At 37.1% G+C, this 60,948-nt stretch overlaps 2 protein-coding genes across 3 annotated transcripts; one reads left to right on the top strand and one right to left on the bottom strand.

Annotated features, from left to right (window-relative positions):
- The first annotated feature begins 1,242 nt into the window (after positions 1-1,242).
- Positions 1,243-2,806, top strand: LOC132273198 (desiccation-related protein PCC13-62). The gene is made up of 3 exons (XM_059774215.1): positions 1,243-1,583; positions 1,977-2,202; positions 2,429-2,806. The coding sequence occupies exons 1-3, from the start codon at positions 1,243-1,245 to the stop codon at positions 2,804-2,806; spliced, it is 945 nt and encodes a 314-aa protein (XP_059630198.1).
- Positions 2,807-7,809: 5,003 nt separating this feature from the next.
- On the bottom strand, positions 7,810-31,139 carry LOC132275376 (uncharacterized). 2 transcript variants are annotated; one of them, XM_059776844.1, is made up of 6 exons: positions 30,985-31,139; positions 30,788-30,844; positions 30,240-30,364; positions 28,063-28,138; positions 17,185-17,270; positions 7,810-8,143 (listed from the first exon to the last, which is right to left on the bottom strand). In XM_059776844.1, exons 1-6 carry the CDS (start codon positions 31,007-31,009, stop codon positions 8,054-8,056), a joined length of 459 nt encoding a protein of 152 aa, XP_059632827.1. In that variant the 5' UTR covers positions 31,010-31,139; the 3' UTR covers positions 7,810-8,053. The 2 variants fall into 2 exon arrangements, with proteins under 2 accessions (XP_059632827.1, XP_059632826.1); XM_059776843.1 differs by having other exon boundaries at positions 30,782-30,844; positions 30,985-31,138.
- Between the last annotated feature and the right edge of the window lie 29,809 nt (positions 31,140-60,948).

Here is a 60,948-nt window from a genome sequence, read left to right as displayed (position 1 = left end):
GCACCTTAGTTCCATCTATGGGGAGTATTAATTATGTAGTGTGTCATAAAAACTGAAAAATGCACACATTAGGAAGGTCACTTTGGTGTGGTCTCTTCAAATTTCACATTATGAAAAAGAAAAAATATATAACATATCAAAAAATCTTGTACTTTTATAGTAGTATATATTTAAAGATAATATAATTTTAAGTTTTTTATTTTTAAAAAATAAAAAATATATATTAATAAATTAGATAGAGGTATATTTCACTTTTATACTTAGTATATATTTATACATAATTTAATTTAGAAGGTAATAATTCTTAATTAACGTCTTCCATGAAAAAGAAACGTTTAGGTAATAATATTAATAACAATAATTTGTGAATGATTGTGCGCTTTTAATGTCACTGTTTTTGTGGGGAATAAAAAATTCAAAAATGTTAAGAAATTAGCTACACTTTTAGAATAGTGTATAAATAGACATATAGATATAAAGATAGATATAGATATAGATATAAGGTAATAACTCTTAATCAACGTCTTCCATGAAAAAGAAACGTTTAGGTAATAATATTAATAACAATAATTTGTGAATGATTGTGCGCTTTTAATGTGATTGTTTTTGTGGAAAAAAAAATGAAAAAATGTTAAGAAATTAGCTACACTTTTAGAATTTGTTAAGAATAATAATAATATTAATAACAATAATTTGTGAATGATTAGATAGTATAGATATAGATAGAAGGTAATAACTCTTAATTAACATGAAAAAGAAATGGTTTAGGTAATAATATTAATAACAATAATTTGTGAATGATTGTGCGCTTTTAATGTGACTATTTTTGTGGAAAAAAAAAATTAAAAAATGTTAAGAAATTAGCTCTACTTTTAGAATAGATATATAGATGGATAGATTTATATAGATATATATGATATATACATATATATAGAAAGAGAGAGAGGGGTTAGTTATTACCATTCAAAGCATGCCAAGATCAAGAGCCACCTCAGCATGCAAGATAATGTCCATTAAAGAATCCCAGCCTACCCGCCTAGTCCTTCTCTTGAGTCCAACCCTCTCAAGATCCAAGTCCCACGTAGCATCTCAAAGTCTTGACCAAGGTTTCTCCATTTGCCAAGTGGCATCACACTGACACTCGTACAAGTCCACACACACCTATACATCTATATATATGTGTGTGGGCAGAGAAACACAGCACCAAGAAACACTAACACCAGAGACAAATTACAGATGACCATGGCATTGTCCACTTCCACAACCACCACCACCACCTTCTCAATGATCACATTATTCATCTTCTTCCTCCTCTTCCCTACTTCTTTCTCACACCAACTCTTCATAAACTGTCATTCCTGCATACCCCAACCAGATTCTGATCTCTTAGAGTTTCCTCTAAATTTAGAGTACTTGGAAGCAGAGTTTTTCTTGTGGGGCTCTTTGGGTTATGGCCTGGATAGGATTGAACCAAATCTAACCATGGGAGGCCCACCACCAATTGGGGCTAAAATGGCTAAATTGGACCCTTTGACAAGGGATATTATTACCCAATTCTCTTATCAAGAAGTTGGACATTTGAAGTATGTCAATCTAAACTCTCACTTTTCTCTAATTATTGCATATATTTTCATTAGAAATGTCAATCTAAACTCTCACTTTTCTCTAATTATTGCATATATTTTCATTAGAAAATTTTCTCCTATTTTTCAAATTTAAAAAAATAATTAATCTGAAGTCGGACACAACTCAGTGTTTACATTATTTCTGTTACATGTGTCGGACTTTCGAATTCTGTATCACAATTCTTAAATTTAATTAGCACAATCTTGACTAGTGATCAATTTTAGCAGCATATGTCACACTTGATATGGTGTGTGTAGATCTATATAAATGCACCTATATATATATATATATATATATATATATATATTGTTGAGTTATAAATGAAAGGATTGGTGACTTTTTGAACGCAGGGCGATTAAGAAAACAGTGAGAGGATTTCCAAGGCCATTGCTGAACTTAAGCGCAGAAGCGTTTGCAAACGTGATGAACAATGCATTTGGACGAGCCTTGGTTCCACCATTTGATCCTTATGCCAATGAAATTAACTACCTACTTGCATCTTATGTTATTCCTTATGTTGGTCTCACTGGTTATGTTGGAGCAAACCCTAAACTCCAAAGTTCTACTTCCAAAAGGGTATGCCCCTATCTCACTAATCGATCTGCTGCCATTAATATTATTGTTGTCACCAATTTTCTTCTTAATCCAGCCATGTGTCACATTCTTCAAAGAGTTTCAACTTTCAACATACAGCATCAAAAAGATAATAACTTAAAATGAAATATCTACAAAGCCTTTTCAAAGCATATAATTGTTAAAACTTTTTGTGTGGTGCAAATATATATATATATATATATTTCAGCTTGTGGCGGGGCTTTTGGCAGTGGAATCAGGCCAAGATGCAGTTATCAGAGCAATGCTTTACGAGCGGGCTGGATTGAAGGTACAACCTTATGGAATCACTGTTGCAGAGTTCACCAACCGGATTTCGGAGTTGAGGAATAAGCTTGGACATGCAGGATTGAAAGACGAAGGGCTTAGCGTCCCCATGGTTCAAGGAGCCGAGGGAAAAACTAGGGGCAATGTACTCGCTGGGAATAAAAACTCTCTTGGGTATGGCAGAACACCTGAGGAGATACTACGAATTGTGTATGGCAGCGGAAATGAGCATACCCCTGGTGGCTTCTATCCCAAGGGAGCAGATGGTAATATCGCCCGATCACATTTGAAGCAAACTTAAGCCGTTAGAGAGGATGGTTTATTTATGTTAGCTAGTGATGTTAATGTGTTTGGAGTTTGTTTAGCCTATCTTATATAACAAAAATAAATGTTCTTCATTATGAAATTAAATTGATATTATGCTTTCTTGTCTTTTATTGCGTGGTATACAAAGTTCTATAAGAGATACCTGGTTCACTTAATTTAGTTAGCTAAATTTATAGCTTCTTTTGGTCGTCCGGAACATTCACTTGTCCTTTAAAAGTATGGTCAATTAATTTGACTAAAGTAGGTTTCGTGCAACAATATATATATATATATATATATATATATATATATATATGTATGTGATAATGGACATAGTATTGATGCTTGTAGCAATTCATTTATGTGTTCGTCGCAAATTTTGATATAATAATGATTCCAAATTGGATTAGTATCAGAGAGTGAAATCATATCACTCGCATCAACGCTTGGACTGTCTGTCTTTACTTAATTGTATGATGGACCTTGTTTTGTTTTGGACCTTTCCCCCTTGTAAGGCTTGTTAGCCCATTAAATAGGTCACCTGTAACCACCATTACTTACGTATATACAAATCGCTTGAATTTTGATAAGAAAAAATAAGAAAATAAATTGCATCTCTTTTGTGTGTGTGTGTGTGTGTAGATGGATTTGGCAAACACTAAAAAAAAAAAATCACTTTCAATTGTTACAAATTTTAGCTTAATAAAGTTATTGATTGAAGTTAGAATTTTGAAAATTTAAAATTGTTTTTCAAACAGACATGGGGTTGTATATATAATGTTATTGTACTCGCACACACCTTTCAAGAAATTGTTTGCATTTAAGAGGAGGATTCGAAACTTAAGACTTGATGGCACTAAATCCAATCCCCTTAATTATTATAAAATTAGTAATAGGATTGTTTTAAAAAATATTGTTACTAAATAAATTTAAAAATTAATAATCTAATTAGGCAATGTCAATTAAATTTAGACAATGAAAAAAAATTATATGAAAAAGAAAACAACTCTGCCTCATCTGGGCCGAATTCGTTCCGTTTACCATTCTACTATATCTTAACAATCAAAATTGACAATAAGAATAGAACCTCAATGATAAAAACAGATGAACTGTATGGTGATTTTTTTGCAATTGTGCCTTTATATGTCACCACTTTCTTGGCTTATGCTTCTGTAGAATGGTGCAAACTTTTTTCCTCTAACAAGAATTTCTTATGTTATCAAATGGAAACAGAAAAGCCAAAATATTAAATAATCAGGAATTGGACTGATGGTATTATCTTAGAGGTACCCAAACAGGAGGGTTAATTTGTGATCTTAGACGGTTTTTTTTTAATTAATTAATGTCATGAAGTGAAATTATTTTCGTTATTGAAGAAAATTAATAACTTTATTAAATTGGTAAGAGTTGAACAATCAATTAATTGGGCTTTAGGATCCATGGCTTGGGTGGGCCTGTAAGATCCACTCTTACATAACTACATGTATTAGCCTAAGCTGACAAATATATGTATACATCGGGTAAAGTGCCAAAAAAAAAAAAAAAAAACCCCTTTAACTATTGGTCATATAGCAAAAAACTACTGATCTACTAATTTGGTATATAACCCCTTTGAACTAATCAATTTGGTGCAATCAACCCTATCCGGTAATAAGCCGGTTAAATTTGACCATGAAGACGCACATGATGGGTCACGTGACAATCCAAATTTCTTTAAATGACCATACAACCCTTTATGAAGCTAAAAGACCATAATGCCCTTTTGATTACCATTAAATCCCAACCAAACATTGCCCTATGGTCAGAACCCTTAAATTGTCTCATTGTTTATCTTCCTCGATCAGCCACAGCTTAGGTGAAAGAAATGTGTTTATCCATCGATATTGATACCCCAAATCTAAATATATATATATCATTCAATCAAGAGTTATTTGAAGCTTTGCTTTGTCTCTCTGATTTTTTTTTTTGGCAAATAATGAGCTCCATTGGTGAATCCTCAGCAATGGAGTTCGTAGAGATATACAACAAAGTTGGGATTTGAAGCACGTTGTCCTCATCATTGAACTTCATGTCACACCGGCTGACTTAGTGATTTGGCAGAATACACCCAACCCTTTCCTGAAAAATGTTCTGTATGTGTGTGTACTAGTGCTCGAATTTTGGATTGGAGTAGGTGGAGGATGAGGATTTGTGGATTCAAAACTTGAGTGAAATAATGCAAGCAAATGTGGGTATAACATATTTTTTTCTACATTCAGGTTTTCAATTGCCTCCTTCCCAGGTCTTAATGGTTCAAAAAACTGGAGCGCAAGTCTTTACCTGGGCTTGTTTGATCAAATAGCTTTTGAAGCACAAACAGAGGCAGTTGGTTTTCGAGCATCAGTAGATCACGACCAAGATTCTGTGGCAACGAATTGCAAAAATAGGATCATCTGCAAGCTCTTTCTGCATATATTATGTATATGTTAGAATTAATTAAGAATAATAATGATTTCGTAGACTTTACTATCAAACTATTAATTTATATAAGAGCAAAAATTAATTAGTATTACCTTGTAACTCATGCCACTCAGGCGCAGTAGCTCCACTACGAAGCAACCATCAAGTACCATCATGGTTACAAATAAACGTATAATAGTTGAGAGAAAAAATCGTATTATGTACATTACATTTACAAATTAACGTATTAAAGTTGAGAGCCTTACTGATTAAATAACTCTTGAGAGATCGAAAATCCATTTAGCCAAAGCTTTCTTCAGTTCTCTAAGCTTCACGTGGATAGATGTGATAAGGTTGGTGATAAGGGTGGTCTATGTTGTCAATATTTTAAGTGGTTGTTGAAATTACACCCTCCATGTCAGACCATGGTGATAAGGTTGATTTTTGTTGTTGAGAATTTAACTGAAACGATGCAGTTTTTATAAGGGTAAAATTGTCTTTCACTATTTTCGTTTTTACCAATTGGCCGGAGATATCACATTGAAGGTTGCACCAAATTCAATAGTTCAGGGAACAAATTGTAATTCAGGGGGGTTAATTACACATGGCAAATAGTTGAAGGGAATTTTTTTGTACTTTACCCTATATAATATTATATATTTATACACATGGGTGCATGCATTAAAAGAGTTGGGTTTTAAATTCTTACACGTGTGTAGAAATTTGGAGTAGAAAAAGAGTTCCTTAATATGGAGTGGTTGTAATATATTTATAAAATTATAGAGAGTTTTGTAGATATATAATACTGGAGTAGAGAGGTTTGTGGAGCAGATCTCAATCATTGATTATAATTAACTACTAGAGTAGAAATTATTAAGCCAGCATTAGCTTCCAATAAGGCTAGGAAAGTATGTTTGAGTAAATAGTGCCAACAAAAAATGGCGAAAGCATTGTTACTATATCGGGCAATAATAATACAAATGGGATGGGTTTATCCGAACGTTCTATAAAAGTTCTATGTGAAAACATTGTTTATCACATAATTTTTTTTTTTTTTTTTTCGTGGAAAAAATTTCCCATTTTTGTTTATATATATAGTACACATAAGGGTAAAAGTGTAAATATCTTTTTTCTTTTTTCGTGGCAAAAATTCCCGCTTTTTGTTTATGTACTATATATAATACAATCACATGCAGGTGACATACAGTAAATCAAAGTTAGGTTAGCTTCGGACACGTGGAGAGTAAAAGTAATTTTTATGAGAGAGGTATGCTCCACTATTTTCCAAGTTCACTAACAGTACGGACTCAATTCAGACTTGCTTATTATAAACAAGTTTGGTTCCATTAATTTTTAAGTTGGTTTAGAAAACGAGCCCTCAATTTGTGACTCCGCCTTATACATCTAATTGGGGCGGAGTCTCAAATTCAGGGCTCGTTTTCTAAACTAACTTAAAAATCAATGGAACCCAAACTTGTTTATAAAAAGCAAGTCTGAATTGAACCTGAACTGTCCATACTGTTAGTGAACTTGGAAAATAGTGGAGCAAACCTCTCTCATAATTACTTTTACTCTCCACGTGTCCGAAGCTAACCTAACGTTGATTTACTGTAAATCACCTGCATGTGATTGTTCCACTTCCCTCCCACAACCATCCAAAAAACCCACCCAAAAGCACCACTCCCTCTCCGTCTCTCTCTCTCTCTCTCTCTCTCTCTATATATACATATATATAGACACAGACATACACATGGAGACTTCTCTTCCGTCTCTCACATTCCGAAAATCTACCTCAATTTTCACTCTTGCTAAACCAGTAAACCACCTAGCACCATTAATTTCTAAACAACTTCAAAAACCATACTCTTTCTCTCTCTAAAACGGAAATCTCATCCTTTCTCTCTCTGCCAGGAGATGCAATATGCGAACGCTCGTTCGTCGCGTTTTTTGTCAGTTGGTGCGGCAAATGCATCCAAAACGAAACCGTTACTTTTCGCCTTTTCTCTATCCGTCGCAGTGTCGAAAGGAAGGGATGGAAAAAGAAACAAAAACGAAATGGAAATGACTGATATATACTTTTGTTCTTTATGTTGTGTGTTTATTTATGTTGTGTTTCGTAATTGTTATTTTTTTTGCCATGTTAGTCATACCAGTTATGAAGTAATTTTACCTTTTAAGACAACTTATGGGTGTGTCTTTCTTATTTTAGAGATATATATTCAAACATTTATTTACTTATTTATTTTCGCCCCCATCTATAGGAATGAAAGAAAAATCATGGTGATTTTTTGAGATAGATTAGGAATGAAAGAAAAATCATGGTGATTTTTTGAGATAGATTATTGAGAGTCCATTCTATGGAGGATAAAGAGATTCGACTTAAAATCCAAATATATATATATATATATATATATACATTGTTCACTCTTAAATTTTGACCGTTAGATATAACAAAATAAATTATTTTTTTACTGCTCACTAAAAAATAAGTGAACAATTCTGTATACATATATAAACCTTTTCCATGTGACTGTTTAACACTTTTTGTTGTGGAGGTAGTTAAAAAGCCAACTGATGATAAATTAATAAGTATGCTCTGCTGGTTACCTAAACAAAACACAATGGGGAGAAGCCCAGGCCCAACCTAGAGGTAGAGCCCCAATTAGATGCATATAACATATAAAACTTATATAACATTCCAAGTAGCAATTCCCACAAGTAAACAAACTCATAATTTAAGCCGAGTCCCTACAATCGATCTTCAAAGGAGGACCTACAATCGATCTTCAAGTGCGGAAACCACCTACATCTTCCGACCACAGTACTGAGACAAAGTTTCCTCGTAGAAGCTACAATAATTATAATCACCACCACTTCCATGATCACTGACACACTGCAATCACAACAAAGAAAAACCAAACAGCAGTTGTAAACCACTATTTCCCACACAAATGCTAAAGATAGATTACAAAGGATGAAGAAGAATCAAGTTGGTATTATTTGATTGACAATGAGAATAAAAACTATTACACGGTGTACACACTTGTAATGTCCTCCCTTTCTTTCGGAAGCCATGCAAGCATTTTATCGACTTTTTATAACAGATTTCAGCAAGATCCAAGTTGATATAGATGTAACTGAAGCATAGTCAAAAGTATAACATTTGTTGCAACAGGAAACATATCAGTGGACACCGTCCACATGCAATCCAATATAAAAAGAGTGGATGATCATCGTATTTAACTCCGTCCACATGGAATTCTTACAGAAGAAATCAATCTATTCAAATCATCCAAAGAGAAGATAACTAGGGAGTGTGTGATGTAGCTTAAACCTGATCTTCATATAAAAAGACTGTAAAAGCTTTTCCACCAATGAAAAAAGCTTTTAGCAAACAGTACAAAGGTAAAGTAAAGATGCTCATATTGAGGAAATGCATTTATACTAATAAAAAATAAAATGAAATTACAGATGAATAACCCATCCATGTCCTTTGAACCACAACAGCTGCAATATAAGCACTCAAAAGTCACGAATACATATAGCAACACAAGGGTTCATAACCTTATAGTTCATTATTTATCCAAAAAATAAACTATAAACTTAGTAGTTCATTGCTTCCTTTTCTCTTTGCAACAAACAAGGGTTAAACAGACACAATACCATGGCCATAAAAACGTGTTAATTAAATTAGCATATACAAGACTCTTCAAGAATATAACTTCACATAATAAAGAGGAAATGTTATTATTGATCACCAGACATTCCTAGAGATACTAAATAATCAACCATGCAAGTAGTTCACTTATCAAATCTCAACACTACCAACAAAACTTCAAGTAGTCACAGATTGCATTACCTTTGCAATCCGTGACTAGTATATTAATGTTTCAAGTAGCCAAAATATAAGTAATCCTTTTACTGTGTACTTTCACTCTGATTGATTTGTTCATTAACAGAATATTACTTATTGGTAAAAGGTAAATAGCAGATCGTAGTGAATAATTAGCAATAGATATGAAGATAAAACAAAAGTTGTCACTCAAAATTGAAGTTCAACAGAATTCCAGAACTATCTATGAGTTCATCAACCAGATGGCACTACTCTTAGCTTGGAATTGCTTAGGTAATGATGAACTAACACAATTTATCAAGGTAAAAAACACATACTTTGCTTTAGGTTTGGGTAAATATCACACGCATAGAAGAATAGCCTTTATTACACTATATACCCCCGAGGTTTGGCGTGTGTGCTCAATGATATTTCTCCCATCAACTTGCCATTAGAACCATCAAAAAAATTTATATAATAACTTAATTGCCTTGGCCTTACGTAAAAAGATATTAATAGCCTAAAATTTTAATCTTAAACTCTTTTCATATAATGCCAAAATTACCCCCATACCAATAATACCTTTTCCTCTAGCACAATCTCCTTTACAGTTCTCTTAAATTTTCACTCCGACCACTAACGACAATTTCAAAGTTTACATTTGCTCATAGAATTTCAGATCTAATGAGATTATTATTATTATTAACAATACGATTTGCATTTGTTTCTTGATCATCTGGATAGTATTTCATTCCTTTTTTTTATACGGGAGTCTACTGCTTCATAGTCTTTCAAACGAAGTTGCCTCTCATCAACAAGGGAATAATAGTGATAATGGTGGTGATGATCAAGGTGAGAATATAATATATATGCAAATACACAAACCACTGCGAATGAATTGAGGGAGGAGTCAGAGAGACTTGCAGTTGCAGGGCCACACTCACTGCTATGCATTTCGATTGTTTTAGAGAATTTTGGGGGGGGGGGGGGGGTGTTCATGGAGTTGGTTGCATAGAGAGAGAGAGGGAGAGAGCCATACTCGTTTCAAAAAAATTCAAGTGGTTGTTCCATGATACAGAAGTCTACATCTGTAATTGCCAACAACACACTCTCTAGTAGTCTAGCTCCATACCCGCAATTAGCAACAACTAAATCAGAATTAAATTTCCACCAAAATCATCTCTTTTAAAGGCTAGAAGTTCTCCAAAATTGAGAAGAAAAATTCAAAAAAAAAAAAAAAGAAGAAAAGATCTTAAATAACAAAACCCAAATTGGAACAAATATATTAAGGAAAACTACAATGACCTCCCCTGAGGGGTTTGGACTCGTTGCAACTAAACATGAGGTTTGCCATTTTGTTGCAAAGACACCCCAATGTCAGATTTGGTTATGAATTTACTTATATACCCTCATTATTGTATTACTAAAAATGGAGAAAATATCTAGGAATAGAAAATAACCTGTTTGCCCACTAATATTTGTCCAAAAAAAATATTTCCATTTTTTCTCTTTTCCCACTATTCATCTCCTTCTCTTTTATCTCCATCTCTACAGCAGCTCATTACCACCGCCTCGTTCACCACGGCGATCAGAATCTCGCCCTTGATTTCAAGTCTCTCTCTCTTTCTAACCTCTCTCTGTAACACAAATATCACCACTGCCCACAACGGAATCGACAGCGGTCCAAACGTCATGATAAGCTTCATGCTTATATATCTTGTCCCAAACAATTTACACTAACAAACCATAACAACGACCACAGGAAACTCCTAGTGACGACCAGAGGTGGCTCAACGTCGGCGATGAGAAACTGACGATGGTGACAATGGATTCCAACAATAAAAGAGCAGTGATGATGAACTATTAGCGGCATGACTGAACGGTGCGCAAGCTTCTGACCGGCGCACAAGCTTCTGATCGGCAAGCAAGGATTCACAATTTTGGCAAGACTGTTCACTGTAGTTTGATTGGGTATGGGTTTGGTGACTGGTTTGTACAACTAAGGTTAGGTTTTGGTTCGTAGTTTGGTATAAGGTTTAGGGACGGTTTGTGAGTTTTTAGATTCGAGTGTGAATGGTATTGTCGGAATTTTTTGCAAGAGTGAGAGGTTTTGGGTGGGTTATGGGGTTGTTTGTAGTAGGCGATAATGGGTGGTGGTGATGGACTTCAACGACGTCTCAGTCGGCCAAGCTTTCCGGTGAGCTCTATTGATTCCGGTGATGGAGTGGGTTTGTCTTGAACACATTGATGGAGTTAGGTCTCCTCACTTTCAAACATGACCCATCTTTGAGGTACAGAGGAGCTCAAGAGTTCCTCAGATGATGAAGAGTTATAGCGCTGATGAGGGAGCCATCGACCTCTTCGACCAACGCCACCGCTGACCAACTACCACTCTCTCTCTATAACCCATCTTCAAGACTTCAACTACCCCATCTCCATGTATTTTCTCCAACCCAAAACCCAATTAATAACGTAACAGAAAATCCCCAAAAGCTATGTAGTCAGGGACAGTGATGGAGAGAGGGACGCACAATACATTAATATTGTCACTCATTTACTAAAAAGGGGTATTTTGGTCCACTAATGCATGGTTATTTTGTTATTTCATGACACTTTAAGAGTAATACACTCTTTTAGACTTAATTGATGGGTATTTTGGTCACTTTAACTATTTTTTCTGACAAAAAGGACTGTTTGGGAGGTCTTTGCAAAAATAGGCAAACCTCAAGGGAACACGTTATTACAAAATGGCAAACCTTAGGTTTAGTTGTAATTAGTCCAAACCTCAGGGGAGATAGTTGTAGTTTACCCAATATATTATATAGGTACCCTACAAAATATGCGCTCTTACTATTTTAAAATATGGCAGTGGGAGACGGTGGCAGCAAGAGGTGGAGAGGAGGGAGATGGTGTGGTGGTGGCAATGGTGGTGGAAGAGGCAGGATGAGGTTGCAGTGGTGGAAGAGGCAGGATGAGGTTGCAGTGGTGGGTGGAGGTGATGGCACTAGAAGGAGATGGCAAGAGAAGGATGTCAAGAGAGAGGTGGTCACAGTGGAGGAGGTGGTTGTGGAAGTGGTGGGACAAGATGGCGGTGGTGGAAGGAGGGAGAGAGGAAAGACAAAAATGGAAAGAGGGACTAGATAGGAGAGAGAGAATTAGAGTTTTGACACAAGTGTCGTAATGTGTAGGGGTTGTTTAGTCATTTCACTTCTGATGATCTTTTGCATTATAATAATATCTAGAACCTAAGGATAAAAAGGCCACAGGGATACATAGTCTCATTAAGTCCATTCTTTTATGCTGTGTCCATGTGTAAATACCCTAAACCTCATAAGAGGTCAGTGTATTTTAACCAATTGTTTAGAAAATAACTATAAAACAAGTAAATGACAAACACCCCATGAGGTTTTGAAGGATGTCAAGATTTATTTAATTACAGAGACCCCTTCGATCGTTAGTCAACAAACTGCTGCTTATGCACTGCAGCTATTTAATAGTTATTTACATGAAAAAATGAGGATAAGAAAAAAGGCCTAAATACCCCTTTGCAACTCAGCTATTCCATTACAACTTTACTCTTCACAATCACTACAAATTTACTCTTAAACCCTCTCTTCAGACTCATTCTCTCACAATCTTAGGAGATCAAGACTGAAGCAGACTCGCTAGGATTTGCCACCCCAACGCAGCCACCATTGACCTGAAAGGTGCGCAGGTCAACGAGCTCATGAATATTTGCGCCGCATATTCTAATCCAAAGATGTTTGAGACATCAACTACTTGGTTCAAATTCAAGAATTTTGTCTTCTCTACCAACAAAAATTGAAGGATTTCACGGTTACAATCTTTAGAATCGAGAGATAGACCAGTGTTTATAGTGAGTTGACTCACCTTCTTCAGTTGGGCAATCAATAAAGCAAAGCAGAAGAATGGACCTTTTCTCATTCTTTCTATTTTCTCACTCTATTTTTTTGGTTTTTTTCAGGTCCCTTCTTTCTCTTTCTAAGATGGTGACCGTCACTGGCTAACAAGACCGCGTTGGCCCCTCTGCCCCCATATCCAAAGACATCACAGTTGTTCCCCAAAGTTCAAAATAGTACCAACATCTGTAAATTTTATCGTTGTGTCTTGTGCCTCAAATTATAATCTAATTAGGTTTCTATTTTAGAGTGGTATTTCATCCGTGAATGTAGGCCAGTTTTGGCCGAACCCCGTTATATCTTTTGTTTGTGTGTGATTGTTTTGTTGGCTTTCATTGGATCTTGATATTCGCACGCTTTTGCTATCACAACATTTACCAACACACAAAGCTACCATTAATGAGTGAATATGATATGACAGATTGAAGTCCAATGAGTTCCCATAAAGAAGAAATTTAGAATCTTTTGTGGGATTACAACGGTTTGAATGTTGCCCTAGAGATGGACCTAAACGAATAAGACACCAGCAGGAACACATCATAGTCCCATTTTCTCTCTTAAGAATTAAATCTGCAATATGTATTATCTAAAATCTCAAACCACGGGAAAAAATGCATCGGCTTGAGTAATAGTCTGTCACAACAAAATGGAGTCAATATTTGTAACAATTACCAGCACAGATGTCCTCCATTGACTATTAACCATGTGCTTGGTTTCATGATTATTGATGAATCAATAAGATTTGATAAATTCCTATGAATTTTCATAAAGAAGAAAAGTAATAACTATGGTGAGATTGTGATGGATAGAATGTTGCCCTAGAGATGGACCTGAACATCAGTTACCAAGAGAAGGACTAACATCACCAAAGATGTTGAAGTCAGTCACGATGAACATGGACGTCTCCACCTTGAAACTTTGTTGTGCATGAGCAGCACCATTGTATTGTACTTTGTTGTCCATGTGCAACACCGTTACATCGCGAATGCAACTTTTCAATGCAAAAATGTTGCATTCCCGAAGTAAAATGGTTACAATGTTGCATCTCGATGTATGCATATAAAAAAAATATTACTTAATCACTAACTGAGTTATGAAAAACGATACCGGACAATAGCACACATTGTGGGCATGCAATTCTCCCAAGCAAGGAGGCAAGTGAGCATGTGTGTGTGTGTGTTAGAGAGAGAGAGAGAGGGAGAGAGTCTGTAAATTGCAATTTCGTCATAGTGGAAAATTTTGGAAATTCAGTAAGACCAAAACGAGGCAGTATTTTCAAAAAAAAAAATTGATTCCCAACTCAAACAAGAAGAAGAAAATTTCAAGCTGAAGAGGTACGTGATAACTCTTCAGAATCACCAGTTATACTGATCCACGAGGCAGCATTCTCCAATGGGCACTACTACAGTCATCTCATCAGTGTGTTTGTTTCTAAAACTAATCCTTTGTTGTCTTTGTTTCTAATAGTAATCTTTCTTAAAATCGACTAACGTTGCTGAACATTCTGTTTGGAAAACCATAAATTCTATAAATTTTCAAAATAAATTCTATAAATTTTCAACTTTGTTTTGGAGTTGGACAGAGTGTTCTCAATAAACAATGAGCTGAGCATCGTTAGTTGATTTTAAGAACCAGTACTTAGCATGATAAAAAGTTGAGCACTAGTCGTCCCTTTTTGCTGGTATTCATTAGTCCAGAGAGTTAAAGTTTAGAAGTACAGGTACTCATATATAGCACCAGCACGCTTGACAACAGAATGCAAAAGATAAGTTTTCTAATTTCTGAAAAATGACGTACAGTGTTATAACACATCTAAATCTTTCCAGGCAAGAATCTAAATTACTTTGAATGCGAATAAGGTTTTGCATGCATATATTAACACATCACCATTAGGTCTTATACAAAAGGAGAAATCAAAGGGAGGGTAGGGGTTCGAGCCTAAGTGGAAGCATGTGTGTGTGCGTACCAACTCCGAAAAAAAAGAGAGGAGAAATCAAAGTTTTGAAAAAGACTACTTAAGGCTTGGAGAGGATGTACTGGGGCCCAAGTCCAATATGCTTGGAGGGTGACGCCCGCGTTTACGGTGGGCCTTGTGGAGGGAGAGATATAGGAGGTCCTTTGATAGAGAGAAGACTCCTGGTGGGTGCTAAAGGTCTCTATTATTAGCTCTTTACTTTTTGGGGTTCTTGGGAGGAACTATAAATCTATAGGAGAGTTTGTGGATTTTGTGGATATGTTGAGAGTTTAGGAGCCCTATTTGGCCCATGTGTAGTTGTTTTGGGATGCGCTCCCCAGTTGAGAGGCTTTAATAATACTGTACTCATCAAAAGATAATAATAATAATAATAAAAAGAAAAAGAAATGCTTCATCCTTTTGAGTGAGGCGCCATCCTTGTGAGATTTTTCTTTTTTCTTTGTTTCTTTCAAGTGTCTTAAAACAGCTTTTATTTGCTACTCCCTCCATCACAATTTATTTGTCCATCTTTCCTTTTTGGGTTGTCCCAAAATACTTGTCCACTTTAAAAGTTCAAATAATACGCTTCACATCTTTCCATAAAATACCCTTAAACTTGATTATATATATTCAAACTTGAAAGGGTAACTTAGTAATTTTCTAAGGGAACAATCCAATAATTACATGTCCCATTAACAATACAATAATAAGACAAACTAGGTAAAAAAAAAAAAATGCAATAATAAGACAAGGAAGATTAGTTGTCATAGAAGGTAAGAAACGGAGAAGGTGACCAAAAATAACATGGTTAGAAGTTATTAGAAATAGCTTTAAAAAGTTAAGACATAGTAGGTGAAATGGCGTGTGACAAAAAAGAATGGAGATAAGATAATACATGTGGCTGACCCCATTCATATGGCAATAAGGCAAGGATGATAATAATGACGACAACCCGACGCCTAGCAAGATCAGGTCAAAGATTTCTTCTGCATGGAGGATTGACTGAGCTCCTACACTAAGCCCATGGTACCCCGTGTGGGTTAAATAATAATAATAATAATAAATAATAAAATTTCCTCTGGGCTTGATTTTTACTTTCAAATTTGTTATATTTTGTGTGGCTGTGATTGCTAGTTGTAGAAAATAAAAATTGTGCATTAAGAAAAGCCAACATGTTCAAATTTCCCCTCCTCCGTTGGTTTCATACATGACAATCCTACACTCCTATTGGGTCTTCCACTCACAACCCTCTTTGTATAACAGTACTGTTACCAACATAAGAAAACAATTTCCATGCGAATTTCATATTAGCTAATATCTAGAAGTTTCAAGTTCTACACCATGAACTTCAAAATGCAAACATCAAAAACACCAAATTGTCCAATGAGTTGAACTTTTCAATTAGAAACCTACTGGAGAAATTATACACATCTAGACAAAGGCATTCACACACAAAAACATTTAAGATAAAAACTCTTTCAGCGAGGTGTATCACTTTAGTTTGGCATTTCATCGTAAATAATGATTTTAACTTGAGATTCAAATCTTCTTCATAAAGAGTTGATTTAAATTAAATATTTTTAATTGATTAAAAACCCATGTGTTGCCAAAAGGCTATATAAGAGTAGCTAGCATTTAATCATTTCCAAATAAGCAAATAACATCTTTGAAGAGCTTAGTAGTTTCCTCGCACGCTCCTCTTCTAGTTTTCCTAAAATAATCATATAGCTAATATCTAAAAGTTACAAGTTCTACACCATGAACTTCCAAAATGCAAACATCAAAAAAACCAAATTGTCCAATGAGATGAACAGTACTATTACCAACATAAGAAAACAATTTCCATGAAAATTACATATAGCTAATATCTAAAAGTTTCAGGTTCTACACCATGAACTTCAAAATGCAAACATCAAAGACACCAAATTGTCCAATGAGATGAACTTTCAATGAGATGAACTTTTCAATTAGAAACCTACGAAATTATACGCATCTAGACAAAGGCATTCACACACTTGCAAAAACATTTGAGATAAAAACTCTTTAAGCGAGGTGTATCACTTTAGTTTGGCATTTCATCATAAATAAGGATTTCAACTTAAGATTCAAATCTTCTTCATCAAGAATTGATTAAATTAAATATTTTTAATTGATTAAAAACCCATGCGTTGCCAAAAGGCTATATAAGAGTAGCTAGCATATAATCATTTCCAAATAAGCAAATTTACCTCTTTGAAGAGCCTAGTAGCTGACTCGCACCCTTCTCTTTTAGTTTTCATATAATAATCAAAGTAACTATCATACTGTGTAGAACCTGCAAAGAAAGTTATCAACATGATATACACATGAATGAGAGAGAAACTCACAAAGAGAACATATGTAACTGCAGCCAAGAGAGAAAAAGAAAAGGCGCAATGCAACAAATTTATATCGTATTCTTGGATAATGACACTGGGAAATACACAAGGCCAAAAAGAGCCTCTAAGCCTTCAAAGAGGCCAAAAAATCAACAATCTCCTCTAAAGATCTATAATTTCTCCCTGAAACCCAACAAAAAAGAGGGGAAAGAATAGAGAATTTAAGCATAAAAATAGGTATTTCCTTTCCTTCGAAATATCTCATATTCCTCTCGAGCCAAATACACCACCACACACAAAGAGGCGTAGCCCTCCAAGCATCCTGACTATGAGCCCCCACTGTACAACCTCTCCAAGCCTCAATCAACCCTCTAGAAGATCTAGGCATAACCCAGAGAATCCCAAACAAACCAAGCATCAAATCCCAACAATCCCTGGCCATGGTGCAATGTAAAGAAGGTGATCCACTGTCTCCTCATCACGAAGGCACATGTAACAATGATTGATCACCACCTGTTTTCTCCTCCTCAAATTATCCTGGGTTAAAATCTTTCCCAATACAGAGGTCCAAGCAAAGAAGGCCACCTTGAGGGGAGCCTTGGAACACCAAATAGACTTCCAAAGGAAAGGACCTCCAGGCTCTTCCATGAGACACCTGAAGAAGGACCGAACATCAAAACAATCTTGAGAGTTAGATGCCCAAATTCAACTATCAGAATCCTCAGCCATAATCACCTAGCGAAATAACAACTCCAAAAAACGAGTGGCATCCTCAATCTCCCAGTCCTAAAAGAGCCGCCTGAATCGAACATCGCAAGACAAGTCTCCCGCTATCAAGATGATAACAATTGACCACCATGTCCTACATATCCATAGCAATCCTAAAGAGCCGTGGTAAAGGGGAGCCTTGGAACGCCAAACAAACCTCTAAGTTTTATTGTAATCATCTGAGCCTTCCATTGTAGTTTCAGAAATAAAACTGACCTCCCTTGTCAAAGGAACATTTCTAACAAATTCCCCCTGTCAACCGTCAGCCCAGTCAACAAGTGATTGTGTTGATGCCAGCAAAATGAATTTTTCTAATGTGAATTTTACCACTGGATCAGATAAAAATATCTAAGAAGCACGAATATGGATACATGACATTTATAACACAGCAAACACTTGGCAAACAGTGAATATATAAATTTATAATTTTTTATAAAAGATAATATTATAAGAGTGATATTAGTTTCCATTAACCTAAGAATAAAAATTCCACAAATCACAATAACTAATGAACTACAGAAACAATTCTCTCATTTAAGAAGAGGAAGAGAGAGAGAGACTGCAGCCTACAGGTTTGGCCAAAACTAAACAAAAGATAATAGTACGAGTTGGTCGTGATTGTTATGGTGCCATGCTCTGTGGTGCCATGCTCTGTTCGTCGAAGTGGGAGAACTTTGTGGTGGTTATGTCAGATCTGACGCAGATGAGACCAGGGATGCTGAAAGCGTTCGGATAATAGTACGAGTTGGTCGTGATTGTCCGAAGTTTGTGTATATCAACGACGACACTTTCTGCTACAAGGTCGCGATTTGGGAAGAAATTTCGCCGGAGCTTGTTCCTTCAACGGAAAGTCTTGAAGGCAGTGACGGATCTCATCTTATGTCGGAAGAAAAATGGAACGAGCTTCTTAGCAAAGGTGAAGAATGGATTCTCGAAATTCAACAGTGGCTGAAGGATCGTGAAATTCAGCAAAAGGTGAAGTTTATTGGAGGTAGACGACGAGGTGAGATTCACACGCCGAGCAAACGCGTCGTTGATGAGCAACACCGGTGTACACGTGGTGAACGGTGGGCTACCCCTTCAGATTCAGCTTTATCCTTATCTCTTGAAGATAAGGTAAGGAAGGATTATTTTCGGGCTGATAAAGGTTTTACTTTGGGCCATAAGTTATCAAGACAGGTTAGGAAATTTGGGCCTGATAATCATGGGCTCATTCAATCTCAACCTTACAGAGCGTATTTGGGTTCTGGGCCTGTTAGAAGAAGACTACAGAAAGGGCCACTAAGATTTGGTCAAACTGGGCAACTCCAAACTGGGCCTCTCAAGTCTGGGCCTATTAGAAAGGTACGAAAAGGGCCTAACTCATTATCTATCTCACTTACAAACATCAAACCTGGTCCTAATGAATCACAAGCCCATACCAAACCCTCTAATATTTGGATGAAATCCGAGAGGAGATTGACGAACGTCGGACGCCATGGATCTCGGTGGACTCGGAATGAAAAGCAGAAATGGGTCGCACGTTCTCGCACTTCTTCTCCAGGTTTGAGTCCTAATCTTTCTCTCAACACTCTTTCTACTTCTTCTCCTTCTTCTTCGGGTGAAGTGGCTAGCGACAAAAATGTTGTTGAGAATGTTTCGGGTCAACAGAGAAGTATCATTGGGATTTCGACTTCTAAATCAGAGTTGGACGTCTCAAAGGTTACTACCGAGAGTACGGGTTTTTTCAATGGAGTGACAGTTTGTGTTGGAAAAGATTTGCATTTCAAATTGAATAATGATTCAGCCGTAGCTTTGCTTAAAGAGCTTCGGCTATTTACTTCAGTTAAAGGTTTGAGCAATTTTTCATCTGAGCATGAGGAGTTTTCAGTAATCCCATCCAAAGAAGTTAATGCTTCGGAAATAGAGGGGATTTTACAGGAAGGAGAGGTTGATGTTGCTCTTCAGCAGCACCCTTTTAACGTATCTTTTTCCGGGACAGATCCTATTCACGATGAAGTGGACTTTATGGAACCTTTGGCTGTTGTGCGGCCTGATTGTTTGGAGACAACCACTGATCTGGGCATGGAATGGGTCATCGAGAATGTTGGAGCAGTTAGTGAAGCTTTGGGTGTCTCTGCAGAAGGTTATGAGGAACAAACCCTGTGTATTCTCCACGAAATTATTGCAGGAAATGGTAGCAGTGAACCTATTCGTGACACAAAGAAGTCAAAGTCAGAAATTCACATCGGAAAGGCGAACAGGAAGTGAAGAATTTGATTTCTTGTGTTAACTACGATGGAAAGAATGGGTCGACCAAAGAAAGGGGGAGAACCAGGAGTGGTAAAAGGGGAGGAGGTGAATTGATTGTTTTTGGTTCTTCACGAAGCTACGACTTATAACATGGAATGTTCGTGGTCTTAATGACCCGAAAAGAAGAAGAGTTATCAAGGTCGCTTTGAGGAAGTGGAGTGCTCATGTTGTCTGCTTACAAGAAACTAAATTGGCTGATATTACTGCTGAGATTGTCAGGAGTCTTTGGGGATGTAGGTTTGTGGACTTTGAAGTTTTAAATGCAACAGGCACTTCAGGTGGTATTCTCCTCATGTGGGATCGTAGATGGTTGTCAAGTTTGAACTGTTGGAAGGGTATTTTCTCGGTGTCATGCATGTTTCAGATGGAAGAAGACAATTTCAAATGGACGTTTTCAGGTGTGTATGAGCCTGTTACTGATAGTGATAAACCAGTCCTGTGGGAAGAGCTTTGCTTTGTTAAGGACTTATGGTCATTGCCTTGGTGCTTAGGTGGGGATTTTAACTCTGTTAGATCCCCATTTGAGAGATCCACAGGAGGTAGGTGGTCTTCAGAAATGACCATGTTTTCAGAATTTATTGACAATAATTTTCTTATCGATCTTCCGTTGGAAGGAGCGGCTTTTACTTGGTCTAATGGTAGGGAACCGGTTACTTTTTCTCGATTGGATCGTTTCCTGATTTCTGGGGCTTGGGAAGAGCATTTCCCGGATGTCTCTCAGGCTGTGTTGGTTAGAGTCACATCTGATCATGTACCTCTTGTTTTGGATTGTGGTGGTTTGAGATCTAGACGCACTCCTTTCAGATTCGAAAACATGTGGCTTAGATCTGAAGACTTTCAAGGGAAGGTTCAGTCTTGGTGGCAAAAAGGGTCTTTCACAGGCTCTGCTAGTTTTGTGTTAGCTAGAAAGCTTCAGTTTCTTAAAACTGAGCTTAAGAGATGGAATAAAGAAGTTTTTGGGAATCTTGAATGGAAAAAGAATAGAGCCCTTGCTGATATTGCTGAGCTTGATCGTTTAGCTGAGGTGGGACAGAGTAGGGAGTCTTTACGCTCTCAAAGAGCCTCTTGTCAAGCAGTTTTTGCTGAGATTGCTCATATGGAGGAGATTTCGTGGCGTCAAAAGTCTCGGGCTTTGTGGTTAAAAGATGGAGATCGGAATACAAAATTCTTTCATAGACTGGCCAATGCTCACAGAAGGTGTAATCATATCGGAAGTATTCGGGTTAATGGTTTTGATTTGTGGAGAGAAGAAGATGTGCGCGGAGAAATTGTTTCTTTTTACCAGCAGCTTTACACTGAAACTTTGGATCGAAGACCTACTCTAGATGGTCTTCCATTTAATACTATTTCTGCGATGGATAGGGATAGTATTGAGATTCCATTCACGGAAGAGGAAGTGCTTAAGGCACTTTCTAGTTGCAACGGGGACAAAGCACCAGGGCCAGACGGATTTACTATGCGCTTTTTTAAGGAGAGTTGGGAGGTGGTACGAGAGGAGGTGATGAGTACTTTTCAGGATTTTTATTCTCATGGCACATTTGAAAAATCTTTGAATGCATCTTTTATTGCTCTAATTCCTAAAAAGGGCGGTGCATCTGATATCAAGGATTTTCGGCCAATTAGCTTAATCGGATGTATGTATAAGCTTATTGCCAAGGTTCTTGTTTCCAGGATGAGTAAAGTGTTGGATGGTCTTATCTCAGAATCGCAGAACGCTTTTGTTGGTGGAAGGCAGATTTTGGATTTTGTTCTTATTGCTGGGGAATGTGTTGACTCTAGATTAAGAAGCGGGGTTCCTGGCGTTTTGTGTAAGCTTGATATCGAGAAAGCTTATGATCATGTTAATTGGAAGTTTGTTTTGTATCTTCTTCGGAGGATGGGATTTGGTGATAGATGGATAAAATGGATTGACACTTGTATCTCATCAGTTATGTTTTCTGTTCTTGTGAATGGCTCTCCTGCGGGTTTTTTTGCTAGCTCACGTGGTCTGCGACAAGGTGATCCATTATCTTCTTTTCTTTTTCTCATCGTTATGGAAGGTCTGACTAGATTAATGAGAAAAGCGGAAGATTTGGGTTACATTAGGGGGTTCAGAGTTGGCAGAGATGTTGATCATCAGATCCAGATTTCCCATCTTTTATTTGCTGATGATACTTTGGTATTTTGTGATGCTGATATTTCTCAACTCAGATATCTGAGGTGCACTCTTGCTTGCTTCCAAGCAGTTTCTGGGCTTAAGATTAATGTCGGAAAGAGTGTGCTTGTTCCAGTGGGGGATGTTCCAGATATTTCCTCCTTAGCTGCTGTTTTAGGGTGCGGAGTTGGTTCTTTTCCTCTTCTTATTTAGGATTGCCTTTGGGAGTTTCTTCTACTCTGGTTGGGAATTGGGACTCAGTGATTAATAGATATGAGAAAAGATTAGCAAGATGGAAAAAGCAGTATCTATCTAAGGGTGGGAAAGTCACACTTATAAAGAGTACTCTTTCATCCCTTCCTACCTATTTTTTGTCTTTGTTTCAAATTCCATGTTCTGTTGCTGATAGAATTGAAAAAATTCAGAGGGATTTTCTGTGGGGTGGAAGGGGAGAGGAGTTTAAGTATCATCTTGTTAATTGGGATCAAGTTTGCCAACCATTGAGATTCGGAGGGTTAGGCATTCGAAAAATTGTTCCTTTTAATCGTGCTCTCTTAGGAAAGTGGTTATGGCGATTTGGAAGGGAACGACATCGTCAGTGGAGAAGAGTTGTCTCGTGTCGTTTTGGTGAGGGGAGTGGGGGTTGGTCATCTCTTCCAGTTACTATTACGGGAGGCGTTGGTTTGTGGAAATTTATTCGGAAGGGATGGGATGTTTTCTCTACTCTTATTAGATTCAAAGTTCGTAATGGCAGGCATGTTCGTTTTTGGGAGGATCTTTGGTGTGGCGACCAGTTGCTTTCACACTCATTTCCTAGGCTTTATAGCATTGCAACTAATAAGCATGTTTTCGTGATTGATTGTTATCATCTTGATAACAATGGAGTTACGTGGGATGTGCGGTTTAGGCGGTCTTTTCAGGATTGGGAAATGGAGGAAGTTTCTGCTTTTTTGGATATTTTGTATAGGCAGAAGGATATTGGCATAGGGTGTGATGATATTTTGTGGGTTCCTTTGGCTCATGGTCGGTATGATGTCCGCTCTATGTTTATTCATTTATCCAATTTCATTGGTTCCGAGTTTCCTTGGAAGTCCGTGTGGTGCTCTAAAGCCCCTCTTCGAATCGCGTTCTTCGCTTGGACAGCTACATTGGGGAAGATTTTGACTTTGGACAATTTGAGAAAGAGAGGCAACATCATTGTTAATTGGTGTTGTTTATGCAAAGATGACAGTGAATCCGTGGATCATATTCTTTTGCATTGTCCTGTGGCGTTTGGTTGTTGGAGTTTTATTTTCAGCATTTTCGGCATTTTTTGGGTAATGCCTAAGCACTCCTCTCAGTTGATTAACGCTTGGAAAAGCTGTCCTGTTAAGAAACAAGCTCGTGCTTATTGGAAGATTGTTCCTCATTATGTCTGGTGGTGTTTGTGGCGTGAGAGAAATAACAGATCCTTTGAAGGAAAAGAATCGTCCTTAGCTAATTTAAAATTTCATATTCTTCGTTCTTTATTCTTTTATGTTAGAGGTAGTACATGCTCCTCGATTGATGATTTCTTTGATCTCTTGGATTCTATTGGTCCTTAGATCTTTTCTCTTGTATTAGGGATGCGTTCCCCTTTTGAACGTTTTTCTAATATATTTTTACTTATCAAAAAAAAAAAAAAAAAAAAAACAGTTGTCTAGGGAATGAATGTGTGTGTGTGTGTGTGTTGGGGGGGGAGGGGGAGACCAAGAAAGTAAGCCGAAGTAGAATTTTTAAACCCCATGTAAAACTAGGGCTTTGTTACAAAAAAGGAAAGAGAATTCTGTTATGAGAGAGATATTTAAGGAAATAAAAATTAAAGAAATGAAAATAAAGATTATGTTGAGGAAATGCTTTGTTGAAGCTGTAGAGGAAGAAAGAGTTTTCTGATGGGAAAGGGACCAAAAAATGAAAAGAAGAAGATAGGGAAAGAGGATTTGTTGAAGGAAAAAAAAAAAAAAAAGGGCTTGCCGATTGCCAGCTTCGCATGGCAAGTTCAAAACTTGCTTGCAAAAGAAAGCAAGAATCGTGCCTCTTTTTTTTGTTCTTTGTTTTTTTTGTGATCTTTTACAATTTTAAACAAGTAATAAACATAAAAGAGTAAATAATATTTATTGATACATATCATTAAAAACAAATCCTCCTCTCTTTTTTTATGTTATGTCACCGTACTATTGAGAATAATTCCACGTATTTACATTTTAACCATCTTTTCTCGAAGTAATTTAAGGAAATCCATAAAATGAGACGGGCGTTCCCACAACATATCCAAAAAAGGAAAATATTCCTACACATTTTTCGTCATGTTCTACGCATTTAAGCCCATGTCCAACACGGGTCTGTGTTCGAAACAAACACTTCAAACTTTTAGGCATGTCCATGCTTACTAGGAAAAAACATCTCCATCCACCATCAGTAATATGAAATGATTTAATACCCTCATTTTGATTAAAAATATGGGGAAAAAGATGCCCTTAATTTTACTATACATATTATTTCCCTTTCTTTTTCCAACTTGCTCTTTCATTTCTCCCTCTCTCTCACTTCTCCTTTACTAAAAAGGTCTATTGTACAAATATCCATATATATATATATATATATATATATATATATATGTATGTATATTCATATATAATTTGTTGCCTCCTAATACATATTTATGTATATACATCTATACGGCTCAAGCATAATAAAGGCACGTTCAATTGCCCAGATGGATGAAATACAAATTGAGACACATGCTAGTAGTGGACCTCATCTGAGGCAACTAACCAAGGGTTTCATGCCCCTTTTTTTATGTATGGAAACGCTTGAGTCACTATAAGTGGAACTCCTCTCTAGTCAACTTACTTTAGATTTTATATCATTTTCACAACAAGGAATTTCTTGACTCATTATAAGTGGAATTCCTCTCTAAAAAGTGTTTATTGAATATGGATTAGGGAATCAATAAGCAAGCAATTGCTAAAAGTTCGAGAAAAATATGAACTGTACCTTAGGCTCTAAAGTAAAGTTAGTACATGACCGTCAGCTAGACCTAAAGAGCGGTAGGTAGGTCACAAACTAATGGAATTCACTAACTTTAACCAAAATTCGAATTTTAACCAATTATAACCGAAATTTAAATTTTAACTAACTAAAAGAGAGCAAATTAAACGATTCAATCAATCAATCCATGGAATGTAGAATATAAAATAAATCACATCCACACATGAACACAGGGATTTACGTGGGGAACCCTATAAAGGGAAAACCATAGAACCTAGCCAAGCAGTTAAAAATCAACTATGAAGAGAAGGTGCAGCTAAGTTACTAGATTCTAACCTAGCCTCTATGGCCCAGACTTACGCAAGACCGAAGCAGGTCCTCCAGCCACTACTCCTCACGCAATATGATCTCCTCAACCATTGTTGAAGATGAATTAAGCACAATGATTAGGGTTTCCAAACCCCATAGGACCCACTCACTGATCTAAAATGAATGAATAAGGTCAGAGAAATTTAGAATTTCTAGAATGCTCTAACTTCAATGCAAAAATATGCCCTCTAGTTTATGTGTAACATACCAAGTTCTCCAAAACCAAAATGGTATTTATAAAGAGTTTAAGCATTATAACAATTAGGGTTATAAGGGTATCAATTCAAAAAGAAAACTGATTTTTGCAGGGATCAAACCGAATGACACAAATAATATTGCACTCAATTGATTCCTTAATAGACCCAAAAACCCTGTTCTTGTTAGGTTTAGGCAAACATATTTTTTGGAAACTTCCTAAACATAAAATTCAATCCAAAAGAGGTTTTTGAAGATCAAAACATACTTTTATGCATAAACCATAAGTGGTGAGTGTTCATGAGCAGTTGTTTTTACCTTTTCTGCTTAAAGACTTTGAAATACTAGATCTGCCCTTGGATAAGGTAACAACAATTAACACGTTTAATTAGAGATTCTAAAGCACAGAAAACTACTAAAAATTATGGACTCCAAATTTTGTTCCACAAATTTGCCAACATAAGTCCTAAAATCCTAACAATCTCCCCCTTTGGCAATTTGTGACAGAACTGTTAGAAATTTGAACAATAATAAAAATAAAAATGACTAAATTCGACTCAGTTCTTCAGTAGTTTGAGTAGAACCAATAACTTGATATATTATCACCTAGATATAAGCTACAAAACATAAATAATAATAAAACACTATACATGTGCATTACACCAATGTGCAAACCATTAAACCCAAAATCTAAAAGCAATAAAACAATTATTCAATCGATTTTCGACACATCATATAATCAATCATATGATGTATAGAGAGAGTTTGTAAGGGTTTAGGGAGACAGCTGAGAGCTATTGAGGATTTATGAGTTGGGTGTCTTTGTTTATAGAGATTTAGGGTCCTAGTGTTGCTCCAATTAAGATTAGAGTTACTAGGAAGTTTTGAAAATATGTAAGAAGGTTCTAGTTGCCTAAAATTTCGTGCGACCTGCATTAGGAAACAGACAGACATGACATCAATTGATCAACCTATCAGTTGAGGACTTCTGGACAACTCCCAATCAATTGAGCTATTGATCGAGCACTTGAGTTTTCGAATCACTCCCAATGGATCAGTGTACCTATCAAACCTCTTTGGAGTGATTTCAATCAATCAAGCTATTAATCGAGGCTCTCTGGATTTTAAATATAATTTTCTACAAAACACCCTTCATCGATCAAGGTAAACCTCAAAGCATTCTACCCTATAATTTTAAAGTTTTCAATTTTTCAAGCTTTTAAAGCCATAAATCGAAATAATAACATAGAATAAATATAAATTCTAGTTTCCTATAGATTTTAAATAAGACTCAAAAATAAAATGTTTCTCTATAAAAGGCATAAAGATCTAAGTTGCAAAGGCCAAGGATCAAAATCCAATATATACATTATAAATAGTGAAAGCAAGAATTTCAGGACCAAGGTTGCTGGTATGATTCTTATAGCTACATATTTTTTGTTAACTGGGGAAACAGCATGATCAATGTTATTAGGCAATATAAACACATCCTGTTCTACAACAGATGTGAAGGAAAAAACAAAATTGCACAACTGAGAATTATAAACCAGTCATTTTTTTCTCAGTAATCTACTCAGCATGAATAAATTGACAGGAACAACTGATACGTTCATATAAAACAAAAAATTAGTCAAACCTAAAACTCCGCTCGCATATTCTCCTTCCCTTCACTCGAGCGATCTAATAATCAGTAAGATACAACCAACTACTAGATATTGGCAACAAGAAAACAAATCTTGCAATTCTACTGCCATATTTTCTACTAAGATCACAGGCTAATGTGATTCCATGCCGTATCTATCCACCAATGTACTTATTTCCAAAAAAAATTGATCAACAGAAGACAAGAAAATGAGATGAAGAAAGACAAAGTATAATCGGAAAAACAAAAACAAAAAACAAAAAGTTCCAAAAAAACAATGAGAATAGAAAAGGCAACAAAGGGAGAGAAGAAGAAAGAATAATTGAAACACAGTTTTTACCGCTACAGTTTTTTTTAGACATCTTTTTACTGAAGGCCTGACACATGCCATCATCAGTCCCAAAAGAGCTTGCGCACTGCATTCACGATAAAGAAACCAAGCAATAGTTGTAAGCCATAAACCATTATTTCCCCACAAATACATCTAATCTTGCCTTCATGTTTAATGGATATACACACCCAAAAAAAAAAAAAACTATCCATAGTACCACCAAATAAACTATATATAAATAAATAAATAGCATTAACAGGAGAACCTAATCAATAACAAAAGTGAATGCATGATTTATTTAGAAAATAAAAAATAAAAAATTGGCAGCCCATATTGCAGTTCAACAAATTCAAGTACTCAATGAATTCATGAGAAACGGGTGTTGTTGACAAGCGGAAGGTCTGACTGGAGACTTTCAGGATAAAGCTTGAAGTCTTCTGTGTCATGAGGTAACTAGAGAATTTTAGGGGTAGAACCTACAACCTATTTTGTAAATCTCTTTCTCATGTAGTGGATTTGGCTTTGCCTAAATTAGGTTCCGTGTCTTTTCCCTAAGAGTTTTCCGCATACAAACATGGTGTCCACTACTTTATGTTTTTATTGTTGTGAATTGATATCTTTTTATCATCTGCTATAATTTTGAGATGAATTGCAGTTAATGTAGTTTAAACCAGATTTTAGTCCTACAAGACCTATTCACTGCCCATTCTGGGTCTAGATCAGTGAACCTTGCGCGACTCTCTATTAGAGTCTCGGGTTCCAGTCCTACGAACTATCATATAGATTATTCCATTTAGATTTAAAAATTTTAAATTGTTAAAACTTATTAGTTTCAAAGTTTAAAGGCGCCTTGAAATGCAAATAATAATCCCATGTTGGATTTGACTCAATCTCATTTATAAATAAATAAATAAAATGAAAGTCAAACTCTACAAAGAGAACAAAAGAAGTACTATATAAATATGAGAAATAATTATTTTTAAGAAACTAATTTGCCTAACAACAATTTTAGTTAAAACACATAGAACTATTTTTTAACCATTTCAGTCCCTATATTAGTTCATTAACATGGAAGTATCCCTTTCCCATAATTTGGCATGAGGGAATGAGTTTAAGGTGGGAGGGTTAAAAAGGCATCCTAGGAAAGAAAGCTATAATCACTCCTTTTGTTAGATTGAACAAGGAAGATTTCTATTTACGCACTAAAAAAAAGTTATGGTCAGAATAGATAAACAAAACCCAAAAGAAAAAAAAAAAAGAAAAAGAAAAAATAGACTCCTTCCTATTTCTGCCGACTTTCAAGAGGAGAGCCGTTTGCTTGGTTGTTGATTGGGGCTGCATTGATTGCAAAAATCTAGCTAGATTGATCAACAGCAATGTGTATTAGCATAGCAAGCACAAGCACGATAAAGTAATTGTGTAACCAGACTCATGAGCAGATGAGTAAGCAGCCCAGAAAGCAGGGCTAAGTCCCCCCGGACCAACCGGATCAATCTTCTCTTTCTCCCCTTCTTGAGAAACCTTGGGGGCATGGCAAGAGAGCGAGCCAAAAAGAAATTGTTTAGCCTTTATTACATTTATTGATGACCGGTCTCGTGCTACATTACATGGATTTTAAAACATAAAAGGGTATGTGATCAGCTTGGAAGATTCCTTCCTCTTTCTTTCAGTCCTCCTCCTTCCTACCACAAGATAGAAACCTCATTAATCCTTTCCCTTTTTGTTCCATCCTTTCCTTCCTTTTACTCTTTCCTCTTACCAAATTGACCATTACATTTTGTCCATTAAATTACACAATAAGCACATGCGTGACAAAAAAATCACATAGCTTTTAACTCGTTTTCATTCCAATTATAATTCATCTCTAAAGAGGCACAACAAAGAAAGATTTTGGAGGTCGGGGCATTTCCCACTTAACTCTGTTTTAAGAGCTGCTGTTCAACTTGACTAAATCACTTAATTTTCCTTTCTTTTGAAAGTTAGAGAAGGAATTATGTACGTTTGTAAAGCACGGGCACATGCTTCATGGTAAAATACTCTTTAGTCGGCGTGTGGTGCGATAGTCATTCAATCCAACTTTCTATGTGAAAAGAAAAATCTAGTAAGCAATGTGGTCAGAATAAAAGTTTATGAATTCAAGCACTCAACAGCCTTGACATGTAGTTTCAAATAAAGAGCACATATACCTCTTTAAAGAGCAAGGTAAGCTCTTCGCACGACATAAAACTTCGATCAATACAGCCTGCATACTCCTTATTCCAAGACTCTATATTTGTGGCAGCAGCAGCATTACGATAATGGTCATCGAGACCTGCAGAGAAAATTTTAACAGGAAGATGTACCCAGAATATATTGCAAACAGCATTTATGCAAGCATAGAAGCACCAAAGAAGAAAACACAACACAACAAATATGCTATTTTTATTTTAATATTGAACAAATGTAGGCACAATTTCGCTTCAGGTTTTGGCATCGAAAGAGACCATAAGTGACCACACAAAATCACCACTGAAAGCACTGAAATTTTGCACTTCAAACGTCAAAAAGGAAAATCAGAGAAACAGTGGTACGCTAACAAGAACGAACCACAAAGGTGGAATTAACTATTGTGTATACGGACATATAAGTGTAGTAGTAGATATAAAGCATATATATATATATAGACATGAGTAATACACACACAAACGAACATTCATGTATGGATATATATAAGGATAATGATTGCTACCTTTACCATTTGAACGAGAGCTCCTACCAAATCTGCCACCTCCGCCACCTACGCCACATCTTGCTGCAATAGGTGTATCAAATAACATCGAATCAGAGGAAAGACGATGACTATACCACACAGATCAACCCGAAAGTAAAAAATTAAAATTAAGCGAAAAAAAAAAATCATAATTTCATTTTCCTATAAAGTTGATTGCTTACCACCACCACCACCATAACGTCCCATAATTCAGATATAGACAAGGACAATTGGGAACCAGAAACCCTCAACGATCAAATCTGGTGCTGTGAAATAACTCGTACGCTACATCATCACAAAATTTGGGATAAGGATAACTTCTAAAACAATGAAAATGTTAAGAGCACCTTATTTGATGATAATTAGGTTCCATACTTAATTTTGAATTAATTAAATAATTATTAAATTAAATGAAATAAACGAATATCACAAACAGAAATTATTTGATAATATTTGATAACCATCTACATAATAATTATTTGATAATATAATCCAATATCACAAACAAAAATTAGGGAGTAATTTCAAATGAAATAAAAATTTAAAGAACCTGAACATTTAGGGTGTGTTTGGTAGGGTGGATTTGGAGGGATAAGAATAAAAAAGAAAAGAGAGGATAGTGTAAGTTTATGTTTGGGTAAGGTAAGTGGAGGGATAGCTATTCCTTCCTAAGGAGATATAGGGAAAGAAAGCATAGTGATTTTAAGTAGTATTTTAATAATACCAAAATTAGCCTCCATAAATCAATATACAAATTTATTATTCCATTAAAGTCCCATGGTTATGAAAGGGTAAAAAAGTAATTTGTTTACTATTCTTTCTTTTCTTTTCTTTCATCTACCTTATCCAAACAAGAATATCTATCATTTTTTTTATTTTCTCCCCTATCTATCCAAACACTAATATAAATTATTATTATCATTTCTTTTCTCTTATGACTAATACTATCTTTCTTTTCTCCCCTATCTATCTAGGTGTGTTTGGTAGGGTTGATTTGGAGGGATAGGGAGAGAAAAGAAAAGAGAGGATAATGTGAAGATGTGTGTTAGGTAGGTTAAGTGGAGGGATAGGGAGCTATCCCTCCCTATCTTTTGTTGCCTTTCTCTCCCAATTTGAGAAGATAGGGAGAGAAAAGATAGTGGGAATAAGATGTAAAGTACTAATACCAAAAATGCCCTTTAGAAATCAACACACTCAAATGTAATTCCATTCATGTCCCAATTAGTTTGCTTTCAATAATTTGCTGCTGTAAAGTTGATTCTATTTGTACAAGTATTAATCATTTATTTATTTGAATATAATCCACCAAAGAAACACATTTAATTGCATGATATGTAGCATTTAATTTTAATGACCTGTAAGGGTAGGATAATTTAATCACTATCATTTCTTTTCTTTTCTCTCATTTATCTTATTCAAATAAGAATAACTATTATTTTCTTTTCTTTTCTCTCATATCTATCCAAATACAAATAGAAATTAGTACTATCCTTTCTTTTATTTTATTTTCTCTCATAACTTATACTATCCTTTATTTTCTTTTCTCCCCTATTTATCTAAACACACCCTTAAAATCTAGAAGCATATTAAAACAAGAGAAAAGTGCAAAAAAAAAAAAAAAAAACCGTAACTATTTGCAAATTGCAACTAACTCCCCTGAATTACAAAAAAACTCCTCTGAACTATGAATTTGTTACATTTCAGTCCATTCCAGTGACTGACTTAACTGGAAAAACAAAAAGTATGTTTTACCCTCGAAGGAGTTTTGACCAAAAGTTGACTCCATGTTTCTCTCTTTCCCCTCTCAAAACTCAAATTGCAGATACAAAAAGGAGAGGCTTGAGTTGGGGAAGCCAATAGTGAAAACACAATATATTTTTCTCGAAAAATTTTCGTCTCTTTCGGATTGAAAAAAGGCATCAAACTATGATTTTCTCTTCTGATTGATAGTAGAGAAAATACAAAGAGATGTGAAATCGAATCGAAACATAGGTACCTACGAACACGCATATTCCTGTTCCTAGTGTTTTCTCGTAGGTTCCATACTCATCTCGTCTCATAATATTTCAAAGAATTTCCAATATATATATATATATATATATATATATATATATATATATATATTTATATATATAAACAATATATATGTATTCATTTTAGGAAGGAGCCAGCAATAGGAGAGGCTGATTCAGGGGAAAGCTTGGTTGTTGGCTCGGTCGTAGAGAGCTTGGGGTGATGGTGCAACGACGAAGAGTTGGGTTAAAAGAGTTGGCTTTGGGTCAGAGAGATTGGTTTAAAGGAGAGCTTGTGGGTGGTGGTGGTGAGCGGCGAGTAGGGAGGGAAAAGTTAGGTAGAAGGCGATAAAAGAGTCAGGAGATAACGTCTGCAGCAACAGCGTCCAATGAGGAGAGAGGGTTGGGTTGGATCGACGGCGTTGGTGGCAGAGCTGTGATAGTGCCGGCGTTGCCGGTGGAGATTGCTGGTTCGGGACGACAGGGAATCAGCGACTAAAAAAGTCGCGATTCCGGTGATGGGTTGTTATGAAGAAGCTCGGCCGTGATTAGGTTTGATGGCACCCGGTGGGACTGAACGGCTGCGACCTTGGCTTCAAATGATGGTGGCCGGCGGTAGAGAGGACGTCTCACAGCCACCAGAAGCAACACGCACCCAACCCAAGATGATGCCCCCTCCTCCGCTCTTGCCTTCACCGCCCTATTTTCAAGATTCCACCGCTGAACAAAACATTCAACACCAATCTCTCTCCACCATTACAAACCCTAATTTTTGTTCTTCCCCAACCAGCCACCTTTACCATCCTTTCTACAATCCACCTGTATCTCTCTCTAATCCACCTGCCCAACCTAATCATAACTGCTGCCCAAATATTTGTGTTAAATCTTTCAATCAATTCCCCCTTAAATTCTAGATCTTTGCAACCAAAACTTATTTTTGTTTTGGGGGAAGAATAATCTGTGGTGGTGGCGATGGTGGCCATGAACGGACGATGGAGGTGGTCACCGCGGGGATGGAGTAATAAACATGAGAGCAGAGAGAGGGAAAGCGACATACAGTGCAAGGGCGTGTTTGGCCCTAAAATATGTAGTGTAATTAGGGCGTGTTTGGCAGTAGACAATTTGGTATTTTCATATATTAAAAGGCATTATTGTCCAAAAAATTCTGTTTGTTTGTTGCGTGAGAATTACGCGCTCGTTTTTGGACGGCCGGTAACTGGATGGAGTGATCTGTAATAAATTTGTATAGTTCAGGGGGTTTTCTGTAATTTTGATAGTTTAGAGGGTTAGTTACAACTTTTCCAATAGTTCAGGAAGGTTTTTTGCACTTTTTTCTTAAAACAATACTTAATTTATAATATAAGTGTCCATGTAAGCAGAATGATAAAAAAAAAAAACACACCTCGCCCCACCCAGTACATTAATAATTAATAATTTTAGCCTTTTAAGTAATATATTTTGTATTAAAAATGATTAAAGAAATGTATTAAGCAAAGTCTAAATTACTCTATTATAATTATTTCCACTTCTCAACCCAATGTTCCAACCATTCTCGTCATCCTATGTCAAGAGCACAACGTTCCTCTAGAAGAGTCTAGACAAACACTAGACAATTCCAAAATTCATTTCATTATCACCATTGTCACCGTCTTCCACCACTATTATTGTTGCCGCCTTCTAACACCACCGCCGCCACCACTTTCCAACACCACCACCTTCACTACTATCGTTTTCCACCTCCACCACCATTGTCAGCGCCATCTATCACCATTGTCACCGCCATCTATCACCATTGTCATATCTTTTTTAAACAACTGTAGAAGAACATTATTTTTGTAATTTAATTTAGTTGTCACTGGATATTTTGGAGAATACAATTTAAAATTCATTCAATTCTAAATTTTAAATTGGTCTAATCAAGTTCTAGAAAAATTATTATCATTTCATTCCTACACGTTCTGATAAGTGCTTAAATGTTGCACATTTCAGCACATAACTTGGGGTATTTTAGTTCATTCATCTATTTTACTTTCCCGTTTTAGTTTTAATTTGTGTTTTTGTTCATTTCAGGTCAATAAGGTTCAAACGGGTTAAAAACAGTTTTTTTAAGCTTTTTTGGAGTCGAGTAGAAAATCCGAAAAAAGTTTAGAAAATTGTCTTGGAGATTCATGATCGATTGCAACATTCCATGATTGATCACAGGCCACGTCGTCGTTCGCAGCCACGTCAATAAAGGGATTAGGCTGCCACCTCATTGTTCGTTCAAAGTCACGATCAATCGCAAGAAATCACGATTGGTCGTAATGCTATGTCAGCGCTAGCTCAGCGGATAAGGTTGCCAGTTGTCAAGATAAAACTGCCACGTTAGCAATGATCGATTGTAGAAGTTGACGATTGATCGCAGAAAGCCACAATCGATTGTAACTCTGTTGGAAGTGAGCTATTTTATTCCCGATTTCGCCCGATCTTCACCTAACTTTTGGCTGTGGGATTAAATCATTTTGGGGTTTGTTTCTGACCCATTTTGGCCTCTAAATGGAAGGCAAAAGGAACCATTTTGTAAAGGTTAGCTAATTTTAGATTATATTCACTTTTAGATACATAGTTTTCTCTCTCTATAATTAGGATTTTGTGAAGAAATGAGGCAAGAACTTCAAGATTTCTAGGGTTTCTACCAAGAAGACTGATGAGCGCTGAAAAGTGCGTACTTAAACCCCTTAAACTTAGGCATTCTAGTACCTTTACCTATCTTACTTTACCATTTTAGATTGATTTCGTATTATTTCCATTTTCAGGCACTTATCCCGAAAATAAGCTAACTCAGCCAAATAAAAGCTTAATTGAAGCAATTCTGGGATTAAACAAAGAAATGAGCAAAGTGGAGAAAGAAGAAAGCAAATGAAGCCAAAAGTGGGAAGCAGCAAAGTTCGATCGATCCAAATTCAAGGTTCGATCGATCGAACAATGATCGATCTCAGCACTTCAAGATAGATCCAAGCCTTAGACCAAAAGCATAAAGTCCAAAAGTTCGATCGATCCAACACCACCCTTCGATCGATCGAACACTTTTGTCCTTATTCAAATGATTGATCATATCCACAGCTGTACCCACCTACTAACCACTTTTGTCCTTTTCCCAAAAATATCTCCCAAAATATCTCGGATTTGTCTTTTCCCAAAAAGCTCAGCCAGTTCGATCGATCTAAGTCCAAGGTTCGATCGATCGAACTTCCTCCAGTGCGAAAAAAGTTAAATTTTCAGCTTGTGCAATTCGTCCTCTATCCAATCATTAGAGAATATTCTTTGCACGACCCCAGCTCATTTTGTGTGCCACTTGACCTACCTATAAAAGGAATATGATGCACTTTTTGAGCATATAGACTAATCTAGGGTTTAATCTCTTGGAGAGCAAGCTCAGAGGAGGAGGAGCTGGAGACACCATTGGAGACTCTTTATCAACCAAGGAGCAAGCCTCTCCCATGGAGTTAGCCCTTGAGGGTTGGAACAACATCACCATGAGTGGCTAGACATCCTCTTGGGGCTAGAGTTAGCTCCAAGCATGCTTTCTATATCTTAATCTTCTGTATTATTAAGGGATTAGTGTTGTAATTGATGTTTTGACACTTTGATATATATAGATATTGTTTATTCAATGATTTATGTGGTTTAATACTTCCAATTGATCATTTCATTCTATCCATATGTCTATGTATGCTAGAGTAGATGTTCATGTGCTTGTCTCTAGATTTTGTGTTATTGATACATGTCTATGTGTATTGATGTTATAGATTTGGAGATTGTCAAAACATAGTGCTTAAAGGAATGATCTTGTGATTCTCTTAATGGTTCATACTTATTCCTTGATGGATTGTGCCTCTCCCCTAGTTTATTTTCATGCTAGACATCTTCGCATAGCCTTGCAGACGCTTCGTGAATTTTTCGGTGTGAATTTTTACATGTTTAAATTATGTATATTTCATATCTGTGGAATGATGGAACGTAGAAACATGCTTAGGATTCCTGAACATTAAATAGGAACTAGGTTTGGGTTTAAATAAATTTAAATAGACTCAATCATAATGATTCTTGCTATTTGAATGTTTTAAACAAACGAATGAATTTAATCTTTTAATATGTTTTAACAATTGAGATTAAATGTGTAGGATGAATTGGTTATGGAGAATGCTTATTTGACGGTATAATAAAATATCATCATATGTATAAGATTCAGTTTATGTAGGACATATGATATAGGAAACTTAAATAAATAATAAGTCATTCCTATTTTGTGATAACTTGAAATCATATTATCATAGTTATTTCTGGATTGTTTGATGTATTTCCTTAATCGTTACATCAATTGTTGAATTGTGTGATTTAATGCACCGGTATGGGACGGTGGCATTCTAGGGACGGATTAACTTATCAGTTAAGTCCTACCTATTTTATATAAGGGAATGGATTAACTAAAATGTTAAGTCCTACTTATATTCAAGTCAGGTCAACTGAACAAGTTGAATGACTTATGGATGATTAATTTATTATATAAGGGAATGGATTAACTAAAATGTTAAGTCCTACTTATATTCAAGTCAGGTCAGCTGAACAAGTTGAATGACTTATGGAGGATTAATTTATACCGGATAGGATGGTTACTAGATTATCATTTTAGTTTCTTGTCAGCATTTTATTTATTTTTCTTTATTCTTTTATACTCTGTGTTCATTTATTATCAATTTGTTTTGATATCCTCGGGTATTCGGGTATGGGCCAGGCCAACCCGCATTCGAAAATCCGGGGGTATCACAAGTAGTGTAGATGTAGTGTAATTGTAGTGTAGTGTTAAATGGGAGGACAATCTATGCTTGTTGTTTAATGATCCAAGCTTTTAAATGCAAGTAGCATATGTCTCTAACATTGTGTTGTATTTGGATTGTGAGCTTAATGAAAGGATTAATGACTTGTTTTGATCTATTGTGCCTTTCACACGTTGTTTAGACAATATATGCTTCATTACTTAGATATATTGTGCCTTTCACATGATGTTTAGACAATACATGCTTACCTAGTCATCCTTACTTGTTGAATCAACCAAACACACACACACCAATATTGCAACACGCCATTTGCCCTCATTAATCACTTGTCAATGGTATAGAAATGCATTGCTTGGTGGTGATTCTAAATCCCAAGATCTCTCTCTCTTACTTACTCTTAATTGCATTCTTTTGTTATCACTTAGTTTAATTTAGTTGCTCTCTAATCAACCAACCAACCAATTGTTTGATCACTCGACCTACTAGCCCTAATAATAATTCCACAACATTGCTCGATCCTCATAATCCCTCGGGACGATCCCTACTCACCCTAGCTATATTTATAGTAAAGGGTAGTAGTGGCTTCTATAAATGTAAAACTTTTGGCCCTCGCCTTAAAATCCACACACTCTCAAGCTTGACGGTGGTGCGGCACACACTGGTCAAAGACCAAGAAGAAGAAGATAGAGCCAAGCTTGGAAGTTGCCCTTGAGGGCTCATTGACCATATCCAACACATCCATGAGTGGCTAAACACCATCTTAGGGCTTGGAAGAGCCATAGGCTTGTACTATAAACCCTAGATCTTTAACTTTTGGGGGAATTTTTGTTGTAATGGATGTTATAACCTTGTGAATATATAAATCTTGGTTTTGTTTATGATTTGTATGGTTCAATTCTTCCCATTAATTCTCTAGATTAATTACATGTCCATGTGTGGTTAAATTGAGAATTATGCCTTGACACTAGTTTCTCTAGGTTGGTTGCATGTCTATCTGTGATTAAATTGAGAATCTACTAATAGTTATGCATGGTTATTATTGGATACACTTGTTGATTGATTTAATAAGCTATGCTTATGCTTGATAGATTGTTCTACACCCTTAGTTTAATTGCTTTAATTTCATTGTCTTAATTTAATTGTAGTGTAATTGCATTTCAATTCCTAAATAGGTAAACAATCCATGCTTGAGTTTGATAGTCCATTCTTATAGCTGCAAGTTGTATATTTCTCTATATTAATGTGTGCTACAATTGTGGGTTTATTGAATGGTTTATACTTTGACTTCATGAATTGTACTACATCCTAGCTTACTTGTTATTAAGTAGACAATTCATACTTGTTTTTTATATCCATGCTCATTATTGTAATTGGTAGCACACATATTTGGTTTATAACATTGATCTTTCCCCAAATTGCTGAAGTCTAGTGGTTCAAAGGAAGAGCTTAGTGGTGATTTCTATGCCTTAAGACCTCTCTCCTATTCTCGTAACCTTACTTAATTTAGCTTATTTTCATTTGCATGTGTTTTAAGTTTATAGTTTAATCAAACCAAACCAAACTCTCTTAATCTATTGACCTACTAATCCGAGTTTTATTCCAAGTACCCTTACAATCTTTGTGGATGATCCCCTTCTCACTTCATACTACACAGTATAAGTGTTTAGTGGCTTTTATAAATTTTAAAAGCTAATGCCCACTATGCACTATTTTTAGCACACACCAAGTACACCATTTTGTGGCAACATTCAAGAGAGCATCACGTTCCATATTTGCAACCAATCACTAGACTGAGAATGGTCATTCTATTCTATTCTAGTCTTATTCTTATTTTCGTTCCATTCCTACTTTCATTCCATTCCATTCCATTCCATTCCTACATACCAAACATAACATATATACATTCGCTAGTTTCATAATGCAATTACAAAATACTATTCTAACCTTACCTCGCTCTTGTTTAATAAACAATTCTGGACGAAGATGGAATATTTTTGTTAAGCCAGGGAAAGGGAAGGGATGGGTTAGCCCGTTAGGTCCATATCCAATTGCCATCCCTCCATAATCATTTAACATATTTGAACACCTACCCCAAGAAATACTTCCCTACACTTCTAAATACTTCGTTATCTGTACCATCAACCAATTGTATCATGTCACATAAGTAAAAATGCTTAATTTTAATGGGTTCTATCACTACGTGCCAGCATTTAATAAGTTGTGCCATGTCTTCACTACAACAACAGGCGCAATTAAATTTTTGTCACCTATCCCAAGTGAATATGTGAAAAAAGGGCTGTTAATTAAGAACTTAAGGCCCTCATAATATATATATATATATATATATATATATATATATATATAATAACAAAAAAAATTGATTAAAATATTTAAGAACTCAAGGTCGTTAGATTCATTTTTTCAAAAATAATATTCACAAATTTTAAAATTAGAAATATGTTTTGAGAGAATTATAAAATATGATTTCTTAAAGTAAGGGTTAAAAAATATCTATTCTATTCATTCATTTTATATTTTAAATAGATTTTGTGTGTGTGTGTGTGTGTGTGTGTGTAATATAATTTCCTAAAGTAAGGGTTAAAAAATATCTATTCTACTTATTCATTTTATATTTTAAATAGATTTTTTGTGTGTGTGTGTGTGTGTATGTTTTATATTTTAAATAGATTTGTGTGTGTGTGTTTTGTGTGTGTGTGTGTGCCACATATACATTAAGTTGAAATCATGTTTAATGCGCAACACCAAAGTGTGTGTGTGTGTGTGTGTGTACCACATATACATTAAGCTGAAAGCATGTTTAATGCGCAACACCAAATATGGATTTTATCTACCTATATAGTATTATTAGCATATATTTTAGGGCGAAAGGCAAAAATTCCCCCTTGACTATTACTCATTTGCAAAAAATCTCCATTCTAAATATTTTTGGCAAGAAACCCCCCTTAACTATGAGGATGGGGTGATTTAACTTATCTCCGCTTAATAATCTTGTAAGGTAATTTTTTTTTGACCAAATTATGTTTACATCTGGGTCATCGCCTGTAGTTCCTAAAATATTTGACCATTTTTTATTTCTTTAACTTTTTAATTAATTTATTTATTTCAATGTCTTAACCTTTGACTTCAACTTTCATTTTTTTTTTTTTTTTCTTATTCGGCCGACACCAAATTTCTGTCTTTCCTTTTCATATTTGCATCATCAATTGCATTCTCTGAAATATACTAGAGATAGAATTATCTGGATAGAAAGAGATAATGAGCAAGGATGGCTGAATAGAATAGCTTCTCGGCCAGCGGGCGGTGCACTGAACTTACCAGTGACGACGTGGTGGTGTTAGTGACCCGATTCCGGCGATGGTGGCTGTGAACAACTCTGCGTCTTGGGTTTGGCTTGATGTTTGATTTTTCAGGGACTAGTATGTTGGTGGTGATGGCGATGGAGGGATGATAGTGGTGTTTGGGTTAGGGCTGTGTCAACATGGTGGTGCCTTGGACTTATCTTTGTCAAACACACCACTATCATCGTTGGCAACTGTTACGGGGTTGGGACCTTGACAAGCCCCCTGATAGCCATGGGATGCTTTCAGCGTGCACTGGGGGTGCCCAGTGGCATTTTCGTAAATATGGTAAAAAAGTGAAGCTTGGAGTTTTGGCTCGGGATCTTTATGGTAGGTACCTTGAGTCCATAGAAGATGGTTGGCGCAGACGGCACTCGATTTGGATGTCATGTACTTTGAGACATTTATATGTGGGTGCAGATTAGTGGGCTTGGCACGGGCTAAATTCACAAGGTTGGCTCAGATGTTGCTTAAAGCATGAACCACACAAGTCATGGACGTGTGGCATAGTTAAATCAGGGACATGGGTACAAGGCAATGGGCATAGGCAAGGCTCAGCGTGTAAGGTTGGCTCAGGGGACTCAGACATGGCTTATGGTTACAGAAGATGGCTAAGTGGGCTCAGATGGTTGGGGGAAGTTACACTTCTCACTAAGTAGGCTTGGTTGGTTGAAGTTACACTTCCCACTAAGTGGGCTTAGTTGGTTGGGGGGAAGTTACTAACACTTCCCACTAAGTGAGCTCAGTTGGTTGGGGGAAGTTACACTTCCCATTAAGTAGGTTCGATTGGTTAGAGGAAGTTGCTAACACTTCTTACTCGTGTGCATATATTACGGGGAGTAGGGGTGTGCTGAGTAACTTCCTATGCATGTGGCACAGATCTGAGGGGAAAACACACAGATGGTTAGAGTCAGTTTTCTTCCACTATGCTGATTTATAGAAGGTGGCAGATAATGTGTAACTTCCTGTGGACAAGTAGCATGAGCAGAGCGTGCCAACAAGATAGTAGTTGGGCTTGTCAACTACATATGTAGTGTTGGCACACTTAGTGGGTGCCAACATGACCCTAAGTGGATGGGGGTGTCATCCACCACTTTAGTGGGTAGTTGTGGGTGGATGGGGGTGTCATCCACCACTTTAGTGGGCAGTTGTGGGCGGTTTTGAGAGTTTGCCTATATATTGCTAATGTAGGTTCTATAGAGAGAGAGATTGAGAGTGAGACACAGAGTTGTGTTGTGAGAGACACTTGTATGCTTCTGTAGGTTGAGGCCTTTTCTTGTACTGTTTTGTGAATAATAGTAAAAGGTTGGAAGCCTTGTGCTTCTGTAAAATCGTGGGTGTTATTGTCTTTACATTCTTGCAACTATACTTGTGTGTGAAAGTGTTTTACTTGTTGTGTATTCTAGGTAGCAAGTTTAAGTTAGCTGAGCTAAGTTAGATTTTCAAAGAAAAGTTGTTCATATTTCTGGCTTAGTGCCATCACAGGGCACTAGATTCGTGTTCAGAATTTACCCCTGTGACAATTCGTATCAGAGCCCAGAGTTGGGTTCATCATGGCCGGTGGTAACATTACAGAAGCTCTTAGAGATCGTGTGACTTATTTGGAGGCCTTGGTGGGTGCTCCACAATCTGACGATGCTGCTGCCTTGACGGAGTAGATGGAATTGTTTGCAGTTGAGTTGTAGACAATACGATCAATGCTTAAAGAGTTTGTGGGGGAGACAAACTCAAAGATGCAGATTATGACGGATGATGTGATGTCCATGACAGACCTCTTTAAAGATCATGTGAAGGATTTGGAGGGCGAAGTGGCTCTGTTGAAGAGGGCCATGCACAATCAGACTGTTGTGGGAGAGAAGCCATCATCTTCTAAAATCAAAATTCCAGAACCAAAGTCATTCGAGGGCAAGAGGAGTGCCAAAGATATGGAGAATTTCTTGTGGGATATAGAGCAATATTTTCGAGCAGCCCACATTCCAAATAATGAGAAGGTAACTATTACCAGTATATATTTGTCTGGTGATGTAATACTCCTAATTTTAAAAAGATAGTCCAAGGATAGTCCTGGTATTTTTTATTATTTAATTTGTTGCATTTTAATTATTTAAATTGTTTTTGTTGCTTGACTATTTGAATTACTTGAATTACTTAAATTATTTGAATTATTTGACTTATGTGAATTAGTTGAGTTATTTGACTTAATTTTAAATTGGTAAGTTGTTTAAATGACATAATTTTTATTTTGTTGAATCACTATTTTAAGTTAATTATTTGTTTTCATTTAATGATTTAGATTAGGGTTCTTTTAAGAAGTCACGTATGTAGCCGACATAATTCATTAATTAGGTTTTCTATGGGCCAACTAAGGATTTAGTGTAGGGTTTGAATTAAACTAGGGTTTGGTGTAAACCCATAAATATACGTTATGAAGTTCTACCTAGGGTTAAAGAACCCTATTCACGACAGTGGAGGCAGGAACAGAGGAGGATTACAGTGGGAGTCGCTGGAACTTTTGAAGACGACGTAGAGATTTTGAACAAAAATCTCAAAGGAAAGTTATAATCCTAACTCCTTTCCTTTGCCTCATGTTCTTTGCACGTCTAATACAACTCCAGGGAATATAAGGATTAAAATTTAAATTGAAATTTTCCATGCCTCTGTTGTGTTAAAACTGTCGATGTTTGTAAAGTATATACTGTTGTTTAGATGTTTTCCTATATACCATATAATTGCATTCATGTTAATTAATGAATAAATGGGTTTAATCAATTTTGGAACACCTTGGGACAATATTAAATTGAATATAGTTCACGTGGGTGATCACTTGAACAACACGTTCATGAATGGAAAATTATCCCGGTTTAAATTCTTTGTGTCACAATTCATGTTTAATTGATATCGTTGATTGAATAAGGAATTAAAATATTTCTTGATCACATTGGAATCTAATTTAAACACTTAGGAACCCTAGGGATGAAGGTCAGTTCATCAGAAACTCACCGGAATTGAAAACGATGAAGACATAGGAAGAGAGACGGCTCAAAGTTAGAATAACAGGCTCTTTAGAAACAAAGAGCAAGCTCTTAAAATCAAAGAGCCGGCTCTAGGGGACTTAGAGCTGGCTCCAAGACTAGGAGAGCCGGCTCCAAGCAAGAAAGAGTAGGCTCTTTCAACCGGTTTCCAGATTTTTGTTTTTCGGCGACGGTTTTGGCTACGGGGCTTGGATTTTCACATTTTCAGATTCTGTTAGAAGCTTTATTGGAGTGTTTTGAGATGTTCTAAGCCTTGTTGAACTTCAGAGAGTGGGTTTAATGCATAATGAACCATAGATCTTCATAGCTTGAACAATAGTTAATAATGGATAAAACTGTTGTTATTTTAATTGTGGAGGATTTTAATGTTTCTAAACCTCGGGTTAATTATTCTCTGTGAATGGGAATTTGTTTAATTCTGTACTGATAAATAGTAGACAAGCATGATAATTAATATAATTAATATTATACTTGTCATGGAATAAGGAACGGGGAAACGGATTTTGTGTAATCTCAGGTGTCAGAGAATTCTGCATGGGTAATTCGATATAAGCATGATAGCTTATCTATTTGTTATTTGTTCAATATGGAACTGATTGATATATCTCATAATAAGAGTTATCAGTTACTGGAGTAAACATGTTAGATTACAGAATGATTATATGCTTATAATGGATGAATTACTTATACATATGTTGACTGAATTAGAAATTTTTGGATAACTGCGTAATGGGGTAAAGTAAGCATGTTCAATTTAATATTTTGACTCTGCTTATTGTGAATTTGTTGGTAGTTACATTCGTGATCTGTATTATCAACTTCTGAACGGATGGATTGTATGTACCGGTATGGGACGGTGACATACCAGGAATGGTTTAGTTACAAAATACTAAATCCAACCTGAATTACAATAAGGGAATGGATTATAATTAAATCCTACTTATATTTATGCTAAGTCAAAGAAGCTGCACAAGCTGAATGACTAGCTGGATTACTTGTTATCTATGTTAAGTCTGTGCAGTTGAATAAGCTGAACAACTTACTAGATTTATTATGGATGGTGATGTAATACCCCTGATTTAAAAAAGATAGTCTCGGTATTTTTTTTAATAGTTTTAATTGCATTTAATTATCTAATTGTTTACTTGTTTAATTGATTTAATTATTTGTTTAAATTGAATTGTATGTGATGGTGTGTATTTATTTAGGAATTTAATTGTTTTATTTTTATTTTTATTTTATTTATTTTATTTTTATAATTTTATTTTATTTTATTTTTATTTTGTTTTAGTTTGTCTTGGAATGGGAAAAGGATTAGGGTTATTTTAGTTGCCTATAAATATATAACTATAGAGTTGTGAAAGAGGTTAGAAAATATATCACGTACTATATTTTAGAGAGAGAAAGAAGGAAGAGGAAAGAAGAGAAAAAGGAAGAAGGAGGCTAGGGTTTTTATCAAATCCCTAAAGGCAAGTTCTAATTCTTCTCTTCTCCTTTAATTCGTACTCTATACATGCTAGATTAATTATAGGTTCTGTAAATAAGTTAATTGAATCAAATTTCATTGATTAATTTGACAATTTAAATTCATATTTTAATAATGGAATTTAATTCTTCTCTTTCACCGAATTTAACACTATTGATGGCATTGTGTTTTAATTTAATTTATTTACTAGCATGAATCAATCTGGATACATGGATTTATTATCTGCAAAAGTGCGCCGAATGAGGCCAATATTTTGCATGAATCAGTTGATACACTATAAGCATTTGAAAACAAATTGTGAATTTGTTTTTTGCATATACACGCTGACCGAGGAAGACAAAAAGGAAAAAAAAAAGTATATAATAAAATACACAAACAAACAATGGCTTAAGGACAATCAGTATATCTAGAATTGGTTTCCTTTTTGGTTCATATGGTATGCACGTCACTATAACTAGAATTGGTTTCCTTTTTGGTTCATATGGTATGCACGTCCAACGAGGAAGTAGAAAATCAATGGATTTAATGGGACTAAATTGATTATTTAGATTGTTCTTTAAATTGTTTTGTATACAGTTGTTGTTCTGTTTTGATTTCATAGTATTATTTGATAGTATTATTTTGTTCATTAAATATTTTTGATATTAATCTATTTAATGTTAGAATATAAAAAAAAAAAATTATAAATAAATATTTGTTAGTTTTGATTGATCGATTCAAATTAAATTTTTATTTAATTTAATTAGATTCATTAAGAATTGTAATGCATGATTTAAGTTTACATGCTAAGTATGGAATTTAATTAATGTTAAAAGGATAACTTAATTAAATATTGTTGGATTAAATTATTTTGATCAATTGTTTAGATTTAAATTAATTTAATCAGAACATGGAGATGTACAATTTGGTTGATAAGCATGGTAATTTCTTGTGTTGTAAATTAAATTATACTATTTGGAATTGATATTTTTACTCAAGTAAATGCAAAGAATGTGTTTATGATTTATATCATATTTTTGGATTATTAGATGTAAATATTATTTACATTATTCTTGGATTGGAAACTTTTATTTGGCTATTTTATGGATTAATGCACCATTATGGGATGGGGGCATAGTAGGGACGGATTAACTTACTAGTTAAGTCCTACCTATTTTTTTTAATAAGGGAACGGATTAACCACAGTGCTAAGTCCTACTTATTCGTGTCAGGTCAACGGAATAGTTGGATGACATAGTATTGAAATAATAATTGGATAGTTTATTTTTGATGGTTGGATAGGACGGATTTTAAATATATAATTATACACCATGATATGAGCTTGAGTCTCAGGATCAGTGGTTAGGGTGCGTATATTGCCAGGGATGTGTAGCTAGATATAGCGTAGTTGTGTACCCTGGTAGGTCTAGGTACTCATGCCCACTATATGTGCGTTTTGCATGTTGCCTACTATTCAGGTTGAGACAACTCTATAGTCTAGTGAGGTTCCTTTAGTGTGTATATATCTACATATGAACTATTTAGTTATTGCTGAATTAATTAGGATGTGTACGTGTATCGAGTCTCTGTTTGGGATGTAGTAAATTAGAACTTGTTTGTGGGCCTGACCCACTATTATTTTTCAGGTGTTCGTCAGTTCCAGTCTTAGAGATTGTTCGTGCCGAGTAGAAACAGTCATTCACTCTTCCGACTCTATGTAGGACTCGTCTTCATTAGTTACCTATTATTTTTATTTCGGTTCAGTTATTTCAGTTAGGATATTATTAGGGGTCCACAGGATGGATTCCCGAGTTGTAATTTAATTAATTACTAGTATCCGAAGATTGGAGGATTTTATTATTGGATTTTTTTTAACTATTATTTATTTGAGGATTTTAAAATAGGGATTTATTATTTAGTTTCTTTTCAGCTTATTTATTTATTCTTAATTCATCTTGTATTCCAATGCTTATTTAAATATTAATTGTTTGATATCCCTTGTATTCTGTGCTCGGACTTGATCACCCGTGGCTCTAGAATCGAGGGGTATCACAGGTGATGAACGGATTTTAAATATATTATTATGGTACCGTGACATGAGCTTAAGTCTCAGAGTCGACGGTTAGGGAGCATATATGCAGTAGGACGCGTAGCTGGCTATGCTGGTTGTGGTGTACCCTGTTAGGCTTAGGTAGGCATGCCCACTCAGGTGTATTTTGCATGTTGCCTTCTACTCAGGTTGAAACCCGTATCATAGTCCAACGAGAGTCCATAGTGTGGATATATATATATACATGACTTATATAGTTATTGTTGAGTTGGTTAGAGTGTATATGCGTATCGAGTCTCTGCTTGGATTGTAGTAGGTTAGAACTTGTTCGTGGGCCTGACCTACTCCTATTTTTCAGGTGTACGTCAGTTCCAGGCTTGAGCTGGTTCGTGCTGAGTAGAGACGGTCACTCATTCTTCCGACGACGTAGGATCTCTCTCTATGACTTAATTATGGATTTCTTCTAGTTTTATTTCAGTTTGGTTTTCTTATTAGGGGTCCACTAGATTGGATTCCCGAGTTATACCCTTGGAGGTTTTGGAGTTGGATTATTATTATCCGGGTTTTTAAGTATTTAATTTTAAAGGATTTTATATTTTAGATTTCTTTCAGTTTAAACTTTTATTTATTAAATTCATTTTTTATTTTGTGTTCGTTTTTAAAATATTAATTGTTTGATGGGCCTGAGCCTGATCAACTCGTGTCTCGGATTCAAGGGGTATCATAGGTGATGCTAAATTGTGGTGGCGAACTCGGGTGGAGGACAAGTTACGCCCAAAAATTAACTTATTTGCAGAGCTGAGGAAATAAATGAAGAAGCAGTTTCTACCAGCAAATTCTGGCTGGGTGGCTCGGGAGTCGTTGAAGAGACTTAAGCATACGGGTACAGTGCGTGAATATGCGAAAGAGTTCACATCTTTGATGCTGGATATCAAAGATATGTCCGATGGGGACAAATTGTTTAATTTAATGGCAGGCTTGCAATCATGGGCACAGATCGAGTTAAGGAAGAGCGGAGTGATTGACCTCTCTTCTGCTATAGTTGTAGCAGACAGCCTGGTGGACTTGCAGATTGAAAAGTCTGACTCTACTATCGCCAGCAAACTGAAGAAGAAGGGCAAGTTCGGTGACAAGCCCAAGAGGTATGGTGTTGCTGAGGAAGAGAAACACAAAGGGAAATCAGAGGCGACGTTTAACCAGCAGTGGCCAAAGTTGGACAGTGGTTACTTCATTTGCAAGGGTCCACACAGGGCGAGGGACTGTCCTAAGAAGGAGAAGGTGAATGTTATGGTTGGTGAAGAAGCCAATGGAGGAGATTCAGACTCGGATAAGGGTAATGTTTGGGTCAATCCTCTTTTCATGCCGTCATGATAGGTGCAGGTGGGCGCGTGGCTTTAGGGGAAGGCTATGCAGAGATGCTCACAGAGTTATTGCCAAGGTTGGTAATGGTGAATTTCCTCTTTATTTGTTTTTCTGATTTGGGTTGCTGGTTGTGAGGACAGAATCCAAAGGTGTTCGGAATTCATGTCATGAATCAAAGCGGAGGTTGGGGTTTATGTCATTATTTAATTGCAGCAGTGAAGTTGTTGCAGTGTTAATATTCAGCATTCGGGTTAGTCGGGGCCAACATGCTAAGTTGCAAGTAGAGACTTATGACACTTTGTGATTGCTTCAACGAGGACGTTGAAATTCTTAAGTGGGGGAGGTTTGTTACGGGGTTGGGACCTTGACAAGCCCCTCAATAGCCATGGGATGCTGTCAGCGTGCACTGGGGTGCCCAGTGGCATTTTCGTAAATATGGCAAAAAAAGTGAAGCTTGGAGTTTTGGCTCGAGATCTTTATGGGAGGTACGTTGAGTCCATAGAAGATGGTTGGCGCAGACGGCACTTGATTTGGATGTCGTGCACTTTGAGACATTTATATGTGGGTGTAGATTAGTGGGCTTGGCACGGGCTAAATTCACAAGATTGGCTCAGATGTTGCTTTAAGCATAGACTACACAAGTCATGGACGTGTGGCATAGTCAAGTCAGGGACATGGGCACAAGGCAGTGGGCATAGGCAAGGCTCAGCGTGCAAGGTTGGTTCAGGGGACTCAGACATGGCTTATGGTCATAGAAGATGGCTAAGTGGGCTCAAGTGGTTGGGGGAAGTTACACTTCCCACTAAGTGAGCTTAGTTAGTTGGTTGAAGTTACACTTCCCACTAAGTGGGCTTAGTTGGTTGGGGGGAAGTTACTAACACTTCCCACTAAGTGGGCTCAGTTGGTTGGGGGAAGTTACACTTCCCACTAAGTGGACTCAGTTGGTTATGGGAAGTTGCTAACACTTCCCACTCGTGTGCATATATTATGGAGAGTGGGGGTGTGCTGAGTAACTTCCCATGCATGTGGCATAGATTTAAGGGGATAACACACAGGTAGTTAGAGTCGGTTTTCTTCCACTATGCTGATTTATAGAAGGTGGCAGATAATGTGTAACTTCCTGTAGACAAGTGGCATAAGCAGAGCGTGCCAACAAGCTAGTAGTTGGGCTTGTCAACTACATATGTAGTGTTGGCACACTTAGTGGGTGCCAACATGACCCTAGGTGGATGGGGGTGTCATCCACCACTTTAGTGGGTAGTTATGGGTGGATGGGGGTGTCATCCACCACTTTAGTGGGCAGTTGTGGGCGGTTTTGAGAGTTTGCCTATATATTGTTAATGTGGGTTCTGTAGAGAGAGAGATTGAGAGTGAGACACAGAGTTGTGTTGTGAGAGACACTTGTATGCTTCTGTAGGTTGAGGCCTTGTACTGTTTTGTGAATAATAGTAAAAGGTTGGAAGCCTTGTGCTTTTGTAAAATCGTGAGTGTTATTGTTTTTACATTCTTGCAACTATACTTGTGTGTGAGAGTGTTTTACTTGCTGTGTGTTCTAGGCAGCAAGTATAAGTTAGTTGAGCTAAGTTAGAAATTTAAAGAAAAGTTGTTCATATTTCTGACTTAGTGCCATCACAGGGCACTAGATTCGTATTCAGAATTTACCCTTGTGACAGCAATCATGATGCCGTGAACACATTTTTTATTTATTTTTATTTTATTTTTTATTTTTTGGGAAAGGAAACATAATCAAACAAAAGAAAATTGAGAAAAAAAAAAAAACATTTTGGGATTTGAATTTTGAGTTTTATTGTCGTGTTCGAGGGTTGTGTAGAGAGAGGGGAAGAAAATATAAGGATAGAGGAGAAATAATTACATATTTTCTAATTTTCTTACACTACAAATCTAAATCTAAGGGTAATTTGATCAGAAAAAATTACATCACAAGATTGTTAAACGGAGGTAAATTAAATCAGTCCCTCCTCATAATTGAGGAGAGTTTCTTGCCAAAAATATTTACAACGATAATTTCTTGCAAATAAGTAATAATCAGAGAATAAGTAATAATCAAGGAAGTTTTTTGCAATTCCTCCTAGATTTTACATTTGTTTCTAACACACACAATCGCTGATTGAATCCAACCAATCAGTTCTAGTGGCGGAGATTAGAAACAAATAAATTTTGTTCAGCCTATCTTAGACAAAATAAATAAATAAATTACACACCGGGTAGATATTGTAGTTTCATGTCAATTCCAATATATATAGATAAATATTAGGATAAATTATATAAATATAAGTTAATTATTTTCAGTTAGGCGGGATTTTGATTTTAACTTTTCAGTTATATATCAATTTATTTTTTTTTCCCAAATACATGTGAATTAACTTTTTTACCCTCAAAATTTTTTAATACAAAATATCTTTAATATCAAATGACATAAAAACCCCTCTATAATTTTGAGTTTCATCATCTCCGATCCAACCTCCTCTTCTCCTCTCTGCGGTTTCTCTTTCACGCCGATTTCGTCCTCCAACCTTTGAAATCTAACACAAAAACATTAAAAAAATATATGGATTACTCATCACAAAATCTAATACGAAAAAAAAAAAAAAAAACCAATTCAACCACAAAAACAGACAATCATATATATATATATATACACACACACGCCCACCATATACAATCACTAATTCGGATCACTGCCAACAAACAAATCACCACCACCAGCACCCAACACCTCCATCGCCGCTAGCCATCACCGCTGCCCCTACCTAACAACTCCTTCACCACCGCCCCAACCCTACAGGTATATGTCTACGTATCTACTTTCAGTTTCACTGATCGGATCGAAGTGAATTGTGGTTGTGGTGTTCAGATTTTGATTGATTGACGAGCTTGACTGTGGATGTGACGTGATCGAGTGGACATAACTGTGTTTGTGTGTAATCTGCCAGAGGAGTTGATTTTTTTGATAGAAGAAAATAATCGGTCTAAATCTATTTAATAACTCTATAATCTAACCGTTTATTTCATAGTTGCTGATTTTTGTGGTAGAAAAAGACGATCGGTCAAATTACATCTAGTTTCTTCAGATTTTTTTTGAGCTTTGACTTTGATAAATCTATAATCTAACTGTTAATTTCATAGTTTTGTGTAAAATATTGAATCGAGAAGTTTTTGGTGGAAGATGATTACTAGATGTTGCTTGTTAAGACAGGAATTGTGATTTTTAATTGTTCTTATTTCTTTCTGGTCTCGCTGTGTGTGCATGTGGATATTCAGCAAGGGAATTACAAAGTTTACCATCCATCACCACCACTCCCACCTTATCTTCAATTCCCTGCAAATTTCCCCAATTTCCTCAACTCCTATCTCATTATTCAGTATCACGATCGAGACCAGCCCCGTATCGGGGCGAATCGCTGACCGGAACTGAGTTGGTGTCGCCGTCGCAGTAGCTGTTCCGAGCTCGGCCACCGCCAGTCCTCTTCCACCGCCGGATATTTAAGTGCTAGCCGCTGCCAGCCCCATCATCTATCCGGCCAACCCCTGTTTGGCTGTGTTTTTATGTGGGTGTGTATATATATATATATCAAAAGTACTGTGCGGAATTAATGGGTGAATTGGGGATGATGATGATGGTACGAGGAGGAGGAAGAAGAGGATAGGTAGTTGAGGGTATTTTGGTGACAAAAATAGTGAAAGGGTATCATAGTCATTTAATATTTTAAAAATATTATAACTCTATCAAAAATTAAAAATTAATATTTGAGGTGTAAATAAAATGTTAAATTATTAATTTAAATATAAGTAAAATTTAAAATAAAAATGTTAACCTGGTTGATAAATAATTTAACCTCATAAGGTCTAAATGTAATTTAATCTAAGTATACATAAATATGAGTGTAATTTACCCAACATATAAATACATATGCCCTTAGGCTATAATGATGGTAAGAGTATCATTCCAGCCAAATAATCTATCACGTGCAAAGGCATGTGATAATTTTTAACAGCCGGATTGAAACGGGGGTTTTGAGTGAATGCCTGAATGGGCAAGTTGCCGCTTTGGAAGTTAAGGGACTGCCTAAAGGAAACAAAAAAAAAAAAAAAAAAAAAAATAGTTCAAGGGTCAAGTTGAAATTTATCTTGCTCATACAAATTAATTCATATAATGTGTGCGCCGTGTGGTAAAAATATATGATATACGTCATTGTCTCATTGATATCGATTTCATATATATTTTGATGTCAAAATTGTCAGTCTTCCATGGACCACCAAACTGTTAGCTCCCAACTATATATTTGTAAAATTGAATTCTGTCTCCAGTTTTTCTAGCCTCATTTTCTATGTGATATATATATAAAATTGTAAAATATATATATATGTATATATTGCACTTGCAAGGTTGGGAGCTAACATTTTGGTGGTCCATGGAAGACTATATATAAATATATATTTGTATATATATGTGTGTGTGTATATATATATAGAAGGGTTAGTGCAACGGGTGGACGCTTGTCCATTTACTTAAAAACTCAAACTATTGGGTAGTACTGCATACCCACCCATTTATACCTAATCACTTTCTCATGTGAGACAAATGACCCTTATTACATTCTCACCAACCCAAACTCGCAGCACCCTCGTTGCAGCTCGGGCCACCTTGCTTACTCGGGGTGCTCACCAGGACGCCTTTCGGGCCGGATGCTTGGCATGACATTAGACTTGTCATCGGATCGGATTTGGATTGGATCATGGTTAATCCGATCCGAATCCAATAAGCATAATGAGTGATTCGATCCGGTCCGATAATTCGACGGATTTTTACTGAGTCAATCCATATCCGATTTGTTTGATTATCGGATGTCCGATCCGATAGTTTGATCCGATACACACTTGACACAGATTAGGGCATCTAGTAAACATAGAAACCAAAACACTGAATAATGTCTATCAAGTTCTATTCGTAGACAATAGAGGTATTATAGTACGATATTTCAACATCACAAATACGAATTGGTGTAATTCAACATAATATATATATATATATATATATATATATATAATGATTCAGATGGAGTTAGCTTGAAAGAGCTCGGTTTGGATATCAATTTTAGTGTTAAATCTCACACCGTATGTACGTACTGATCTACTGGTTCACCTTATAGCCTTTTGGTTTGGGGCTTAACTCTTAAACCACAGGCAAGGCTCAAAACTGGTTACGCATAGAAGGGAAAATTTCATTACACTTCATATTACTTTGAGGTATTTCAAAATACCTCTCCTTTTTTTAACTTTAAAAAAAAAAAAAATATGAAAGAGAGAAGTGAGATCGGACGAGAAAAAGGAAGAACACTAACCTGGGAGGAGTAATATTTTGCAGCCGGTCGCCAGTCGATGGGTTCATTTTTTTGATTTGTGTTGCAACTCTGCTACATGGGAGTGTTTGGGGAGATCGTGGTTTTGCGGCAAGGGTACTGTGAGTGAAAAGAGATAATGTTGTTGTGTGATATGGGTTAGGGTTTTGATAGGTTAAAGGAGGAATGGACTTGGAATAAGAGTGGGCTTGCAAATAAATAGTGGGTTTGGAGATGGGTTTTGGGCTGGACTCTTATATATATATATAAAATTTTAATTCGGATCGGATTATTATCATATCGGATCAGTAAAATCCATATCCGATTTGTTAAGATAACGGGTTATCGGATTCGGATCATAAACGGGTTATCGAATTTTTTGTTCAATCCATATCCGACTAATCGGATCGGATTCTGAGGATGCAGCAAGTGGCATGGGCCGGATATAGTTCGCTGGAACGGGATCGGGTCGAACAATTGAAGTAGGGCCCATGCCAAAGCACCCCGGAATGGGCCGAACCTGGAGGATCCACCGAGGAAGATCAAGCCCCTTGGGAGATCAGGTCCAGAAGGAAGAAAACTTTTGAATATAGGCCCAATATAATCAGTTAACAATAATAATTGTAATGGTCTATAAATAGACCATTACAGGTGGATAAGAGGGGGGAATTTTTTGGAAGAATTCTAGAGAGAGAGAAAAAAAGAAGAAGCGAATTCTTGCATCTTCAATTGGCGCCGTCTGTGGGAATCGAGGAAGAAGATCAATTCGAGCCCGATCAGTATCATATTAGTTCAATCGAGTTTGTGAGTATACAGTGTGATTTCTGGAAGTTGAATCCAGATCAGTGAGATTGTAGTTTGTTTAGAGAGAATTCTTGCTTATTGTGGATTCTGAGGCATTTGCTTCGGAATGACGCAATTGTGATTTGTTCAATTGTAATCAGATCCGGTGAGTTCAAAGCTGGAAAAGTTCAGATCTAGCAAACAGTGATCACGATTCGGTGAAGTTAAGCCCAGATCTAACGGAGTTTGCACCGGTGACGCTTAGATCTGTTTTGGAGTTCGTAATTCATGCCTTTGCTTCGATCCGGAATCATGATAGGGGGTGACAACTCCAATACAGTTGAGAACGTCCAGCAAGTGAAACTTGATGAGTTGATGAACATGATCGAAGCTTTCCGGAGAGAAAATGCGGATCTAAGGACTGAAATGCAGCGTCAAGAAGCTCCAGTAATTCCACGACCACTCCCGGTAGGAGAAGAAGGTGCACGTACCGATGCAGCACATCACGGTGGGGAGGTTGGAAACAATCTAGTAGATCCTAACCGCGAGGAAATCCGCCGAGATAGTTTGCTGCCAAATCTTCGTCGTATTGATGATCGTGAAGGATCAACTCACATGGATCCACGGCGTGAGCAGATCAGGCGAAACGAAGCAATGACTTTTGATCCACATCAAGAAATGCTCAACCGAGGTGAAGCAACAGAGTTGAATCGTCACAAAGCTATGCCTCCATGGCGGAAAGACTTTATTGAGGACAGGTCATTCAATCCGACCTATCGGCCTTCCATGACGACGTTCGACTATCACAGCTCAGAGAGGAGATCGGTAGACCAAAGAGTAACTGCGGGGTTCCAGAGGGAAAATGAAGCACTCCGTTCAGCAGCTCGAACGGTTGATTCAACGTTCACAGATGAGATTCTGAATGCTCCAAGTCCGAGGAAATTTTCCATGCCCGTTTTCATTTTATTCGACGGAACGACCTATCCGATCGATCACGTGTATCACATCCAATTGAAAATGGCTCTAAACACTGAGAATGACTCTTTGATGTGCAAGTGCTTTCCTACGAGTTTGGCCGGACCAGCTCTGAATTGGTTTAAGAACCTGCCGAGGGGTTCAGTGGATAGTTTTCGAAGCTTGTGTGATCGGTTCATAAGCCAATACTATGGAACCAAGCGTCCAGCGAAAGATATTTCGAGCCTATTCACAATGAAGCAACATACTGATGAGCGTCTCCAGGCTTTCCTAACCAGGTTTAACCTTACCAAGAGCATGGTTATTGAATGTCACCCTTCAATGGCAGTTCAAGCATTCATACTGGCCATGAACCGTGGCACCCCATTCCACACAAGCTTGGTGGTGAACACGCCGAAGACTATGGATGAACTTAACGAAAGAGCCGATGGATTTGTGCGGTTGGAAGAAGAAGAGGAGGCAAACGCTCGGAAGACATCCGTCATATCCACGAAAGAAAAGACCAAAGCAAAGATCAAGCAAAAACAGGTTCAGCCGCAATGCTCCTCGTGGAAATCTGAGAAGAGGCCCAGAGAGGAAGAACTGGTTACTCCATTGAAAGTTATCCTAGCAAGACTGTACCAAGAAAATAAAGATAAGTTCCGACCTCCTTTACCAATCAGACAACCTCTCGAACAGAGGGATCAGTCTAAGCACTGTGCATTTCATTCTGATTTTGGCCACCAGACTAACGAATGCAGGAACCTAAGGAGACAGGTAGAGATGCTGATAGCCAGAGGGGAGTTCGCAAGTTAAATTCAAGGACCAGCGGTGGAACCGAACCAACCAATGGAGCACGTGAAGAAGAATTAGAAGTCGAATTCTCACAACACGCAACCAGTTCGAGTAATCAGTGCAATTCACGGTTGGCCAGAACCTGCCGAGGAGTCAGATGAACTGCTTCGCACACGCCTTCGCCAGGCACGGATGAAGAGAAGGATAGGCAGTGTAAACACTCTGCACCAACAGAGCGCATCAATACAGATAAAGTTTGACGTAACAGACTTATTGCGTGTTCAAATCCCTCATGAGGACCCGCTGGTCGTAAGTTTGACAGTGGCCAAATGCTTGGTGCGCAGAGTTCTAATTGACCCTGGAAGTAGTGCGAATATCATGCTAAGAGATACATTCGATCGGCTCGAGATCAAACAGGATCGGTTGAAATCCACCGGGAATCCACTACTAGGGTTTGATGGAAAGCGAGTGGAGCCCGTCGTTACGGTGGAGGTAGCAGTGCATGCTGCCGAGAGGGTTTTGATGGAAACCTTTGTGGTTGTTGAAATTCATCCCTCTTACAATCTTCTGATGGGCAGAGGATGGATCCACAGAGTTCAAGGTGTTCCTTCCACTCTGCATCAAGTAATGAGATGCCTGGGGCCAGACGGAACCAAAGTGATTGACATTCATGGAGACCAGGTTACAGCTAAATAATGTTATTCTGTAACACTGAAACATGCCGGAAAGGGGAAAGCTCCCATTCGTTCAGCAAGTCCGAGATAGCAATTACAGGAGCCTCCCTCCAAGCAGAGTGGGGAAGAGGAGCTAGTAGGCTGGACTGAAGAACCCCTATTTGATGTGCAGATCGATCAGTTCCGACCGGAACGGACAACCAGAGTGGGGGAACGACTCGTCGAGGAGGAAAAGCAAGAATTAGTTGATTTTTTGTCTCAAAACGCAGATGTGTTTGCATGGAGTCACCTAGACATGCCAGGGATCGATCCTTCTGTATCTTGTCATTCCTTGAACGTTAACCCCAATGCAAAACTTGTAAAGCAGAAGCAGCGACGGTTTGCCCCCGAGCGCAACCGAATTATTGCCGAGGAGATTGACAAGCTGCTTGATGCGAGGTTTGTAAAAGAAGTGTACTACCTTGACTGGTTATCGAATGTGGTCGTTGTGCAGAAGAAAAATGGGAAATGGCGCGTATGCATTGATTTTACCAATTTAAACAAAGCCTGTCCGAATGATAGCTTCCCGCTGCCAAAGATTGATCAAATGGTGGATGCAACTACTGGATATGAACGCTTGACCTTTTTAGATGCTTATTCAGGTTATAATCAGATCCCCATGGACCCCGCTGATGAAGAAAAAACTTCTTTCATTACCGAACGCGGGACGTATTGCTACAAAGTTATACCATTCGGACTGAAGAATGCCGGAGCAACTTACCAAAGACTTATTAGCAAAATTTTTAAGGAACAAATAGGGAAGACAGTGGAAGCTTACATTGATGACATGGTGGTAAAAAGTAAGAAGAAAGCTGATCATGTGAAACATCTGCGAGACGTGTTTGATGTGTTGAGGCGATATGGAATGAAGCTCAATCCAACCAAGTGCTCATTCGGTGTAAGTTCAGGCCAATTCCTAGGGCACGTGGTTAATCTCAGAGGCATCGAGGCAAGCCCTACCTAAGCATATGCTCTGACTAAGAATGCCGAGCCGACGACAGTCAAAGAAGTGCAAACACTTACGGGACGGATTGCTGCACTGAGCCGGTTCATTTCCAAACTGTCAGATTGATGCAAACCATTTTTTGACACGATACGAAGCCACAGCAGGCAGGTTTGGGGGGATGAACAGCGCCTAGCGTTAACTGCTCTGAAAAAGTATATGCAAAACCTTCCGGTACTGTCAGTTCCAGAATCGGGCGAAAAGCTGTTTTTATATCTCGGAGTATCTAGCATCGCGACAAGTGGCGTTCTGATCCGCTACGCAGAAGGGAAGCAATATCCAATGTTCTATGTTAGCAAAACAATGACTGAAGCCGAAAGACGTTATTCAAAATACTCTCGCTACTTCATGCGAAAAGAAAGCTCAGGCATTATTTTGAATCCCATCATATCATCATTCTAACCACTTTCCCTATCAGAATAATCCTGCACAAACCAGATCTCTCAGGAAGAATGACGAAGTGGGCCATAGAGTTAAGCTCACTTGATATCACATACGAACCTAGAACAGCAGTCAAAGGGCAAGCGGTGGCAGAATTTTTACTAGAATGTGATTCAGAGGACGTGGAGGAGAATCTTCGTGGTTGCTTATGGAAACTTTTCGTTGATGGATCCTTAAATCAGATGGGTGCAGGCATTGGGATCAAACTGCAGACGCCAGAAGGTACAGCCTTAAGCCAAGTGCTTCGGTTTGAATTCGGAGCCACAAACAATGAGGCAGAATATGAAGCGTTGCTGGCAGGAATTAAGCTTGCCAAGGAGCTTAAGGTCAAGAATTTGAATGTTTTCAGTGACTCACAGTTAATTGTTCGGCAGGTGAGGGGTGAGTATGAAACCAAGGATGAAACGATGGAAGCATATCGTTCTGCTGTTGTGCGGGAGGCCAAGAACTTTGAAAAAATTGAATTCATTCAAATTCCAAGGGAGTATAACGAAAATGCCGACCGGCTAGCATGTAGTGCCTCGGGTTCTGGAGAAACATTGGCAAGGGTGATTCCAGTGGGAATATTAAACCAGCCATCCATTTTCGAAGAACCTTTAGGCTCGGATCCTTGGCAAGTGAATGTTATTCCATATGAGCCAAGTTGGATTGATCCGATCATAACTTACATCCGAGATGGTACTCTGTCTGAGCAAAGAGACGAGGCTAGGAAAATTAAAGCGAATGCTGCGAAGTACGCTGTAGTGCATAACCAGTTGTACAGAAGATCTTTTTTCGGACCGTACTTAAAATGTGTTACCCCCACAGAGGCTCGGCAAATACTACGAGCTATTCATGAAGGTGTATGTGACAATCACTCAGGGGGGAGATCTTTAGCGCACAAAGCAATGGCGCAAGGGTACTTCTGGCCGAACATGTCGCGAGACTCGAAAGAATTGTCCAGAAGGTGCGATAAGTGCCAAAGGTTCGGACCACTGATTCACCAACCACCTGAAGACTTGCATGTAATGGCCACACCATGGCCTTTCGCACAGTGGGGGATGGATGTAGTTGGTCCTCTACCAACTGCCAGAGCTCAGAACAAGTATGTGCTGCTGGCTACAGATTGCTTTACTAAGTGGGTAGAAGCAGAGCCATATCCGAGCGTTACTCAAACTCATGTGAGACGATTCATTTGGAGTAATATTATTTGCCGGTTTGGTGTTCCGAGGTCAATCGTCATGGATAATGGGACCAACCTTGACAGTAAGCAAGTAAGAAAGCTGTTGGAGGAATATGGAATTAATCAAAAGCTGGCGGCAGTAAGTCACCCACAGGCCAATGGACAGGCGGAAATTACAAATAGAACGATCTTTACTTGTATCAAGAAGAAGTTAGAAGAAAAGAAAGGAAGGTGGTTAGATGAACTGCCGAACATCCTATGGGCTTACAAAACGACCCCAAGACGACCGACCGGAGAAAGCCCATTCACCATGGCGTATGGTACCGAGGCAGTTATACCAGTCAAACACTTAGTTCTGACTGTTCGAAGCTTGGCATGGAACCGTGAGCATAATGACAGTATGTTAAGGTTTAACCTCAATTTGCTGGAAGAAAAAAGAGATACAGCAGCGGTAAGGCTCGTATCCTACCAGCAGACGCTTGCGAACAGCCATAACAAGAAAGTAAAGCACAGAGACTTTAGACCAGGTGATCTGGTTCTGAAAAAGAAGGTGGGAATAGTCAAAAAGATGATGCCACCATGGGAAGGCCCATACAGAATTGCAGAAGCCATAAGAAAGGGGGCATATACCTTAGAAACCATGGCCAGAAGGCTGGTTAACAAGCCTTGGAATGCTACTTCTCTGAAGAGGTATTATCAATAAAAAGTTGAGATTCAATACTGAATGCTGTTCATTTTTAATTGAACACAGTCGAATGTACAAGTTTCTGAGATTTGTAAAGATTATACTCCTCTTTAAAAGGTTGAGCAAAGTAAGTGGCAGCTGGCACTATGAGCC

Source organism: Cornus florida, unplaced genomic scaffold (genome assembly GCF_030987335.1).
Source record: "Cornus florida cultivar Cherokee Brave unplaced genomic scaffold, ASM3098733v1 CherokeeBrave_3.0.0_Hap2_Chr09, whole genome shotgun sequence".
In the NCBI taxonomy this organism is placed as follows: domain Eukaryota; kingdom Viridiplantae; phylum Streptophyta; class Magnoliopsida; order Cornales; family Cornaceae; genus Cornus; species Cornus florida.
The sequence above is the reverse complement of the archived record's forward strand: the minus strand, read 5'-3'. Positions and strand labels throughout refer to the sequence as shown.

What these genes read in the sequence shown, in the direction of transcription:
- LOC132273198 (XM_059774215.1), top strand. Translation starts at nt 1,243, where the DNA reads ATGGCATTGTCCACTTCCACAACCACCACCACCACCTTCTCAATGATC. An exon ending in CAAGAAGTTGGACATTTGAA is followed by an intron (nt 1,584 to 1,976) that starts GTATGTCAATCT and finishes TTTTGAACGCAG; the next exon opens with GGCGATTAAGAAAACAGTGA. An exon ending in AAAGTTCTACTTCCAAAAGG is followed by an intron (nt 2,203 to 2,428) that starts GTATGCCCCTAT and finishes TATATATTTCAG; the next exon opens with CTTGTGGCGGGGCTTTTGGC.
- LOC132275376 (XM_059776843.1), bottom strand. Translation starts at nt 31,009, where the DNA reads ATGGGACGTTATGGTGGTGGTGGTG. An exon ending in ACGTTATGGTGGTGGTGGTG is followed by an intron (nt 30,845 to 30,984) that starts GTAAGCAATCAA and finishes CACCTATTGCAG; the next exon opens with CAAGATGTGGCGTAGGTGGC. An exon ending in TTACCTTGCTCTTTAAAGAG is followed by an intron (nt 28,139 to 30,239) that starts GTATATGTGCTC and finishes TCGTGAATGCAG; the next exon opens with TGCGCAAGCTCTTTTGGGAC.